We start from the raw sequence: 72,089 nt of genomic DNA, 5'->3' as shown, positions 1-72,089 counted from the left end.
TGGCTTTTGCTAGACTTGAGCAGAATAAGGAAAGGCAATAAAAAAAGTGGGGGAGGGGGGTACTTTTCTTACAAAAATAATCATATGTTCTCACTGTTCTTAACACACTGGGGGAAAAACACCATTCTTAAAAGAAGTTAGAAACAGAAAATCAGCCCCGCTCTCCCCAGTCCCTTTCCAGATTAGCCAGAGCCATCCCTTTCTCTCTCGGATAAACCAACTCTACTTCCTCTTCTCCATGGGCCACTGATCATTTCCTCCCTCTGCTCGCTGGTTCCAGGACCCTGTTATAGTGAGTTTCAAGTCCTGAGCTCTCCAGCTGGGAGGTAAGTGGTGTTTTATCTTAGAGAATTGGGGGTGGGGATGGGTTGGAGGTAATGGACAGAGCTCATTGTTCTTAAACAGGTCCGATATTCCTGCTTGAGAATTCAAATTTGCTTAATCCTTTCTGTCTCTCTCACATTTCCTTTGGCACCTGAGTTTAAATGCTAATTCTGATAAAACCGTCAGCTCCTTCTTTCTTGACCTGTTTCTCCTTTCTCCCTGAATCTCCATAACAAATAGGATACTTCAATCTTATCTTTTGTGGCTTTTACTCTGCCCACTGTCCCTCCTTTCTAAGGTACTTACAAATCACAACCCTCTTGTCATTCAGTGATGGCCAAAGGCCATCCAGATGAATTAATTAACAAGTAATGTCTAACCTGTGTACCACCCCATTTTACTAAATTTTTGTGCATTTCTTTTTATCTTCCAAATCAAACTAACTGTGGCTGGAGACACCGGCTTTCTTGTTCCTCAAATTCTCAATTGACTCTTCCTATGCCTTGCCCCAGGCCCTTGTGTTTGTGCACGCTGAGAAGGGGGCCAGAGTCTCATTATCTAAAATTTTTTATTCAGAAATGCTGTTATTTAATATGAGGTCCTATTACTGGATGTGTTGTATTTAGTTTTGCCCACCTCAACCTCTGCTTGTGCAATTTCATTCATTGCTTGCCTAGATTCCTCAAATCATCAGGGTCTTGGAAACTCCTTTCTTGTTTAACCTCTGCTGCAGGACAACTCCAGTTTCAGTCTTTCTTTCTACAGTGGAAACACATGCCATGTTATCTGAGTCCACTATCTTTGTTGCTGCATACATTTGAAAACTACATTAAAAGATAATAATTAAACTTCTTAAACCTCTTTTGGTATCCTGAGGCAGCACAACTAAAGGGTAAAGTTGCTGTCTTGCATTTGGTATCTGCCTTCTTGTTTTTTCTTGTCTTGGCACTATAGTTGACTGTGCAAATAAAAACAAATACACTAAAGGTCATGTATTTCCATTTCCCATCAGTTCACTGGGGCTAATAGTACATCCAGAGTTTCTTGTTATTAGATGTTCTATAGACAATAGAAAGTGTAGCTATAAAACAGTTTAACGGAGATATCTTTTTCTAATAATTAATCTAATTATAATCTAGATAGAATCATACACAATTAATGATCTATAAAGAACCTTTGATGATTTTTTAAATAATATCTCACAATAGGTAAGGAATAAAATTGAGAAGCATTAGAAAAAGCTGGCAGAAAACCGAGGCATTGTTTAAACCAATGTTTCTCAACCTTTTGTGGAGCATGGCCCTATCTGAATTTGTTCTCTTCCTGTGGCCCCTTGTTATAATGATTGGTCCCTTAGTCTCATACCATGCCTCTCCCCATTTATAGAATTTTCACCTGTGCCCCTTTGAAATAATCTGGGGTCCTATGATCCTGTATAAGAAAGCTGCTCTAGACAGTATAGAAATGCTGGTTCCTAGCAAAAGATCATCCTCCATCTATTTGAACACTTCCCTTAATAGAAAGATCACTACTTTCTTTTTTTGAAGTTCCATTATTGAACACTTTGTTAGATATCTTCTTCTTTCATGCAGCAGAAAAATATTCCTTTGGGAAAATTTCACCTGCCTCTCCTACTGCAATTCAATTTACCAATCATTAGCCAAACAATCATTATATGCAAAGTCTTGTGTCAGTTACTTACAATTACAATGATTAATTCAGCATGGTTTTTGCACTCAAAATCTTTTCAAATTCTACAAGTAAAATGTCAGTTGTAGCATTAAATCTTTTAAAGGTAAATACTCCTCTATTGGTTAACATAGAATAATAGAGACCAACTTGCTCTCCTACTTAGAGCAACCAAAATAATGAACAAAAAAATGTGCAACAGGAATATTTATAATATGCACAATGGTAGCCATTTTAAAAACAGTAGATGTCAGGCAACAAAGCAATAATCACATCTATAAAATATGCCCTACAAAAGTTGAATGCCTTGAAAGAACATTCAGGTCCCTGTGCAAGGAAGGGGTGTCCATATAGGTATGGGCCTCTGAGAAGATAAGGATAATTTCTAGAGAGAAAACTACTGAACTTCGCAGGACTGACTACAAAGAGTTTCCTTGGTGTGTTCTGCAGAGTTATAATCAAATAATGCATGTCAGAAAACTACCAATGAAGAGAGTAAAACTAAAAATATTAGAAGAAACAGCATCATGAATAGTACCTGTTTTAGTGCCTGTTTTATCAGGCAGACTAAGAATCTCATGATTTATGTAGCATTTGGTTGAGTAGTACTCTGAAGACTCGTTTCTCAGTAATGAAAAATAATTCACTCCAGACTAAATACAGCTCTGGTTCCACCTAACAAATATTAAAAATAAGACCCAAAAGGAGAAAATTGTTTGTAAGCAAGTTTACTATATCCTAGAAAGAGCTCAAGATTATTTATAGGAATACAAATATAGTTTCCAACAAAGAAAGTTCACAAAAAATGGCATTTGAATAAAGATAGTCAATTATTCAAGGAAGCAGGAAAATATGGCCAATAATAATGAGAAAACACAACAATGAAAATAAAGACAGAATTGACACAGATGTTAGAATTAATGCAGACATTCAAACAATTATTGAACTGAGTTGTTGGTGGTCAACTGGTGATGCACAAACACAAAAGATACTTAAAAGATTCAAATAGAACCTCTAGTGATAACAACTCCTAAATATTGAATAAATTACCCTAGATAGGCTTAATGGTAGATTACAACGTACATACAATATCCTTAAACATGTTGATATCAGTGCATACCACATTTGGCTATGGCTGAATTAACACAAACTATGGTGCCAGCATCAACGTTCTGAGGAACTTTAAGAAATAGCAGTAGGCATTATGCTCAGTTAAACACAGAGTGAATGGGAAAAGGAGACTTTGGAACAACCTTCAGCACTTCAATATTCAGTAGAAGATCTACAGGAGAGTAGATGGGGTTGGGTAGAATTGAAACAAAATAAAAGTCCAAGATAACTAAATCAAGAAATTTCTTAGACAAATTGTCCAAAACCAAAGATAAAGATAAAAAGAATTAATCAAAAAGTGTGTATATGTACGTAGAAACAATAAAAACAAAAGTAATAACAGTGATTTCTCATTAGAAGTACAGCAATTGCCATGACATTTTGAAAGATGAAAACCTGTCAACACAGAATTATATACCCAGTAAAATATATTTCCAAAATAAAGAGAAAACAAACACCTTTCCAATTTACAAAAGAATATATCGTTTGTCACCCGATTATCTGCAGAAGATAAAAGACAACAACTGAAAACTCAGATCTACACAAAAGAAGAAATAGCACTAGAGATAGTTGTAACATAGGTAGTATATATTTATTTTATTACTTAGATATCACTAAAAGAAAATTTACTGATTAAATAAAACAGATAATGTAAATAAAACAATGATTTATAACATATAAAGAAGACATATGATAAAAATAGCAATTAGTCTTGGAGTAAACACATGATTTTATCATATAATGAGGCAGATTGTTGAGGAGTTCACACCCAGTGATGCTCAAAGGCTACTCCTGACTTAGTGCTCAGGGGTCACTCCCAGCCATGTTCAGTGAACTCTGAAGTACCAGAGAGTAAACTCCTGGGTTTACCTGTATACAGAGGTTGTGCTTTAGGTCTTGAACTCTCTCCCAATCCTATTCTAAGACTCCTAAGCTATCTATGAGTGTAGAATAACAAAGCAACACACTGTTAGCTAAGAAGGTTATAAAGGTATTTAAGATAGAATTATATTCTATCTAAGAGGGACAGACATAGAGGAAATAAAGAGGGGGAGCGAATAACAAAATAATAGATTTAAATATCAAGTAACATTAAATGACTTAAACATGACAAGAAATAAGCAGAAGATGACAGACTAATAGCCAAGACTTAACTATATAATGCCCATAAGAAATTCACTTTGCAACATTATTGATAATTAACAGTACTTTATTTTTGTTTTTCAATATTCAGTGTACTGATCTTTCACTTCCTAGTTAGATTGTTTCTGATGTTATTATTAAAAACACTTTTAAATTTAAATATCTAATTCTTTCTTGTTAGAATACAGAAATACAATTGATTGTACTGATCTTATAACTTCAATATTGATGAGCTTGCTTTTTTAGTTCTAGTAGCCTTGGTGCTTCAGTAAGATTTTCTATGTAGATGATCTCCAAATACAGTTTTACACTTTCTTTTAAACTTGAGATACTTCTTGTCATATTGCACTGGCTGGAATAATAGCATACTATTGACTAGAAATTGTTTCTTAGAGGGGAAGCATTCAGCCTTTCATTGTTAATTTTTTTACATGAATTTTATATTCAGAAAATTTTTAAATGAATCAACCTCCTTATGCCAATGACAGTGTACTGGTTTACCTATTATGTTATGCATTGGCGATGTATCAGTGAACCAAGCTTTTGAAATTCCTGTTTCTCATGGCACTTACATTCAAATGAATGATAATAAAATGTTGAGATTTTAGTGATAAGTTCTAGTGGTAAGGTGACATGAATTGTTTGACTTCTGGATAAAGTGTTAAAGAATATAACTGGGAGGAAAATGAGAATGAGTTTTTCTTTATCCTGATCATTCTATTTTTCTTTCCCCATGACTACTTCAGTTCAGGTTCTTATTTCTTGCATATGCAGTTTCAACAAACTCTTCATACGTTCTCGCCTCCAGGCTTGTCATGATCCAGTTCTTTCTCCAAAAATACCTGCTGTTATGGTTTTTAAGCAGAGCCTACTTTTTTATTAGGATAGAATCCAAATTTCACTGAATGCGATAGAGGTCCTTTCTTGAGTTGCTATTACTGTCTTCCTAGTATCATTATTCTCCTTCTCCCTTGTGCTTCCTTCAGTCTATCCTCACAAAGTAACTTGTTCTTTTCTACACAGTATGAAATTTCTATAACAGTAATTCTCTTTCCTGTGCCTCTGAATTTTTGCCTCAACTCTTTCGTATTCTTAGATAGACTTTTCCGTATCATATTCATCTAATTAAATATTCTCCCAAAATTAACTTCCTAAGCATTCAAACGGGGCTGAGATCTCCAAGCCTGCTCAGATCAGAACTGGGCCTTCTTCCACCCAGATCCCCCATTTTCTAGTAACTAGGCAGTCATACCCAGAAACTGCCCCTGGCGCCATGTAATCCCATCAACGGCCAACATCCAGACACTATAAAACCAAGCTCCCAGAAGCACACAGCTGGGACATCTTATAGCCTAGTTCTCCCTCTTAGAGAACCTGGCAAACTACTGAGAGTTTCATGCCCACATGGGAGAGTCTGGTAAGCTCCCTGTGGCGTATTCATATGCCCAAACCAGTAACAATGATGGGTCTCATTCCCCTGACCCTGAAAGAGCCTACAATGTGGCACCGATGAAAAGGACCCTTTTAGAAGAGGCTTCTAAAATCTCAGGGCTAGGATGAATGAAGACATTACTGAGACCTCTCAAGAAAAATCAACAATCAACGGGATGATGATTATGATGATTCATCTAATAAATCATTTGCTTTTTAAATTATTTAAGTCTCTCCATAAGCATTACCTTTATATAAAAATGTCCGTGACTCTTTAAGGAAGAATTAGGTACTCCTCTTCTGATTCTTGGGCAGTCTGTGTACACATAACTTATGATATTCAATCCCAATACTGAATGGTGATGGTAAATTATTATTTATTTGTATGTTATTCTTACTGAAATATTAATACCTTAAATCAGAAACTGGTCTTTTGTATCTTTGCTTCCCCAAAACTGCTCCTAGCATATGGATATAATCAATTAAATTTGAAACAATATATATTTATGAAACAATAGATATATGGATAGATGAAATTCAATATTTCTGATCTATGAAACATATTTATTTTAGTTTTCTAGGTACCTGACTTGTGATGACTCTGAGAAAAGTGCTAAACATGCTGCCACATTCTCCTTCTTTTAAAAAATGTATTTGCTGGGGGAAGAGGCAGCTCAGATAGAGAAGGGCTCACCAAGTAAAGGATGCTTAGAGGACCCGCTTGAGGTGGGAGATGTATACAAAAAGTAGACTATAGACAGAACATGATGGCCACTTAATACCTGTATTGCAGACCACAACACCCTAAAGGAGAGGGAGCGAGAGAGTAAAAGGGAATCCACCTGCCACAGAGGCATGGGGTGGTAGGGAGGAGTGGGTGGTTGGGAGAGGTGGTGGGAGGGATACTGGGAACATTGGTGGTGGAGAATGGGCACTGGTGGAGGGATATTCATTCACTATACAACTGAAACATAAGCACAAAAATTTGTAAGTCTGTAACTATATCTCATGGTGATTCATTTAAAAATAAATAATAATAAAATAAAATAAAGTATTATTGGTTTGTTTGCTTACTTGTATATTTTGTTTTTGTTTGGGGGCACACCCGGCAGTTCTCAGAGCTTGCTCTCTGCATTCAGAGATCATTCCTGGCTGTGTTTGGGGAACTATATGGGGTTCCAGAGATTGGAACCATGTCAGCCACAGGCAAAGCAAGCTCTTTACCCTCTGAACTATTGCTTCAGCCATTGTTTGCTTATTTGTATCTTGTGTTAAGAACACCAAACACAAGACCTACCTTTTATATGAATTTTAACCTTTTAGTATGATACCAAATATCATTAACTCAAGATATTATAATTGGAATATCTTCTGCCCATTGGAATCTCTTCTGCCCAGATTCCTCATTTTCCAGTAGCTAACTGGTCACACCCAGAAACTGCCCCTGGGTGCCACATAATCCCATCAATGGCCAAGATCCAGAGACTATAAAGCTCTGTGTTGCTCTCTACTGGAAGAGAGCAACACAGAGTCTCTTGCCCCATGCCTGGCTGTCTTCACCAGGGGTGGGTTGAGGTTCCCTCTCCACCCCAAGCAGAGCCCCCGCAGCCGAAGACCTCCACAGCCATGCTCAAGGCCCCTCTCCATACATTCGGATGAGCCTCACGCATGAAGGAACTGACAGAGGAACCCAGGTGTGCGGGACCCAGGGCTGAGATCTCCAAGCCTGCTCAGATAGGGACTGGGCCTCTTCCACCCAGATCCCCCATTTTCCAGTAGCTAGGCAGTCACACCCAGAAACTGCCCCCAGCACCCGTATAATCCCATCAACGGACAACATCCAGAGACTATAAAACCAAGCTCCCAGAAGACATCTTAGAGCCTTTTTCTCCCTCTTGGATAACCTGGCAAGCTACTGAGAGTTTTCCTGCCTGCACGGGAGAACCTGGCAAGCTCCCCGTGGCATATTCATATGCCAATTTCAGTATTACAGAAACAATGATGTGTCTTATTCTCCTGACCCTGAAAGAGCCTCTAATGTGGCACCGTTGAGAAGGTTGAGTAAAGAGAGGCTGCTAAAATCTCAGGGCTAGGACAAATGGAGACATTACTGGGCCTGCTCGAGCAATCAAGGATCAACGGGATGATAACGATAGTGAATATAATATTGTTAATCATAACACAATGTTGTGTAGCACCAAGTTTCTAACTGTGGGTCATGACTCTATAGGGGTCACATAACTGAGTGTGGAAGTGACAAATGAAAAAAACTGGCAATAGAAAAGTTTTCTGAATGCACCATAGCAAAAAATTAATTGAAAATCAAATGTGATGAGTCCAAGGTAGTATTGCAGCGCTCACTCATATTTACTCCTTGGGTGAAAAGAGCTCATAAGTGGTAAAGTTTTTTAAATTCCTGTATAAATGCATAACTTATTTGGCTCTTGTAACTTAAACATTTTGCCCATAGATTAGTAGTTTTTCATTCACTTTCTCCCCACCAAGCCACTAATAACCACATTCTATTCTTTGATCCTATGAGTTAGACTATTTTAGATGCTTCATATGAGGAAAATCATACATTATTTTCCTTCTGCAACTGGAATATTTTGTTTAGTATCATGTTTTTGTTTGTTTTGGTTTTGGGGTCACATCCAGTGGTGCTCAAGGCTTATTCCTGGCTCTGTGCTCATGGATCATTCCTGGAGGTGCTGAGAGGACTATACGTGGTTACCAAGGGTGGAGTCCAGGCCAGATGTTTGCAATGATCAAAGAAACCAAGACTGAAGCCCAAAACTGCATGCAAAACATGGCAATGTCTAAACTCCATACAAGGAAATACTTGGACATACTTGCTTTTATGGAAATTGTACTACATGTCAGAGCTTCAAATATCATTTTAGGTATCTATTGTTATGTTACAAACCACCCCACTTGAGTGACATAAAATAGCAGTCATTGAGGTATTTTATGCAGTTTGGCAGCAAATTCTTTTGTTTTAAATATGACTGATGCTTTGGGTTTTTTGTTCATTTTATTTTGTTTTCAAACCAAGGCCCAAACCTGGAGAGAAACTTATGCAAGGTAAATGCTCGACTGCTGAGCCATATTCCCAGGCCTTAAATTCTTCATTTTATTTGAAGCAAATAACTGCAAATAATAAATAATAATTGCAAATAATTGCAAATAATAAATAATTTGAAGCAGAATAACTTTCTTAAGATCACACAGCCAATAAGGATTAGTGATTAAAACCCACAGCCATCTGTTTCCAAATCTGTGCCCTCTGCACTTGCTCATGTGATCACTCATAACTATCAAGAGCCATACAGGAAAGTTATACTTCAGTGTTCAATCTTCATCACTTCTAGAGGAATCTTCCATATCAGACTTGATAAAGACAGTAAATGTATCTCTGGAGTCTGACCACAGTCACATGATAGAATGAAAACTATCAAAGTTATGTACTGCTAATTCACTTTGTGTGCATGATAAAAGTAGGGGTAATATTATTAGTAGTTATAATAACAACTGATAACTCTGTATGCCAGTTGTGCTCTATGCCTTGTTCAGGGCTTCACAGTTATTTATTCTCACATTTAATGCTTAATGATAACCTGATAAGTAGGTAATACAATTATTTGTACACCAGAGGAGAAACTTGTGAAAATTTAAAAGTTTTCCCACAGGATTGGTCAATGATTGGAAGATTGCCACAAGAGGGGGGAAGGGGGGAATGAAGGGCAGTAAGGATAGAGAAGGGACTGACATGAAAATAATAGTAGGAAATGACAGTTTTGGACAGGAACTGGGTGTTTGAAAGTAGGTAAAGGGATAAACCTGATAAACTTTTATTATTTGTATTGCAAATAATAAGGCCCAAAGAGGAGGGAAGGAAGGAAGGAAGGAAGGAAGGAAGGAAGGAAGGAAGGAAGGAAGGAAGGAAGGAAGGAAGGAAGGAAGGAAGGAAGGAAGGAAGGAAGGAAGGAAGGAAGGAAGGAAAGGCGGGAGGGAGGGAGGGAGGGAGGGGGGAGGGGGGAGGGGGAAGGAGGGGAGGGAGGGAGGGAGGGAGGGGGGAGGGGGGAGGGGGAAGGAGGGGAGGGAGGGAGGGAGGGAAGGAGCAAGGAAGGAAGGAAGGAAGGAAGGAAGGAAGGAAGGAAGGAAGGAAGGGAGGGAGGAAGGAAGGAAGGAAAGGAGGGAGGGAGGGAGGGAGGGAGGGAGGGGGGAGGGGGAAGGAGGGGAGGGAGGGAGGGAGGGAAGGAGCAAGGAAGGAAGGAAGGAAAGAAGGAAGGAAGGAAGGAAGAGAGGGAGGAAGGGAAGGAGGAAGGGAGGAAGGAAGGAAGAGAGGGAGGAAGGGAAGGAGGAAGGGAGGGAGGAAGGACAGATGGAGAGAGAGGGAGGAAGGAATGACAGATGGAGAGGGAGGAAAGGAAAGACGAAAGAAAGAAAGTGAGATGAAAGGAGGAAGGAAAAGAAAGAAAAAAAGAGAGAGGGAAGAGAAGGAGGGGGGATGAATTGGAAGGGGTTTTGAACACAGGACTCAAATTTCAAAACAAACAAAACCCCAAAAACATTATCTTCTCCTTTTCAAGGTAAAACAGCCTCCCCCTTTATAGAAATTGCCAATTTCTCATCTGAGGCAGGTGCTTTACAAGGTGGTGCTTGTCTTGTTCAAGAACTGACCTTGCTCTCCTCTCACAGCCAATAACTAGAGTCAGGTCTGAGCACAGCCTGATGCAGGAAAACCAATGTCGGCTCTTTTGTAACAAAGACTTGTCAGTTCTGGCAAAAAGACACTGTGGAAAACAGCAAGATACACATGGAAGGATGGGAGGACATATTGAAGAGGATAAATAAAGGAGCCCTGAATATAAAGAGGCATGAGGAGAATTCATTGATCTTGGAGCAATCTCCTGTTATTCAGTATTTACCTTCTTGGCAAAAACTCCAGAGCCAATTCTAAGATGACAGGCATGGCTCCATGAAGCCTGGATACCATGGATTTCAGTAAATGAGGCAGAGTTGTTTGAATGGCCTTAGAATAATAAAAGGAAGAATAGAAAAGAGCTGTGAAAATCTGCTTTTTCAAACAGGCTGTGTTGACTGGTAAGATAAGAAAAACTCTGTCTATATCCCTCAGGAAACCCTAGAGAAATACATAAATGAAGAACACACTGGCATCTTTGGAGAAATACCAGTGGTGACTATCTCTTATAAACAAGGGTTGAGAGGAAAAGGTACTTCCATAGACCCAAACTCTGTCATATCAGCCAGAATGATTGTATTCTGGATTATCAGAGACCAGTTGGTATTCTTAAGTACTTGACAGAAGAAATATGTAATTACTAAAAGATTGGAAGGTGCAATCAGGTATGCCCTCAGGTATCTATGGAAGTGCCTAAAAAGCAAGAGTTTTTCAGGTAGCGAGACTTATGGACAGTCAACCAAAGTGGTAGTTGGGTTGCAGAATGGCAAATAAAATTGGGAGCTGACCCAAGCACATGTCAAAGTAGATCAAATAGATCCATCACCCACTTTGTGGTTATAAATCCATTCCCCAACAGCATAATTTCGACAAAGTAGCTGGCAGGATCCACCTCTTGTTTCCCTAACTTATGAACTAAGAGCCATCGAGATAGGAAAGGAAAAGTGGAAACTTCTAAAACTGTCCAATTCACCCAAGTAAACATGAAAGAGAATTTTTACAGCCATCAAAGAGTCAAAGTCTATAGTGATGTGATAATGTTCTCTATCATAACCCTACATTATTTACCTATATGGTCATAGAAAACAAATAAACTGACAGATCATGGTATATAACAGTAGAGTATCATAACCATAACTAAATGGTAGCTCCAATATTAGTTGCTAAGCTGTATATGACATCTTCACTAAAACAAATCAACACAGCCTCTGGCACTCAGTATGTTGCTATTGATCTGGTGAATATGTTCTTTTCAACTCCTTGTCAATAAACAGGATCTAAGCAGGTCTTATTTAAGTGAGAAGGACAGCAGTACACATTCATAGTCTTGCTTAAGGCTATGTAAAGCCTCTTGTGCAATGTCACAAAATAGTCTGCAGGGATCTTAATTACCTTGATATTCCTTCCATACAAATGCTAGAACTCTAGATTGATGTCATCAGTGGCATGCTGGAACTCTAGATTGATGTCATCATGCAAATTTAAGCAGATAAACAAAACTAGCAACTTGTATGTCTGGGGATGGATATGATACCTCACATAAATTCCCCAACATGTCATAACAGTGACATTTTAGAGATTCAGTGATCTGGACTGTGCTGATGTGTTGTCTTTAAGTTAAACTATATCATGTTATTGCAGTTGAAGGCCATGTGGGGGAAGGGAGTTGCGGGCTGAATGAGGGCTAGAGACTGAGCACAGCGGCCACTCAACACCTTTATTGCAAACCACAACAGCTAATTAGAGAGAGAGAACAGAAGGGAATGCCCTGCCACAGTGGCAGGGTGGGGTGGGGGGGGAGATGGGAGTGGGGAGGGTGGGAGGGACGCCGGGTTTACGGGTGGTGGAGAATGGCACTGGTGAAGGGATGGGTTCCCGAACTTTGTATGAGGGAAGTATAAGCACAAAAGTGTATAAATCTGTAACTGTACCCTCACGGTGATTCTCTAATTAAAAATAAATAAATTATAAAAAAAAAGAATAAACATTTGTCAATTAAAATATTAAAAATATTGGCAACTGGAGAGCTAGTACAGCAGGTAGGCACTTGCCCAAGACAGTTCTATCATCAGCACCGCATATTGTCCCCTGGAGCTCAAATGATCATTGAGCTCTGAGCTGTGTGTGATCCAAAAATAAACAGAAAATAAACATGAAAAAAAAAAACTATATCATGTTATTCTAATTTTCTGTTACTTATAACAAACCACCTCAAAATCGTGATGTAAAGCAACCAGGTTATTATAACCAGGCTATTTTACTCAGGAATTATGTGGGTCTGGAATTACAACAGAACATACTAGGAATGTTTTATTTCTAACGACCTTTCCATTTCATCTAAGTGGGGCTCTATGATAACATTAAGCCTAAGACCCTAAGACATCCATTTATATATAATGAATGAATTTTCCTCCTATGTATTCTGGAATAATACTAGTTATGGGCCATACACTTGAACAACTGAGAAAACAGTCACATAAACCATTTTCTGTCTTCTGTGGTTCAGAAGAGGAGGTTGACTGGAAGAATTCGTACATTGAAAAAAACTCAAATGCTAACTGCTAACTCAAAATGGACTGAGAGTTTACAGAGGCATTGTCACTTACATTTCAGTGTCCTGAAGCTCTGTGAGGGCTGTAGGACAAAACAATAACCCATGACCTCACCATAGAGCTTAGACTTCTTCACAGTATGGCAGCACTAGGGTAGTTGAAAGAACACGAATCCCAGGAAACAGTTCTCTGAACTTTGTGACCCAGTCTCAAAAATCACACAGTATATCTTTCACTATTCGTTGTTAATTAAAATAGTAAAACTCTTAAAAATTTCAGAAGAGGACACATGGACCCTATCTACTATGGCAAGAGTGTCATAGAAAATTTTGAATTGATATTTTTATCTCGTTTTAATTAGGGGTGTGGGTAAAGTCACACTAGGCAGTGCACAGGAGCTGCTTCTGACTCTGTCCTCAGGGATCATTCCTGGTGATGCTCAGGGACCATATGTGGTGCTGGGGATTAAATCAGGACAACCTTATGCAAGATAAGTGCCTTAGCCTCTGTGCTATCACTCTTGACTCTAGAACCGAGGTTTTGAAACCACTAAAAATGTTTAGAAATCGTTAAATATAACACTCTTGGGAATACTGCTCTCACCCATTTATCTGGTGGAGATTGGAGGGTTGCCAGCTTTGAGTGTCAGAGCAGGACATTAGCAGATCTGGGCAGTTGTACAAGTGACCCTGTCACTCAGGCCACGGGAGATCTAATGGACTCTCTGTTGTGAATGATGTTGGATCTGGAGTCTCTGTAAGCTCAGAAGAGAGAGTTGCAGGACAGATGTTACAAGCTTCAGAGATAGACCTGTCTTCTGCAAAAAATAAATCTTGCAAATGTTTAAAGAGCTACCAACTCTAGAGCCTTGAATAGAGATGGGTGTCCTACCCAGGAATGGTCCAGTGACCAGGCAGCCCCCACCGCTCTCTCCAAGCTGGCGCTAGCTGGCTGTGCTGGACAGGCACCACAGTCCTCAGATGGAAATGCTTCATTTGGGATGGAACCTGAGGGGATTCAGAGAGCGCAAGTCATTTCCATTTGCTCAGATTCCTATATTGTTTACCTCTTGCTCAGTAAGCACCTGAAACCTTATAATCTCCTACAGCTAAGGTAATTCCCTACAGCTAAGCAAGGAGAAAAAAACTTAGACCTAGGTCATCAAAGTTGCTTTGACAAATTAGTGCTAACAAAAGCTGAACCATCTCCAGACCCACCCCCTTATGTGTGTGTGTGTGGGGGGGGAGTAGCTTGTTTCTTAAGAACAATGAAAGTTATTCTTTCCAGTGAGCAGACCTGTGAACTGCATTAGCTCATTTGCTTTATCTGAAAAGAGGAGAGGCCTGAGTTAAGTGTCTATGTGGGCCATGGTGGTGGTGAATGGCTCTCTGCTTAGGGCTGTTGCCTCAAAGGGACAAATTTGAAGTTTGGAGAAAGAAAAAATAACAAAGTGTAGGGATTGTCATGTACCTACTGTACTAGTGGCATAGCACACCAATCTCCAGATCACTCCAGATCATTGAGCCCCACCCCTATGGATATAGCACGAACTGGTCCAATGAACAGTGCCCTGAGGATGCCAATCTCTCTCTCCCTAGCCATGATGGGGGAAGGGGGTGGGTAAAGGAGAGATAAGGGGGTTTTCATGACCCCAACAGCGTGAGTACCATTTCACTGCTATACTAAGTGCCTGACTGTGAGCAGAGAAACAAATGTGTATCCCTCCACCAACCACACATCTCTGAAAGAGAACACTCGGATAAGGTTCTTCCACTCAGACCCACTCTCTCCTGTAGAAAGAGTAACTCATCTTATGAGCATCAGAGATGGCTTTGCCTGCCTTGACTCAGAACTTCTGCAAGCACCACCACTGATGTGATCGTTCTGACACAGGTGCACACCTGCATGTTCGGGGAGTTCACATTCCAAGGAGAACCTTTGACCTGGGGCTGGCCAGGTGCTAGGCATAACCTTCTCTTCCATTCCTTGAGAGAACAGTCTTGAGATACCAGGCTGGATATCATCCCAAAGGCCAGAGTACCATGGAGCTTCACTGGATCACAGGCAGGGCCAGCTCAAAAAGAGCACCTTTAATTGGTTTTCCCCTTTCTATCTTTGACTTCTCTTAGTTTCCCACTCCTGGTACTGTATACCTCAAAACAAAACCACCTGCCTCACCCTCCTTTCTCAGGCTCTGCTTTCTGAGATAACCCACTCTTTGACATTCTCTCCATACCTATGTACAAAACAGGGTTTTGACTTTTTTTTCTTTTTCCTGTAAAGTGAGAGGTCCCTATGGTGCTATTCAAGTAAATAATACTCACATTGGTATTCTGGTTTTTTTTTTTGGTTGTTTGCTTGCTTTTAGATATAAAAAATTGGAAAGTACAAGACAAGAAACAAACAAAAAAACCTTCAAGCTTCCTGCAGACAAGCAGCACAGGAGGTACTTGTCGGGGGTCTTGACCAAGTTTTGAGGACCTGTAGGAATTTCTTCCACCTAGAATAATTTCTTCCACCAGTCCTTAAGGCATGTGCCAAAAAAGAACCCACTGTTTAATCCCCAGAAAGTCATTCTGCAGGCCAATGAAGCTCAGTGGCCACCTCCCCTGCTCCTCTTCCTAACATGTTTTTTGGGGGGTTGTTTAGTTTTGTTTTTGTTTCTAGGAGGGATCAAGACTTCCTCCTGGCTCTGCACTCAGGGATCAATCTGCTCTTGGGGACTCAGACCATATAGGGTGCTGGGGATAAAATCCAGTTGTTTACATGCAAGGCAAACACCCTGCCCACTGTACAATAGCTCTGGCCCCCTAACTGCTTCTGATGTCTACAAATTTGATGCAAAACTAAGACTTAGACCATATGGCAGTAAGTAGTTTAGGGACTGAACTAGGGGAAAGCACATAATTTTGAAGTTGGAAATTTTTTTTTTATATTCTTGAAGTCTAGACCAAATGACCCATTTGACAAATGAGGAAACTTAACCCCGAACAACTCCATGCCAAAGGCCTGGTTTCAGCTAGGTTGCTCCTTGTCAGAGTCTGTGAGTAATCTTCAGTTTCAACTTTCAATTGCCCGTGTAACTAATTAAATGAGTCCTTTCCTGAAAGCAACTTTACCAAAATGAGTAAAGTGAGAAAATAAAGCACCAAGCAACATTGTGCAGACTCAAATCACCCACATTTTGGTTTGTGCATGATATTTTTAGAACTTCTGTTCTTTATGAGCACTAGTCAGCCTTCTTTGACTTTTGTGACTAAGCTTCTGTAAAATTGAGGGCAAATTAGTTCAACTGAACACCAAAGGGGTGGGGGAAGAGAGGAAAAGGGATTTGTACAATGACCATTTGATTGTTGTCTTTTTAACAAGCCTTCAACTCGGTGATTCAACTTTGAGCATGCTTGTTTGTAGAAGGTAACTGACCATATTTCACTCTGAAAGGAAGAATAAACTGGTGAAACTTCTGGTTAAATAACTGTTGTCTAAGAAGAAGCCACAAAAGAGAGACAGGAAAGCTAGTTTCTAAGAAATGAAATAAAGAGTAGGAAGAATCATGCTGTGGTCCAGGGCTTAATAAATCTGTGAATTCCAGTCCAAGCCTGTCAGTCACCTCATGTTGAGTTGGCTTTTCCTCTTGATCTTGCCCAGTTGATGGTTTCTGTTTCTCTCTAGGGTGGAGAAACAATAATGGTGATGTGCTGACATCCTCCTTGGGAGGAGTCATTGGCCTGTCCTTTCCTTCTGCATAGGACAAGCAACTGTGTGGGAGTGCATTTATTGTGGTTTTCCCTGGTGAACATTTTGGAAATTGAGGCCGACCTTGACTTTAAGTTTCCATGACTCTGTTCCCCCATGCTGTCTGATCTCTAACCAAGAAGCAGGTACTAATGTACTGTGCTCATATGGTGGCTGCCTGCAGCTGGCGGAGGTGGGGGGTTGGGGGGTTGAGGGGGTCTACAAGCCTGCAGGAAGTGACCTGGAGGAACTGAGAGATGAGGACTCAATTGCGGGATTTCCACAGATCACACCCTGGGGTGCAAGGAGGATGTTCCAAAACATGAGGGACTCTTTTGTCTCTTAGGTCAGTAGAATAAAAAGATCAGGTCTGCCATCACCACCTTTGCTGAGCGAATGACTTTATTGTACAGCTTTATCGCTACCTGAGCTTCCACAAAGAGTATCTCTGCTCCCATTGGGATGTGGCCTGTGGGTCCCTCCTCATGCATTTGAACCATGAGCACAAGTAGAAACAACAACAACAAAAAGTTAATGTTCTGTTAATTACTATTACTATAAAAGTTTAACTGATTGATGAAACCAGAATGATATTACAGTGGGTAGGGCTCTTGCCTTGTACATGACACCAACTCGCTGTTTCCTATTTTTTAAGGAATAGATACTAGGGTTTCTGCGTTATATTTACTGTGCATTCCCCCTCCCCAGAACCCTTATCTGATCCTACTCTGCCCTGGCCAAAGGAAAGATCTTCTCTGGACCATTCATTGGCCCTATCTTCCTGGCCCACAGTTTTCTCGTTTGGCAGGGTCAGAGGCACCTGCAGGAGAGCTGAAGGTCAGAGTACTTTCTCTCCACTTTTCTGACATCTGAAGGGGCTCATTGCCGTGACGGCACAGTTGACACTGAGGAGACCTCTCTTGCACAGCTCAGGTACTCATGTCTTCTCACTCTTCCTGTTGCCTGGGTCCCCTGCTTTTTTTTTTCCTTTTTGGGTCACACCCGGAAACACACAGGGTTACTCCTGGCTAATGCATTCAGGAATTATTTCTGGCCATGCTCAGGGGACCGTATAGGATGCTGTGAATTGAACCCGGGTCAGCCACGTGCAAGGCAAATGCCCTACCCGCTGTGCTATCACTCCTGGCCCCCTTCCCTGTTATTCTTGTTCCCACCCCTAACCCACTATAAATGGGATCTTCGAGCATGCTCTCCATTTTCTGCACCTGTTGAACTCTGCTCCTTGCCTGCCATGACTGATGAGAGAAGGATGATCACTATATCCGTGGGACCCAAATGTAGAGCTATATATATATATATATGTTCTGTTAATTATTATTATTATTATTAAAGTTTAACTGATTGGATGAAACCAAAATGATATTACACTGGGTAGGGCACTTGCCTTGTACACAACACCACATCTAGTTCCCCAGCCCCTCCAAGGGCTGAGCACAGGACTAGGAGCAAGCCCTGAGTCCCACTGGGTGTGGCCCTAAAACAAAAAATAAATAACAAGCTGATTGGAAATGTTGAGGAAAACATCTTGAATGTTGATGAAGATGAAATTGAAAGCTATAAAGGAGCATGAAAAAGAAAATCATTATCACAAACTCTTTGCACGACGATAAGCACTATTATACCATGCACATTCCCCCCTTCTCATAAAGGGATTGTATTGAACTGTTTACTGGCTTAACTATATTAGGAACAATTTTTTCATCAATAAATACACTTCAACACTAATTAATTTACTTCTCATACCTCTGAGTCAAAATTGCTAATGGCTGCATTGTATTTCAGACAGGCCTGCCTCAGCCTCATCTGCCCTGTATTGAGGCGCATTCAGGTGGGGCCCTGTTTTGCCTTATTATGAACCAGGCTGTAATAAACATCCTTGCACAATAAAGAAATGCTGGGAAACACAGCACAATAAACTCAGTCTTCCTCCCAACAAAAGCCACATACCCTGCACCAGCGGGCTCACTCCCCCTCAAGAGAGAATAATACCTGCCTTGCCAACCTCCGACTGATGGAGGGAGGTTCCACTGAGAAAATGCATATGCACATTTTTTCATAAGCTAAAAAGTGTATGTGGTGGTTATTATAGTATGATCTTACTCTTTCATAACAACCCTACAAGGCAAGCCCAGTGGCTCTAACCTCCAGACACATTGTACTGACAGTTGTGCCAGACATAAAGAACTCAAAGGCTTACTTTCAGGCTTTTATATATTTATTTCCCTTTAGCACAACAAAGAATTGTGTGTAAGAAAAGCAGCCTTCCTGTACAAGAGTAAACTACCAGCTGGCAGTACATTTGATCTGTTCTGGTGCATGTTAACTCATTGTGTCCCTTCCAGAGGCCCATCTCAAACAATTGGAGGAATTTGAGTACTCTGTAAGGTCCCTGGAGTTCTGAGGTCCCTCCCTGCCAATATTGGTTACCCCAACCCTTAGAGCTGATTCGTCTTAATGACTGCTTTCCGGTTTCTTCTGTGATAAGTCTCTTCTAAAAAGCACTTTAGATATCTATTTGACTTAAAAAAAAAAAAAGCAGTCATTTAGCCTTTTCTTTTTTTAAATGGGAGCTTTTATGTCTGATGGTGAAGCTACACTGACAAACCAGCCCATCTTTTCTAAAGAGACACCCCACGTTGGAAGAATTTTAGTTTTACCATCCAGGAATCTAACTTCCTAGAGCAAGAGTCTTTCCTACTTTTCAAACCAGATAATTTAAATCTTAATGCATACTTTTGTTAACTAATGTGAAAAGAAAAAGTTTCTTTTCTTTAAGTTGGTTCAATGGTTCTATTGCTTTACATGGTTTTATTCTACCAAAATAAGCAATGTTCTGAAACACACATCTGATAGTTTCTTGTATTCTGTTGCTCTTTAATTTTTCCATTAAATTTCAATAAAGAGGACACAACCCTACTTTATAATGTCAAGAGGGTTTGACATTAAATCCCCACGAATCAAAAAAGGCATGGCCCAAGCGATAGTACAGGGGATAAGACACCTGCCTTGCAAGTGACCCCAGTTAGATCCCGGGACCTCCATATAATCCTGAGTCCACCAGGAGTTATCTCTGAGAACAGAACTAGGATTCATCCCTGAACACTGCTAGGTGTGGCCCAAAACACTAAAAACAAAACAAAAGGCACAAAGACTTCTCTCTAACTTAACAAATTGACCATTCTAATTGTTCTGGTCAGTATGGGAGGATGCATGGCCTGATGGTTATGAGTCATATATATATATATCTGGCCCACAGCACAGAGGCCCAGGGCTTGTTCTCTGTGTGACTCAAGGAAACACCTGCCACCTGGTGACACCACATGATTCAGGGGGCTTGGGAAAGAGAGGTGTACATCCTTGCAGGGATACTAAAATTGCTTTTGTTTTTTTTTTCCTCCCCAATTTGTCTCTGTCAATGATTTTTTTTCATTTCTATTTCTACTACTACCCCCTCTTAATATTTGTGTATTCGGTCAAAGAAAGTAAGAAAAACAATTATGATATCGAAAAAAATTTCAAAACTGCCATATGTGATACCCAGGGGAGTCCCTGATTAATTATCAGTTTTATCTTTTAGTTCTGAACTTGACCTGATTCAGTAGATGAATGAATAAGTATGGCCAAGGACTTGATTTCTTGAAACTATAGCAGTAGAACAAAATGAGCCCACCTAAATCTCTTTCTTATCAAGAAGGAATCCTGAAAATCAAGAACTGTGACTTCTTATATGAGTGCTCCTAATATCACAGCTGCAAACCTTTGTCAAATAACAATTCCCTAAATGAGAATTTTGATAGATTTTAGAGAGCAGCCAGCCAATCTTAGGAGCATAATGTGGGAGGCAAAACTGTCCATTCCTTTGTATATCCTTTTCCCTTTCTTTGAGCCACATTCTCTGACATATTTGAAGCATATAAAATACTAATTCTGAAAGTAATCAGCAAATAATAACAAGGCATAAGATACTCAAGGAGTCTAAATAAAAGACCAAAGTATGAGATGAAAATTACACAAAAAGTACATATTGGTGGACTGGAGAGAGAGTACAGAAAATAATATACCTTGTATACTTCAGACCCCAGTTCTAATCCCAGGCACCATATATGGTTCCCTGAGCACTAGGAGTCACGCCTGAGCAAAGATCCAGGAATAACCCCTGAACCTCATCAAGTAAAGCCATAAGTGCCCTCCCTGCTGAAAAAGAGTCCACATTGAAATCCTAACATGGGGACATTGCTGTATGTTAGAAATAATTAAGAAAAATCCTGGCAGACTTTTCTGGAGCAGAGAGGTGAGCTTAGCTGAGCTTTGGACAGGTAGGAAGACTGGATGGGACTGAGGTTGGCAGGAGAAAAAAAAACCATAGCATCTGTGGGATACAAGTTGGCAGAGATGAAGAAATAACTATGAATAAGGCTGTCAAGGAAATGGTGATCCTGACTAGAAAACTTTTTTTGTGGCAGAGCAGTGGTTACTAAGGGTGGTTGTTGTGTCTTAAAGAACTAAAGAGTTCATTGAACAGCTTTTGACTCACTCCCATAGGCCCTAGGAAGTCACTGACAAGTTTCAGTCAGGAGAGTGGTATCAGAAAAAAAAAAATCTTTATAGATGATTAATGTGACACTTATGACCAACATGGCTGGAAAGCTCCCAACCAGTCCAGCTGTGAGATGGTGAAATTAAGGAGACTATGTGTTGGCCTTGGCAAAGGAGACACTTGAAGTGGATGATCAGTGCTGGTGAAGAGAATTTGACAGAACTCCAGGTGCTACAAAAGGTCCTCTCAGGAAACACCCACTGCTCTTTCTCTGAAAATCGCCCCATTCTCTTCCCTACCTTCTTCCTTTGATAGTCCAATCAACCATGACATTCAGGGAAGATTGCAACTCGCAGTTAGTGCAAGATAACACGAAATTGTACCGTGATGAGGAATGTTCAGCTATAGTGGGAAATAACTTCTCATAGAATTGTAGTCAGACGTAGTTGCAATGGTAAAAAACCAAAAGAGGAAGAAAAAAAAAAGGAGGAGCAAGTTAGGCAGATTATAGAAGAAGCCGTTTACTCCAGATGTTCCTTCAAGATGTGGCATTTAGGATTTTGATTGGTTGCGCCGACACCAAGACAGACAGCAAGAAACTCTGAACTGGATGACATTTCTCTGTTTTCAAATTCTCTCGATTCTTTAGGTCATTCCCCTCCACACAGCTGGACTCCAGGAATGAATAATCGATTGAGGCACCCCCAACAGAAGTTTCTGTTCTCTTCTGTGGCTCTAATTTGTGCTCTGAACTCCAACTGCCTGTTAAACAAATCAGGGAGAAAACAGGAGTAACTAAAGCAGTTAAGAAAATTTCCCCAGGCAAAAAGATCTGAAAACAAGCAGGCCAACACGACCCCAGGCCTTTGCCAAGGAGGAGAAGCTTGCTTCTAAGAATGTTCTGCAGCCTTCCACCTCTCCTTCCATGACAGGCATCAGTGGTGTGACAATTAGGTGTGGTGGGTGGGCATTTCTGTGGGCTGGCAGCCTATTTTAACTTCCAACTGTGGGAGTGAGCTTTAACTCTGTGCTAAAATTAGGGGAATTCAGCAACTCCTGTGGTTATTTCAATCAGTTCCCACTTATTGAGTAGCGGCAGCACAGTTAAGTAATAACATGGTAACCTTGCCAAGACATAAATGAAATGCTGAGCGTTGCCCAGTTGGATCTGAAATCACTTCAGTGATCTAAGTGGAGAGCCAAGCCAACCAAAGGGCTGCTGGCACCTCTGGGGCTGGGGGGTGGGTGGGGGAGAATTGGGGACATAGAATAGCTTCCCCAGTGCAAGCTCCCTTCATGTTCAGGGCTGGGGTATTTAAGGGACCAGGAAACCATTGCTTGACCATCTGTATTTTTTTAAGAAATGCCAAGAGTCTCAAAGGTTGGGAAGCCTGGGTTTGATCTTCCCTCTCAGAGATGACACACTGACTTTGCCAGAACAGCCTGTCACCAGAGCCAGGGCTTCCAAGAAGCCCTTGGCCCTAACGCTTGGGCTCACACCACAGTAATGAATGTAATTATGATCTAGATAAGCAGCTGCTTATGGCCACACAGAGCAGAGCCTTGTTGGGACTAGCTCTACTTGAGGAGAAGGAGTTTCTCGTCCGAGAGAGGGAGGCTATCATGCAGCTCCCTGTTCAGACAAGGTTGTGGAGGTAAGGAGAAGAGGAAAAGAGGGAGGACATCCCAAAAGCTTGGGAGAAGCGCTCAGTGATGCACACTTAGAACATCAAGACACTGATCCTTGAAACTGTTCCCAAGAGGATCGAGTTAGAGTTACAGGAGAGAGAAAAGGGAGGTAGCAAAAGTCATTAATATCTCACCATAGATGGATCACCCACAACTATGAATTAGACAGAACTGCTTATTGCCCTGGCCCACCCTCCTAAGCCTCCCTTTTCCTGGTTAAGGCTGATCTGAATTCAAGTCCAGTTCACACTCCAGGTGCAGGGCACCAGCAAAGAGCCAGCCCCCACTGTGGTGGCCACAGGAATTCTTCTGCCAACACTCACTTTCCATTTGGTCCAACTGAGAATTAGGAGGAGCACCTAGAAAAAGAAAAAGAGAAAAAGGACAATGACAACAGTGTAAGCCTACACTCTAAACCTACAGGTTTTAGAATGGGGAAGCAGCCCTGGCTGCTCTTCTGAATGGTCTCATGAGTGTCTTTAAACTGATACCTGAGTGGTAGAACAGAGGGGAAGGCATTTGCCTTGCATGTGGCCGACCTGGGTTCGATCCCCGACATCCTATATGGTTTCCCAACACCACCAGGAGTAATTCTTGAGTGTAGAACCAGGAGTGACCCCTGAGCATCACCGGGAGTGACCCAACAAGCCAAAAAATAAAAAGTACTGGTACCTGGATGGGGCCAGAGTGATAGAACAGTAGGTAGGGCACTTGCCTTGCAAGTGCTTGATTCCCAGCACCCCGTATGGTCCCCCAGACATGCCAGGAGTGAATCCTGAATGCAGCACCAGGAGTAATCCCTGAGCTCTGTTAGGAGTGGCCCCAAGATAAACAAATATAAAAAATAAGAAAAGGTACTGATACCCGGACATCATTTTAACTGAATTGGTCACAGCGGTGCTTAAGCCTTGGTCTTCTTTACTCTCCTCCTTGAGACACAGAGCCACAGGATAGGTCAGTACGGATTCAGTCTTTCCAGAGAAGGTGAAGTGAGGGAGAGGATTGATGCCTTGTCTTTCAGGAAGCATGGAAAGACACTCTGGGAGTTTCTGAGTAGAAGGGCTGCGGAAAACCACCAGATTGCTGGTCATGGTTCCTTCCATAATAGCTGGCTCATCTTCACCTGCCTGTCCAGGAAAGGACGGGGGCCTTTGGAAACCCCTGCTCCCCTCCTCTGCACACAAGACCAGGCAACTCTCAGGACACAGATGACTGCTTGAAGTTACCTTCTGTTGAGCTGGTTCAATGATCTACTCTATTCCTATTCTTATTCTTGATGTTTTAGTAGAAAGATGCCAAAAAAGAAAAAAGTCCATAGTGTGTATGTGTATGTGTGTGTGTGTGTGTGTGTGTGTGTGTGTGTGTGTTGGAGGAGAGGGGTTTATTGAGGAGGAGGAGGGAATCCTACCACTAGCTCTGTGATTGGAATGAAATTTCATTATTATCTTTACCAACAGTGAGAAAACCTATTCAATACAGACTGGCATTTATGAAGCTCATATTCTTTCTAAAAATTTATTTGTCCATTCCCTGTACACCACAGCATCTTTGACATTCTCACAATATGAGGGGTTCAGACATAATGTGGTTTTGTTTTGTTTTGTTTTTCTCTTTGGGTCACACCCGGTGATGCACAGGGGTTACTCCTGGCTCTGTACTCAGGAATTACTTTTGGCGGTGCTCAGGGGAACATATGGGATGCTGGGAATTGAACCTGGGTCGACCGCATGCAAGGCAAACGCCCTACCCGCTGTGCTATTGCTCCAGCCCCCATAATGTGTTTTTTTTTTAAAAAAAAAAAACATCCCTTGTCCTTGTTAGTAGATTTGCTGCATCTTTTCAAAACATTTTGGGAATTCCTATGTAGGAATTTAGTTGTGTTGTGATATTCACATTTTTCAAAGATAGGCTTGATTTTGGGAAAAGTTCACTCTGAGTCAAATATCATTAATGAAATGAAGCTTAAACTTGGTGGTACAATTTTTATTAAGAATAAAAGTATATTATTATAAATTAATAAGGTCTAGTTTGTCTGAATCCATAAATGTGTGTCTTTCCCATAGTTTAAAAATGTATGAAACATTGGGATTATATGTTTCCTCAAAACATATATATCTAGAGGTTAGTACACATTTTTACACAAGTATGAGCATATTTATTAAAAATTGTATTGAATATGCCATACTTTCTGCTGCTATAGAAAGTTTCTGCCTTTCTACATAGTGATATGCTTGTTGGACAACAAAGATCGTAGGTTTTATATCAGAATGAATTCAACTTTCACGAAAAAATTAACATTTTCATGCAACAATGGTTTGTTCTTATTTTCTTTCTTTTCTTTTCATAAAACCAGATGGTGGAGATAAAGTACAAAACCAAGAACAACTAGAAATTCCAATGAAAAAGTCCTGGAAAATCCCTATGACTCCTGACTGCTTCCTCCTGACTGTTCATGTCCTGCAGAAAGCCCATCATGCAGGGACATCTGCCTATCTCCTTTAGCCCCACAGCCAAACAAACCACTGCTGCTTGGGGACCTTCAATTTTATACTTAAGAAAGGTTCTGAGCTTTAAAGGAAAATATGTACAACCTGAAGTTGATTAATCAAGAAGTAGTTACCTTCCCATACATGTGAAAGAAACAAATATACCTCTTGAAATTTAGAAACTAAAGCCAAACTTGAAGAAGTCTTTGCACAGTCCCCAATCCAGCCCAGTATACCCCCGTCCATGATTATTCACTCTACATTTGCTGGTGACTTAAAGGGTAAAGATCAGACAATAAGCTCAGCTGATAGGGAGCAGATATAGCCCCTTAACTAGTATGCATGTCATTAAGACTATAAAACAAGAAACTATAAGACAGAGCTCCCAGAAGCGCTGCTGCATTTGCAGCTGCACGACCCCTTATAGCCTAGTTCTCATTCTCGGAGAACCTGGCAAGGTACCTAGTCTCCTGCCTGCACAGCAGAGCCTGGCAAGCTCTTTGTGGCATACTCGATATGCCAAATACAGTAACAATGATGGGTCTCATTCCCCTTAACCTGAAAGAGCCTCCAATGCGGCACCACTGGGAAGAATGAGTAAAGAGAGGCTGTTAAAATCTCAGGGCTAGGACAAATCGAAATGTTACTGGTGCCAGCTCGAGCAAATCAATGATCAATGGGATGACAGTGATACAGTGATAAAAGAAAAACATGAACTTAATAAATTGCTTTGCCCTTTGTTTTAACAATTGCCTTCGTTGCTTTAGCTTAAAATTGGGGCTCTACAGAAATGTTAGTAGCTTTGATTTCATTCATTCATTATTTTCATTCAACAAATTGTTATTAGCAGTCTCTTCTCTGCCAGGCAGTGCTAGGTTTCAGAAGATAATAGCAACCAGTGCCCAGCCCTCAACCTCTCCCTCATGGAGCCCCCACTCAGTGATCATATATAGGCACCAAGAGGCCCCAGGTTTGATTCCCAGTGCCAAATGGTGCCCCCTATACATACCAACAGGAGTGTTTTTTAACCCCCTGATGAAGAGCAAGTCTTGGGCAACACTGGCTCTGACCCCCAAATCAAAAGTAAAAGAATCCCATACATACATTGAATCACACCTGTGAAGGGTCATGTGTGACCAAGCCCTTCATGGATTCCGCCTGGTGTGAGGCTTGGGTAAAGAGGGGAAAGATGAGGAAGATTTAACTATGACAAAGATGGGAGTGGGGGGGAGGAACCTGGAGAGGGTGCACATGGAGGTGGTTGCTTTGCCAAAGGCCTGTAGTGGGAACAGAAAGAACAGTGTGATGAGACCCAGAACCATGGGAGCAGAGACACTTGGGACGGGCTGGCAGTGGGGGGTGGGGAGGGGGGCAGGGAAGAGACAGTTCAACCATGTTACTATTATCCTAAGAGCAATAGAAAGCTGTTTATCTGTAGTTAAAAGATACCAGTAAAATAACTCCAAGTTAAGTAACCTATTTCCCATGTACACCACTATTCTACATTTGGAATTTATTTTACTATTGTTATAATTTTGGTTTGGAACCTTATGTGATGGTGTTCAGGACCCACCAACTCAAAGTTGTAAAGGATCTTTGATGAGGAGATTTCAGTTTCTCTCCTTATATTATAGATTTAAAAAAATATTTATACAGTAATATTTATTTTATGCACGTGTGTATATGTACAGATCTGTGTGTTTTTTGTTTTTCACTTATATGGTTATGCATGACATCACAATAGTCAAAATACTATCGAAAGAACCATTCCTCTTTTTTTTTTTTTAACTTTTGGGTCACATCCAGCGATGTTCAGGGCTTACTCCTGGCTCAGCACTCAGAAATTACTCCTTGGTGGTGCTCAGGGAACCAAATGGGATGCTGGGAATCGAACCCAGGTCAACCGCATGCAAGGCAAACACCCTTCCTGCTGTACTATCGCTCTGGCTCTGATACAGAACTATTCTTTGCTCACAGTCTCCCTCCTTATTAACCTCTATGATCATATTCTCCATAGGTTTGTCCTTTTGAGACTGTCATATAATTTGACTCAAATCATGTATAATCTTTTGTGCTTGGATTGTTTCAGGATGCCTTTTAAATAGTTTTGTTATTCACCCAAGGGGATTCTGCACCAGGCTGTTTTCACTCAGGGTGCCCCAGATAGGGGCGGGTGAGAACCCTCCCCACCCCAAGGGACCCAGCCCTGGCAGCCGATTTCCACTACACAACTGCCACCATGCTCCAGGCCACTTTTACATTATAAGACACTTCCTACCCAATTTTTATAATTACCACACCATTTGATGGAGTTCAGACAGTAGGCAACAAATCATAGAGTTACACACACACACACACACACACACAAACACACAACACCTCTCAGAGAGCCAAGCAAACTACCAAGAATATCCCGCCCGCACAGGCAGAGCCTGGCAAGCAAGCTATCCATGGCATATTCGATATGCCAAAAACAGTAACAATAGGTCTCATTCCCCTGCCCCTGAAAGAGCCTCTAATCGTTGTGAAAGATGAGTAAGGAGAGGCTGCTAAAATCTCAGGGCTGGGGGGAATAGAGATGTTACTGGTGCCCACTCAAGTAAATTGATGAACAACAGGATGACAGTGACACAGTGATTCACCCAAGTTGATTTTTGTTGTTGATTTTTAATGCTAACTATTTGAAGAATAAGCCTCCCCAAGATGTTCACACAGACCTTGGCCAAGATGTTCAGCACACATCTCCTCCAGATATGTCACTTTGGCATATGGATTAACCTGAGCTGAGTTCAATTTAGGCTCTATGTGGTTATGAAAAACCTTTACAACTCCCTTCACTACCAAGAATACAAAATAGAGTCTTACCCAGAATTATGATTTTTATCAGAAATGACCTTTTCTATTATGAAAACCTATCTCTGCATATGGCACATAAATTGCCAAGTCACATGAGAGCGCTCTACACTGCTTCAAGCCACTGGTTCTATCCTACTTCTCTTTTTAAAAATTCTTGGCTACACCCAACAACAGTGCTCAGGGCTGACTTCTGGCTCTATGCTCAGGGATCATTCCTGACAGGGATCAGGGGATCATATGAGGTGCTGGAGATTGAATCCGGGCCACTGCATGCAAGACAATGCCTTACCTGCTGTACTATCTCTCCTGTCTCTCGATCCTATTTCTTAGGTCGGATATATACCCCCATTATCTCCACTAATTTTTTCGTTTTTATTTTGTGTATTTCCCTCATACATATGCAATTAAACTTGTGGGGTTTACTTTCTTCTAATAACCAAGACTTCTGTGTTGTTCATTTGATTGTGCAACGGTGTCCAGAAGAATTTAGAGCAGTAGGGAAGTATTTTTCTCCTCTCCAACATATTTCATTGCCTGGATGCAACATAGTCTATCTGTCCACTAGTTGACGGTCATTTAGAATAAATTCAGTTTAGAATAATTAAAAGAGAATTGCTACAGAAATTGTGTACAGATTTTATGGGAACATACTTTTTATTTTTCAGGAGTAAGTACCCAGAGGTAGCATTGTTTGGTTGCTGTGATGAGTGTTTATGTAAGAAACTGCTGAACTATTTTCCAGAGGGTTGATCCATTCTCTCCTATAATGCACGAGTTTTGTTTCCGCTCCATCATTGCCAGCACTTTGTGTTATAAGCACTTTTCTTTAATCTCAGTCATTTTAATGGATATATAGTAGTATTCAGTTATGGTTTTGAGCAGTATTTCCCGTATGACTAATACACTCAGCATCTGTCTGTATGCTTATTTTCTATCTTTACATATCCTTACAGTAACTTTGCCCACTTTTTAATATTTTTTTTCTTCCTGTAGAGCTTTGGGAGATTTTAATATGTTGTGGATATATGTTGTTGTTTGAATATATAACTCTACAGTATATTTTTTCAATGGCTGATGATTTTCCATTTTCCTAATAGTAACTTTCATGGAGCAGAAGTTTTCTACCTGTAGTGTCTCTTTATCAAGTTTTTAAGTTTATAAATTGTGCTTTTGCTGTCATGTCAAAGAACTCTATCAGATCATGGAAATTTTCTCCTATCTTTCTTTCAAAAGTTTTGTGATTTTACATGTTACATTTGAATCTATGTTCTATTTTGAGCTCATTCTTGTACTGAGTATGCATCTTAGGTCAGGATTTATTGTTTTGTGTTTGGATTTAAAATTTTACATCACTTAAATGAAATTTAAGTAATTTTACCATTGAAATTTTTGTGTACCATTTTATTATCAAAAGTCAATTGATCCTACATATTTAGGTTTATTTCTGGACTTTTTTCCTTTGATCTACATGCCTTTCCTTTTGCTAATGCCTTACATTGTATAAATTTCTCTAGATTTACAAAGAATTGTTATTATGCAGTATTATTCCTCTTAACTCATTATATACATAGCTATATATAATACTATGCATATGTAGCTTTTTTGGACCACACCTGGCTGCTCAGGGCTTACTCCTTCATTCCTAGAAGGGCAATATATGGTGGCGGGGACCAAACCTGGTCAGTCATGTACAGGTACCCTGACCCTCTGTACTATATCTTCAGCCCTCCACATAAATTTTAGAATCAGCTTGCCTATATTTAGAAAAAATAATCCTGCTTAGAGTATTTATTCTAGTTGTATCAAATCTATAAATAAATAAATAAATAACTCCCATTGCTCATTGATTTGTTCATCATCGAGAGACTTATTGTTAATGTTTTTGGCATATCCAATACGCACGGGTAGCTTGCCAGGCTCTGCCTCGCGGGCTCTATACTCTCAGTAGCTTGCTGGGCTCTCCAAGAGGGGCGGAGGAATCGAACTCTGGTCGGCTGCGAGAAAGGCGAATGCCCAACCACTGTGCTATCACTCTAGTCCGCTTTGTTATATTTAAACGTATTTGTACAACATTTAGTTTTTCAAACCACAAATATGTTGTTATTATTACTATTATTATTTTGTTTGAGGCCACACTAGGCAGTGCTTACCATAAATATTGTAGCTTTTATCACAAGACAGTTGTGTAAATGCCTTAGGATTTTCTTCATAGACAAATGAGTCACTTGTGAGTAGGAATAGTTTTGTCACTTGTTTTCCAATCTGTATGACTCAATTCATTTTCTTGCCTTATTTCACTTGGTAGAACTCCCAGTACAGTGCTGAATAAGAGTGGCAAGAGTGGGGACCACTCCTTTGTTCCCAAACTTAGAACATATCATCTTCATCACGTATGATTTTAGCTATGTTTTTTATGACTGTCACTAATAAGATTGAGGAATCCCCTTAAACTTTCCACTTGCAGACATTTTTGTCATGACTTGGTATTAAATTTTCATATGCTCTTTCTGTAGCTAATGAAATTAAGATGATTTTGCTTCTTTAGACAGTCAATATGGAAGATTGTATTTAATGATTGCAAATATAATTTTTATAAAATGCTGCATATGACTTCCTAACATTTTGCTGGAGTTTTTGGTGTCTCTTTTCATGAGGGTGATTTAAATTGTCATTTTCTTTCATTATCTTGGTGAGATTCAGATTATAGTAGTATTTAGAGGAAAATGTATAGCATTAAATGCTTACTTGAAACATTAAATAATGCTAGAGAAAGAGAATTAAAATCAATACACTAGCTCTTATTTTAAGAAATCAGAAAGAGAAGTGCAATATAAACCCAAAGCAAATAGAGAAAAAGGAAGTGATAGAGTAAAAGCCAAAGGAAGTGTGAGGCTATAGCTTGATCTTCAGCATCACCACACATGCATTAGGTCTATCCCAGCAACACTACAGTGCCACAACAAAGCATGCCATGTCTAGCACATCCCCGTATAAGCTGGTATCACAAAGAAGTATGCAGCCCCCAGCTAGTGCAGCAACCAAGTATGTGAGCACAGCACCTGGTCAGCACAACAATAGCAAAATTAGAGGTGGATGAGTGGTGGGGGAGAAGGGGAGGAATTAATTAAAAAGATAAAGAGCTAAACTCAATGAACCAGTAGAACTATTTGTTATCACGTTAATACAGGTTTTATGAGATGAGAATGGGAATTATTCCATCCACTTTCATTTTCTGGAAAAAAATTGTATAGAATTGGTTCAATTTCTTTAAATGTTAGAGTATTAACTCATGCATCATCTGAACCTTGAGAACCATAATCTTCAAGAGACTAAACTAAAAATCTAGTTTTTTTTGTCATTGAAGTGTTCACAGATACCTATTATATCTTGGCAAGTTTTGGTAGTTTAGACTTTTCAAGAAAAAATCAGTTAGGATTTGAAGACATTGCTCAGTAGTAAAATGCATGCCTTATATTGCTGATTCCCTGGATTCAGTCTCTGGCATTACAAAACAAAAACAAATTTAGCTCCTCTAACTTGTTAGATTTATGTGCACAGAGTTGTTTATTGTATTCCCTTGTGGCTTTTTTATTGTCTGTGTTATCTATAGCAATATTTTTTCTCTTTTTCAATATTAGTAATTTGTGTACTCTTCTTCTCTCATTTCATCGTGCTAGAGGTCTATCATTTTTAGTATTTGCAAATAACTGACTTTTGACTTCTTTTATTTTTCTCTATTGTTTTTTCTTTTAAAATATCATTGATTTCTCCTCTTTGTTGCTTTTCTTGTTCCCATTGCTGCCATTAAGGGATTTCTCAGGGACTGAGATGAAAGGGAGAAGGAAAAACAGAAAGAGAAGTGGGAAGAAAAAATATTGGATACTTCTGTATTTAGGGACTGGAGCTATATTTTACAGTGGGTAGGGCACTTGCCTTGCACGTAGCTGACCCAGGTTCAACCCCTGGTATCCTATATAGCTCACCAAACCCTGCCGGGAATAATTCCTTAGTGCTAAGCCAGGAGTAACCACTGAACACTGCCAGGTGTGGCTCCTCAAAAACAAAGAAACAAAAGTACCCTTTGCATTCATTCTGAGAGGAGTCTCTTTTCCCACGCCTTGGACCAGCTTTAGAACTCTGTGCGTTCCCAAAAGCCCATTTCTAGTTTGTGGGTATTGGGTACATAACAATATTAGAAGGGAAAATGATAAACTTACCACCAATTCAGTGCTAATCCAAACTCTCTGCTAATTTACTTGCTATTACTCTCATCCATTCTGTCTAGGTTTTACAGCTCTAGTCAGTCGGAACAACCAGGTAGAGTATGTTTCTGTTATCTGACCCAGCACTGAAACTGACTTCAAATTCTTTGAGTCTATTCAGAAAAGGGTTTGAGGGTAACTATATGGAACCTTCTTATTTCTTACATCTTCCATCACCGCATGTTCAGGAGCTAATCTTCTCTCCCCAATGTCTTTACCACACCGCAGCCCTACAAGCACCATCAGGACCTCTGGAGCTGGGGTCCGGGCAACTTGTATCTTGTCTCATCCAGGACTAGACAGATCCATGGCACCTAAGCAGCATTTCCTCTCCCTGAAATCAATTCCTACTATATAAGAATTAGTGGTTTATTCCAAAGGAGATACTTCTCTAATCCAGTCTGGGGGCATCCTGTTCAAATATGGAACAGATTTTTTCTGTAGACCCATGGCTGGTTTCATGAAGTTCTGTTCCAGATCAGACTGATAACTAATGAGATTAATTTAATGAAAGGGAAAGCAAGTCTACCGATCCTCTCATCTCAAGCACACTACGTTTTTTTCTGATGCAAAATGAATTTATCTCAAATTTCCAAAATGCATTCAACCTGACAGTCTGGATGAAGAGGAAACCTGACAGAAGGGAGAAGCACATCCTTTTCCTACCGGTCTGCTTGAACTCAGGGAGTCAAGCAATTCAAGGGCTTGTCTTTTTAATACATTTTAACATTCAAGTCAACATGGAAATGAGGTGGGTGGATAGCTTAAACTGAATGGTCATTGTGCAGCAGGCTGGTTATCTCACCGTTTGTTATACAATAAAAGAGGATCAGATAAACACAGGCATAACCTCTGCCTCCATTGATAATGTAAATCATCCCTTGTATCATTTGTCTTTCCTTCAGACTGGATACAAAAGGCATAGAAATGAACAATTCATGCCTAAACACAGGAGAGCTTGAAAGCTAGTGCACATCCTATGTTTATTCTAGGTCATCATTAAGGGGTTGAGTGGATTTTCTTATAAACACAGGCTATTCTGTCAGTGGGGAGTGAGAGAGACAAAGTATGTCTTGCCGTGTGCAGACAGCTCTTTTAAAGACACACGGCAACTTTTCTGCCATGCACAGTAAGTTATATAGATAATTCTTTTTATGGGATATGAAATGTTGTCTCTTGAGCAGTGCAAAGCATAATGTGTTATAGAAACAAGCCTTTTTCTCTTCACTTTGCGCAAATGCCATTTTTCATTACCCACTGAGTGGGAGCTTGCTAGGGATTGAAATGAGAGCAGCAGTGCTCCCCATCCCACAGACAGTCAGGCATTCACCTCCTGACAGTCCTTCAGCAAAGACCTCCATGGAATGCCCCAGAGACAAGGCCAGCTCCCCCCACCATGGAATTCAGAGCACCAAGCCCTTGAAAGATGTCCGGACTTTTCAGCTTCCCTATTTCCACTGCCCTCATCTCTGCTGAGGGTTTTGTGGGTGGTGGTTACTGTTGTTTTTTCCCACCCAGCCCAACCAAAGGCAGCTAAAGAAAAAGTGCCAAGACAAACAGAACGAGAGCCTTGGGGACCCAGTAATGGGTATGGAGCGTCGAGTGTGGTAATCATTCTTTTGATTTGTGTTCAGATATGTTTTCTATTTGCTCTCGCGCAGAATGCACATTCTCCCCCTGGATAGCAAATAATCGGAACCAGGCTAAAACCATTACAAAGTGGCCCTCAAACATCATGTCTGTATTGGAACTGAATGACTGGTCAGACATTTAAATATGGAAACTGGGGTAAATTGCACTGATGGGTTTTTGAAAACGTGCTCAGAGTTTTTTAAATAATCTGCTTTCTTGGGAATCTCTCTAGCCTTTTGTTTTCTATTTTAAGGAATTCTGCCTTTCCCTTCTTTTAATCATGTTCCCACTTGTTCCAATGTTAATGTTGCTCAATGGTTTGGTTGTTTCCACAAAGTCAAAAAAAAGCTTTACATTATTTTTTCCGTCTCCTAGCAAATAGATCAAGAAGAGAAGAGTTGGAATACTCAGTAACCCCAGTGTCTGGTGATCTTCACCTTTCTTCCAGGAGCAATTTCTGGAGATAATAGATATAATCTTCTCCCACCATCATCTGCAGCTCCTACTGGTCCTGCCCCATCCAGCAGAGAAGGAAGGAGAAAGATGAGTGTGTTCAGATGCTCAGGGAAAGGCTCGGGTCTGACTGCAGCCAGGCTAGGAATCTGACACAGACCTCTAAGTCCCAGGCTAATGTCAAGTGCTAGGTTTTTTTTTAGTTACTCAAGGATCAAAAGGAAATTATTCAATAAAAGGGAACTTAAAGGGGACTTCTGTGCTGATACAAACCTTAATCAAAAACACTTGTTCAAACGCAGCTTCCTTGACCTGTCTTTTCATATTGTCTTTCCAGCTCTTACACACATTTGTGATTAAAATAAGGATTTTCTCCTTCCAGCTCAGCATTCACTCTCCCCTCAGCTGACCAGAATTTCATAAGGGAGACATGACAGTTTGTTGCTAAGGAACTGAAGATATATGTCACAATGCAGCATCCTGATGCAGAAGAGTAAATAGTTTTCAGCAGATTGGATATTAAGTAGAAATAAGCAGGGTGCACTTGTGTGTGTGCCTGCGTGGGTAGACGCGGGCTTTGGGTGTTATAACTGACAACAAGGGAGAAAGAAAAGGCCCAGGCACATTCCTGTTTGAGATGTGGTTGCAGCCATCTCCTCTATCAAAGCTACTCTTTAATAACCCCTCAATTGCCTCTTACTTGTAGGAATACCACTCATGTGTTTGAACTTTTCACTTCAGCTCATTTTGCTCCCTGTTCCTTCACAATGTCGTGTCGGGAATTTATCACACCGTGACCTTAGCCACATTCTCCTTTCAAAGAAACTAAGCACAAACTTTCTGGAGTCTCTAATATCCTAGGTGTTCAGCAGGGAGACTGAAACATGAAATTCCTCCCACTTGGAGCTCACCCACATCAATGTTTCTTGAAAATCTATTTATCTTAGTCACGACCTATGAACATGAATAGAACGAGGCTAATGTTTCCCTGTTTCCCTGCGCCTGGGACCGGAAAAAAAGTTAGAATTATACGCTTGCGATTTCTAGGGAGAAGTGCAATAACTTCAAAGTCTTTTTTTCAAACAGAATTCTTTAAGAAGCAGAACATTTTAAATGTGCCCTTTTCTTTTACTTTTGCAAATTAAAAAAAAAGGGGGGGGGAAGAAAGAAAAAAGCTCTGCCTCTGCCTCTCAATTTATTTGCCTACTCTCTGGCTGATTTGGTGATTGATTAAGGAAAATGGAAAAATCTCACATCAGATGATTCCATAGATGAATGGTACATGTGCAATAATAAATAATAGGCACAATGTGAATGAAAGAGGAAATGGACAGATGCAGCAAAGGAAACAACGTTCCTTTGAAGATGGAAGGTAAGAGCTTAATTATTTCCATGAAAAACCATAGAAAGATGTGACCTGAATCTGACTGAAGAGAAGTTAACTTCATGGTCAGGGCCCTGGGTCTGAGGCCAACACAGTGCATGGATTCTGTCTTTATGCATTGCAGTATGGGGTAAGGGGGGGGGGGGCAACTGGGAAGCACCTAAATTTACTCTGCCTAATTGCAGAGATTGATCGTTAACGAATTCCTAAACCCTGCAAAGAAGAATGTGAAAGGAAAACCAGAGTATCTGTGGAAATTAAAAAAAAAAAAGCCTGGGGACATGAGAAAGTTCATTTTAGTGGATGGAGAGGTCCAGTAAAACAGGTTTTATAAAGTGGTGATGTGGCTGAAAGATATTGACCCCCGTTGAAGCAGACTATAAATGTAGAGTTTGACTCTGACCTTCCATATTCTGACACTTGATTCTTTTCCCATTATGTCATGTACTGGGATTTTTTTCCCCTCTGTGCATATTGGGGCTTTCTCCCAACTACCTCAAAAGTTTAAAGTCTATACATATGCTGTGACTGGAAAGTGGAAGGGATCTTTATAGTTAAAGCAAAATGCCTCATTAAAATATGTAATTAAAGACAAACCTTTGGTTGGTGCCAATATCTAAATGTGGTTTCATGTGATAAGATCTGTTTAGTTTCAACACAAGAATACTTAGGAGTCTCCTCATAACGTTGACTACAGGACTCTGTCAAGAGGCAGGGGAATCCCAAAAGGAACAGGTTTTAGGCTCTGCCCTTGGGAAGTTTGGATTTGAGAGTTAAAATACATCAAAGAGGTACATAGGACTATACAAGCAAAGCCTAAGGTCATGTTTGGCCAAACATGCCCATAAAGACATAATTAGAGAAATTCTCTTGAAAAGGTGGATTCTTACTCTGATAACCTAGGAATATAGGGCTGGAAGGAAAGGACAAGGATGTTCTTGGGCTGGGGAATGATGTCAAGGTTAGAAGGTTGGAACATCTGAAGATACCTTGAAATATTCTAGTTATCACTAGTTCAGAACTTAGTACTTTAGAACAAAATTTTAATTTTACTCATCATTTTTGTGTCTCAACAAATTAAGAGTTCAGCTAAGTGATTTATCTCTAATATATACGTTCATTTCTGAGATGGTTTCTTCACTCACTACTAGCTGCTCAAATCCTAGTCTGCCTGTCTATCTTCATCTTCCTTCCATCACCTTTCCATGGTTTGGGCTTCTGATAGCATGACAGCCTCAAAGAAGTAGGGATTCTTGCCTGGTAACTTTGGGCTCCATGAGAGTGTTCTCAAGGGCACAGTCAGAAGTCATAAGGCTCTTATGACCTGAACTTAGAAGACAAACATTTCTCTCCACTTTCTATTGATAAAGCAGGTCACAAAAGCTAACCCATACTGAAGGGAATGAAATTGTGCTCTATCTCTCAATAGAACAATTCACTATGAACAAATACATAGCTGTACTTGAGCAACCAAGTGAACAGTGAATAAAGCAGAATGGTTTGAATAAATGGTTAATACCAGAAAACAGAAGCAATCATCAGAGCAAGTAGCAGAGAGAGAGAGAGTGTGTGTAGAGGACTTTGAAGGAGAGATGTAAAGATCTGCACATTTATGGTATAGTCCAGCCCCTCTTTTGTGGACCTGTACTTAGCAAGATAAGAGAGAACCATGACTTTTCTAGAGTCCTAGACATCTGATGAGGCAGGCAAAGGAAACTGAAATTACCATCTGAATTTAACAGGATGCATTCTGGTCAGGGCCTACTTGGGTATTAAGAACAGACCAAACTAGTTGAAGAGAAACAGGATCTATTTGGAGACATAACAGGGAAGCTTAAGAGTATCCCAAAACAAGAGTTTGGAAACCTGAGTTTGCAGTGCCAGACTAGACAAACTAAGAAGTTTGTCTAGTCTGGCACTGCAAACTTCACAGCCAGGGCAACTTTCTCTGTTCCTGACATAGGCTTGAGGTCTCTCTTCTCTGTGCCAGACTGCTCTCTTGTTTGTATTCAGAAATAAGATTTCTCTTCTGACTCATCCAAATACAATTGGCCCCAAGTGAATGTTCAGGCCTGTATGATCTTCGATTCCTACTCGGTCTATATGCCTTTGATTCCGACAAATGGTGTATCCTTAAGTTGAATTTTGGAAAGGAGGCATATGGTTGGATAAGTTCAGTCTAGAGATTATTTTCTCTTAAGTCACATATTCATTCTTAGTCAAGCATGGCTAGGGAATAGACTTAGGTGGTTAATGAAAAGCAACATAAAATCATTGTTAGCTAGTCCTCCACCACTACCACTGACTGGTGAGAGGGTCCAGGAAGAGACCAATTTTAGAGCAAAGGTGTAGGATGGCTAAAAGATAAGTAGGGAGCACCATGTGGAAGCTTCAGAGGAAGGACTATGTCCCTGAGTTTCTTTATTCATGTTTCATGTCCCTGAGTCATTCTTTATTCATATTCCAAACTCTTCCCTGATGGAGTCAGACCCATTTCTTATTGAACTTATCCAGGCAGCCTTGATGTATAAAACAGTAAAGTAATGGACAGTAATGGATAGTATGAAAAAAGGCGCTTTCTTATCTGGCTCTCACAGAGAAGTTCAATGCTTATTACAGCATCGGGGGGTATCAACCCTTGCCTCCTACATTATTCCTCAGCATACATAGCTATACCAAGGCAAAAGGAGAAGATTGAGGTCATATGTATGAGCTCTTTAATTTTTTTAATGAAAATTATTAATTCAAAAAGTGAATAATGAAACAAATCCCAGTTGGAGAAAAGTATTAATGGCATGTCATACTGTCAGGGAAAAAATGTAAATCAGAATTTTTCTTTTTCCACATTAACAGACATAAATCAGGATAAATTTTAAATTGATGAGACGTCTAACACTGGAGAAGGAATCTACTTCCTGTGGTAAAGGTAAGTATGAAGTACATTAAAATCACCATTTTCTCAGTAATCAAGTTTACCGCTATAATAACTTTGGACTATGACACTTCTTCAGAAATGCTGTCTGCTCAAAATTCCCTGAGTGGCAGCACTGAATGGAATTCTGCTGGGGTAGGAGAATTGTGGCTAGGGAGTCACAATCAATTTGTTCCTGTGATTGACATGAGGGCCTGCATGTCAACCAAGCTCTCTCTTACCATCTGTGCTCTGATTATGATCAATAGGTATTTGTGATATGCCCAGGAAATGTGCTGTTTGATGACTTTTACATGAGAGAGAAGACAAAACACATCTTAATGTAGAGCCTTATAATGTGGATGGAGAAGCTGGTTGATGAATTATTAGAATATAGAGTTTGCACTGATAAACTTTTGAACTTTCATTGAACTTGTAGATTAAGAATAGGCAGTTTTTCCAAGAGGAAAATTCACCAGACAACCAACAATTTTTCTTTCACATATTTAAGCAAGATGTTCGATCTGGTAAGGAAATAATAGTAATTTATGTCTTTGATAATTGAGAAGGATTATAGTTCTATACACAGAAAAAGCAACCATCACCCGGGCCCTGTGAGTCACAAAGCCATTAATGAAGAAGCTTCCAGCTTAAAAGCAGATGAAACCTCCGGATTTGGAGCGTGATGTTCTCCAAGAGGGAGTTGAGAAAGAGGAAAGAAATCCCCATCTACTTGTAAAATTAGGTCCCCCTCCCTTCCTGCCTTCTTTCCAAACAATTATAATGACACTTTTCAGATCCAACTTGATCTCCCACACTGAAAGACGTACTAGCCAGAGAACCACTTCCTTTGCTCAACCCCGCCCCCACATATACAATTCTGCACTTATGCACAGATCCACCTGACCCTCTGTGGGGGGAGAGCTCCAAATAGAAGCAACGAAGCTGTCTCCTTCAGTCTGCATAGACCCATCATTCTCCAGACATCATTTGTCCTATCATTTGTAGGAACAGCCTGGAGCAGACTAAAGGTTAAGAAGGAAGATTGCTGACCAGCTGGAAGCATTTGTTTGGTATATTCCACTCACTACAAGAAATTATTTTAACAATAAAATAACATCAACTGAGATCATGTTCCTGGAAGAATTGATTTTGCCAATATGGCACTGAACAACTTGTATTAAAATTACCTGCTGGCAAATGACTCTGATTTCATTAGTACTATGTGCCAAAGACTTAAGCTAAATGCTGGCCACTCACATTTCAGTTGCCCTTGTTAATCACTTTCTTTCCTAGAACTCTTCACCATAATACCTGGAATTCACCTTGATTCAATTCTCTCTTTACTTTTGACTTAAACCTACCCTGCCAGAGGTTCAAGAGTGATAAGGAGACAATCTTATCACAGAAGGATAATAACTGGTGTTTATAGCATTTTAGATATTAGAATCCAAGGCTGGGAAACAACCAACAAGAGTGAAGAACATGGTCTCTGTTCTCTAAGAGAAGTATAGGGATAGAGCCAGCATTTCTACTTGGGGAGTCCAAAGTAGCTATTTCCATGACAAGGAACAGAAACTTATGCAAGTTTTCTCAAGATGTGGGTGTTAAGTGTTATTATAAATCCCATGGCATGATATCAGAAAGTCATCAGGAGTTTAGGCATATATAAAGATCCACAATTCTCCCCATCTTTTTGTTCTTACATCATCAATACCATGGCTACTCATCTGGTCTGTCCTTATGTCTCTACTCACTTGGTCCACTTAGGTTTCTGTTTCCTCATAACTGCAGATCACTAATGACCTTGACTCTTAGCCCTGGTGTTACATTCAGTGCTTACTCCTGGGTCTGCACTCAGTGATCACTTCTATCAAAGCTCAGAGGATCATACGGAATACTGGGGATCAAACCCTATTTGTAAGTGTGCAAGGCAAGTGCTCTGCCTACTGTACAATCTCTCAAGTTTTTTTTATAATGTAGAAGCACTGCCATTTATTCAGTCATTGATTAAGCTGATTGAATTGGGCATGAATTCCACATTACTTTTTAAAATTTTTTTTTAATTTTATAAGTTAGTTCACAATGTTTGATTACATTCAATATTCAAACACCAATCCCACAACCATTACACCTTCCCAGCACCAAATTTGGGATGTTTCCATCCCAAACACATCCCTGTCCCAAAACACAACTGAAATAATATATCTCGTATTGTCTGTTAAGAAGAACTGCTGAACATGCTTACCAAAAAGGGTTCATATAGGAAATAGTGTGAATTTTGTTCTATTTTGGCAGGAGCCATTAAGACATTCTATAGGATATGACCAACATGTTGTTAAAGTTTGGGTGATGTGAGCTTTGGTATATATATCTGAAAATATGTATATATGCATATATTTTTTCCCTCTGTGATTTGTTGTCTACTATCTGAACCCCATCAAATGTCATGTGGTAATTATGGAGCGTGGGTAGGGAGTGTCTTATGATGTGTTGTGAGGCCGCAAAAGCAGCCCTGCAGTCCAGGAATATGTTTACTTATATGTGAGGCTCGGCCTAAGTGTGTGGGGCCTTGAGCCTGGTGGCAATTGGGTTCTGGAGGTTTTTGGTTGCCCAAAATGTGTCACTTGGGGTGAGAAGGGCCCTCAACCATCCCCCTCTGGGGTGTCCCATGTGAAACAGCCTGGCCTGGAGTCTGGTGGCATGGCTATGGTGGCCTCATGTTATGCTCCCTTTTAGAAGAAGCAGCTGTGTGATCTGGATGGAGGCCAGTGACGAGACTATCTGGCGCCAGCAGAAGGTGGCTTATGGGCATGGCCCCTGGGTCGCCAGAGACAGGAGAAAGTGGGCAGAGGATCTCCACTCCTGGTCCCCTTGAGCCCAGAGTCCAAGGTCACATAGTTCTGCATAACCTGGGTTCTGTAGGACTTCACTCATGCGTGAGGCTTGGTCCAAGCATGTGGGGAGCAACCCTGAGTGTGGCGGCAGTTGAGTTGTGGAGGTTTCTGGCTGTCAGAGCTGAGTCCCTTGGGTCAGGGAGGGCTCTCACCCATCCCCCTCTGGGGCGCCCCTGTGAAAACAGTGTAGCACAGGGTCAGGAAATTCTGCAGCGCTGTCTTTCAGGAGTTTTAGTTTATAGTCCCTGGGTCTTGGCCGTTGATGAGATTTCATGCTGCTGGGGGCAGTCTGTGGGTGTGATTGCCAAGCTACTGGAAAACTGGGGACCTGGGGGGATGAGGTCCAATCCCAATCCAAGTGGTCCTGGAGCTCTCAGTCATGGGTTCCCGCCTACGTCTGTGCTATAGGCCCTAACTGAGTCTTCTGATCTCTTTTGAGATTTATGGGTCTCTGAAATAGAGCCAATAAACAGGCTTATATAGCTGAGCCGGAGGTGGTTTGTGGATGTGTCTCCCACATACCTAACTTTTGACTGTTTAATTTCTTGGTAAACTTGGCCCTAAGTTGTTGGGGTCTGTCCAAACAGCAGCAATTTTGGGGTATCTGGAAGTCTGAAGGTATCATCAGGCTGCTGATGCACTCGCCCCGCAGGTACAAGTTGACCTGCTTGACGGCACCATATCCCCATGATCTCTCAAGTCTTATGATTGGAAATTCTTTAAAAGGAGATAGAGGATTATCTCTCCTCATTTCATGTGGTCACACTATGGGTTATTAATTAACCACTATTAATGTTTCCCAAAGAGGACAATACTGCCCCAGGAAGAGGGAGGAGCCCAGAAATTATGGGGTGTGTTAGAAATATTGGGGCAGTTAGTAGTGTTTTCTGTATGACCACTTTAAAAAGGCAGAATTTCAGGGAAGTGCCAAATGATTTTTTTTCTGAAAAGGTAGCAATGAACCAAATTAGTTTGCACTAGTTGAACTACTCTACTGTTACTCTGGCCAGAAGTAGCTGATCATAAAGTATAAATAAAACTTTCTTATTATTTACAAATGGCTTGACAAGTATTATGAAGGTTTCCTGGCTGAGGCAAGTGTGTTAGAAGAAGAAGTACATTTGAGATTATTGTACCAAGGTACCAATAGTACATTTGTCCCATGGAACAAGTACAGATGGAGTAAAAGGGGAAAGAATTCCATGGGAAGGAGATATAGCTCAGAAAGCAGAGAGAATATTGATAATTTATTTTGGCTATGAAAGTACTTCTTAGACTTCTGTGCATGTAAGTCCTCGGGACAACTTTGTGGAAATGCAGATTCCAACTAACAAGTCTGAGAGGGCTGGGAGACTGTAGCTCCACCCCGTTGCCAAGGGAAACTGACATACTGGCACACACTTTGAAAAGTATGGTTCAACAAAGTGTACACCCAAGTCTTGAATTCCAAGCTAAGAAATTAGTACCTAGTCTACTTCAGCAAGTAATAAGAAGCCCGAAGGATTTGGGACAAAAGAATGATTTATCAACATTGGCAATTGAGTTGACAATACTTGTTGGGATAAATTAAGAGAAAATCAGCTATTTAGAAATTTTAAAGAGCAAAAAAGAGGAAATAATAAAGACTGAGCCAGGATGACCACCCCTGGAGGGAAAAGAAGGAAAGTATAAGAGTAAGATAAAGAGTCCATGGAATATGCCATTCCGTCTGTTTTTACCCAGTCTTGCCTTAGGTGGAAAGGGGAACTGCTTCCTCAGACATCATCTGGTGACATCTCTGTGTCCTTTCAAGGGTGTCTGCTCTCCATTTCAAATCACATCTGAAGATGCATCCTCTCTTTTACCTCTAACCCTTAATTTCATTCTCTCTGCCTAACTGCATTTTCTATTGTGTGCAACTTGCTGCATGATTTAACTACATTATAACCATGTAACTCTGTTATTTAGCTATTATTTCATTGTGTACCAGTAACCAGATTCAGTAACTATATTTGTTCTGCTGAGGAGTTTTGTAGGAAGCATATCTGAGGGGCACTAGGCAATGAAGTAAAGTCTATTACCTCCCTATCACCATCAGGAAAATGATCTGTTTGTTTGCAGTTCACTGAAGTACATAGCCAACGAAATTGAAAGAGAGCTTAGGGAGGGCCTGAGTGAAGTCCAGAAATGGAGATGGATAGAGACTTTAAATACAGGGCTTTTGTTCAAGATCCAAAACCACAGCTATGACAACGTATGGTAGTGATGTTTCCAAACTATGTATTGACAGGGAAAAAGAGATCATATGACAAACCATGTATTAGAATTCAGAACCCTTGTTATTATCCAGCTTACTCAGTCCCTACTGTACATTTCAGACCAAGCAAAAGATAAGCTTGATGTTAAATACAAATCCCAGCTGAAATTTTCTTAAGGCTAAAGGCTCTACAATATCCTGAGATTATGAATATAGAGGAAGAAATCTGTGCTTACCTATTGGATTGTTCATGCCATTTTGAGATCAAACTCTGAATGCTGAACTTTAGTTTTCTGGTTGAACATTTGAAATCCCTGTGCATTAAATAATTTACACACTGAGCAGGACTTAAAATCCAATTCTTTTTCTCTTAATGGGTTGGGATTCTGGGCACATATATAGACTTATAGCTCAAAAACACTTGCTGCTGATAAAAAAAAATAAAATTAAAAGCTATTTTTTTCTGTGAAGAACAAAAGAGGAAGAAAAGAAAGAGAGAGGGGGATGGAAGGAAGAAAGAGAGGGCAGGAGGAGGGAGGGAAGGAGGGTGAGGAGTGAGGGAGGAAAAGAGGGGAGGAAGGGAGGAAGGGAGGGAGGGAGGGGAGGGAGGGAAGGGATGGAGGGAGGGAGGGAAAGGAGGATAATCATTCAGCCCAGGAGACTACAGTTCTTTAGGTTACAGGTGAACAGAGCTAGGACAGCAATAGAGAAAATATTCCCAAAGGAAACTGAGATTAAGATGCACACTTTGGTCTCCTCTTACAAGCGCCAACCTCCCAAGCCCACAGGTCATTTTGTTTGACAATGTCACATCGATTCACCCTTCACAATGTGCTCCTAACTTCAGAATCTTAATGTTCTGTTTTAGAATTAGCTGTTGCTTTGGTGAAGAGCTGATGTTTTTCCTCTGCAGAAACATGTTCTCTGCAGAAACTTCCTAGTTGGTTATTTTGGGGATTTTTTGAGGTTGTTTTCTTTTTTGTCACACTCAGTGATGCTCAGGGGTTACTCCTGGCTCTGCACTCAGAAATTACTCCTGGCAGTGGTCTTGAGACCATATAGAGTGCCAGAGTTGACTGCGTGCAAGACAAGTGCCCTTCCCACTGTACTATCACTCTCCTAGTTGTAGGCATCAGCAAGATGCCTTGTCAGTTTGCTCGATGGGAACCATTACAATAAATAAACAGTAATACTCTTAGACATACATATAAATAATAAATAAGTCATAATAGTAATAAACATGCACACATGTATGCTTATACAAGTACAAACATGTATGAACAGAACATACACATATATATGTATATGCTTATTTACACATATATGGCTGAGCATGTGTTATGCAAGACACTGGGACACTATCCTTAAATTCAAGAGAACATCGACTCTTGAGGCTAGGGAACCCCTGTTTGGCAATAACTCTACCAATAATATCACTCTGCATATACATATATAAACCATAATGCTGTGTACCTTAAAGATATGCACTGTACACTGTGTAGCACTGTTTTCCTGTTGTTCATCGATTTGCTCAAGCAGGCACCAGTAACGTATCCATTGTGAAACTTGTTGTTAATGTTCTTAACATATTAAATACGCCAAGGGTAGCTTGCCAGGCTCTGCCGTGCAGGCAGAATATTCTCGGTAGCTTGCCGGGCTCTCCGAGAGGGAGAGCAATGTTTAAATTTTAAAATAAAAGACTTAAAAAGCAGAAATGAGACTTCAGTGAAGGTACCAGTGATGGTCTCATTATCACATGTCAGACAAGCCCAGAGCATTGGGGCACTGTGGGGAGAGGGAGGGTCTCCTGGGGACCAGTGTAGTGCGAGGGGCCTGTAAGGGCGAAAGGAGACTCTGATGCTCACCTCGTCTCCTGGGGCTCAGAACCACTTTTCTACACGTTCTAGGAGTGTGACTGGGCTAGGCCAGGTCAGCACAGTCTCCCATGCTGATCATCTATGTTGTTCCCTTCAAAGACAGTGAATGAAAATCCACAGACAACTCAAGTCCTGTTTTCAGCTGTTCTCTCAGTCAGCTCTGATCTCTTCTCCTCTTTATCCTAGTAAGAATCTTCACCAGCCTTTGGCAAGTGCCTTTCTGAGTACACTTTCTGGGGTTGCCCTGCTAATATGAAGCAGCTTCTCCTCTCTCTCTCTCTCTCTCTCTCTCTCTCTCTCTCTCTCTCTCTCTCTCCCTCCCTCTCTCTCTATCTCTGACTCTCTCTGTCTCTCTCTCTCATTTCCCACAGAGATGAGAAGGGGAGGAAAACTGGGGACACTGGTGCTGGGAAATGTACACTGATCAAGGGAACGGGTGTTGGAACATTATATGACTAAAACCCAATCATGAACAGCCTTGTGACTATGCATCTCACTGTGATTTAATTAAGAAAAAGCTCCAGCCCTAAATAATTTTAAAGGAAATAAAATTGGTTTGTAACAGAAAAAGGAAAGGAAAGGGAAGGAAGGAAGGAAGGAAGGAAGGAAGGAAGGAAGGAAGGAAGGAAGGAAGGAAGGAAGGAAGGAAGGAAGGAAGGAAGGAAGGAAGGAAGGAAGGAAGGAAGGGAGGGAGGGAGGGAGGGAAGGAGGGAAGGAGGGAGGGAGGGAGGGAAGGAGGGAGGGAGGGAGGGAGGGAGGGAAAGAGAAAGAAAGAAAGAAAGAAAGAAAGAAAGAAAGAAAGAAAGAAAGAAAGAAAGAAAGAAAGAAAGAAAGAAAGAAAGAAAGAAAGAAAGAAAGAAAGAAAGAAAGAAAGAAAGAAAGAAAGAAAGAAAGAAAGAAAGAAAGGAAGAAAGAAAGGAAGGAAGGAAGTAGCTTCTTTGTGTTTTTTGGGGGAGGTGTTGTTTTTAATTGAATCACCGTGAGATAGTTACAAGCTTTCATGTTTGGGTTACAATCTCACAATGATCAAACACCCATCTCTCCACCAGTGCACATTCACATTCCCCACCACCAATATCCCGGGTATACCCCTCCCCTTTCCCACCCTCCCCCTGCCTCCATGGCAGACAATATTCCCCATACTCTCTCTCTACTTTTAGGCATTATGGTTGCAACACAGACACTAAGAGGTCATCATGTTTGGTCCATTATCTCCTTTCAGCATGCATCTCCCATCCCAACTGGTTCCTCTAGCCATCATTTTCTTAGTGATCCCTTCTCTATTCCATCTGCCTTCTCCCCTCTGCTCATGAAGCAGTCTTCCAGCTATGGGGCAATCCCCCTGGCCCTTGTATCTACTGTCCTTGGGTGTCAGCCTCATGTGATATTATTCTATATGCCACAAATGAGTGCAGTCCTTCTATGTCTGTCCCTCTCTTTCTGACTCATTTCACTTAGCATAATACTCTCCATGTCTATCCATTTATAAGCAAATTTCATGACTTCATCTCTCCTAACAGCTGCTAATACTAACCTAATAGTATTTCATTGTGCAGATGTACCAAAGTTTCTTTAACCAGTCATCTATTTTAGGTCACTCGGGTTGTTTCCAGATTTTGGCTATTGTGAACAATGCAAGCAGCTTATTTGGTTGTGCATCACTATGCATTCTTTTCTCCAGACCTTGAGTCCAGCTTTACTTGTCACTCTGTGTTGATCACTGCTCAGGAGGTCCTACAGGGTGGACATTGGATTTAGGGTTCCCTCAGCACTTTAGGCCACTCTCTGCAGTCACCCTCAGATTGTGGTCTTCAGTCCTAACCTCACCCTCAACCACCCATAGGCCCCAAAAGAGACAGGTCTGCTGAGACTTAGGGACCAAGGTTCAACAAAACTAGGTTTCCTATCATAATCTTCCAAGACCAATAAGGAACACTCTGGAGAAAAAAAGTTGCTTTTAAAAGCAACTGTGCTGAGAAGCCCTAAAAGAAGTTGCTGTGAGTGAGATCTTGTGATATTGAAAACAAAAGCCTCCACGAGCATGACAGCCTTCAGAAGCAGACTCTGGAGAGCCGGGGGTACAGGGAGCTGCACCGACTCCATGGGTGTCTGTGGGGACAAAGAGACTGGACAGAACATGCCTCTGTGGATACTCCACAGGAGTATCACATCAAAGTATCGCATCAAAGAAATTGGGGTGGGGACCGCCATAGTGACTGACCTGGAGGCAGAGAAGATGGCTCAGAAACCTGAGTGCCCACTATGCGTGTGGGAGTCCTAGTTTGATTTCCAGTACCACATGGCCCCCAAACACCACTGGAGCAACTTCTAAGTGCTGAGGCAGGCAGGTCCCTCAAAAGGAAAATATGACTGACCTAGAAAAGCTTGACTCCAGAGCCTTCTGTTGAACCCAGGAGTCAGAGAGCCAGAAACTTCGTAACAGGCAGGGGCAGAGACTAAAGGAAAGTGACACAGAGACTCCTGGCTGACTTTTGGGGGGGTGGGGGGGCTGCTTCTTTCTCCTTCCTTCCTTCCTTCCTTCCTTCCTTCCTTCCTTCCTTCCTTCCTTCCTTCCTTCCTTCCTTCCTTCCTTCCTTCCTTCCTTCCTTCCTTCCTTCCTTCCTTCTCCTCCTCCTTCTCCTCCTCCTTCTCCTTCTCCTTCTCCTTCTCCTTCTCCTTCTCCTTCTCCTCCTCCTCCTCCTCCTTCTCCTCCTCCTCCTCCTCCTCCTCCTCCCCCTCCTCTTCTTCCTCCTCTTCCTCCTCTTCCTCATTATGATATAAATAAAGTTGTTCGTGATTGAGATTCAGTTATACAATGTTCCAACATCCATCCTTCACCGATGTATGTTTCCCGCCCCAGACTGCCTCTATGCAAATAGTTTTCTTCTTTTTTTCCTCCTCTTTATTCCTTTTAGGCATCTGATTTTCAATCCTGTTACTGAAAGGTTATCATGTATATCACTTTACCTCCTATCAGCACCCAGTTCTTGTCCAGAGCGATCATTTCCAACTGTCATTGGCAAAGTGACTATACCCTAATTGCCCTCCCCCACAACTGTGGCAAGCTTCCTACCATGGACTGTCTTCCTGGCCCTCATTCCTACTGTTTTGGGGCATTATTCTCATACTATGTTGATTGGTTGTTTTAATCCCCTCCTGTCTCAACCAAAGAGACTGACCCCTCTGCTCTGAATCAGCACAAACAGTGCTGGACATACCATCACCCTAAAGTGGATCCTATTATTAATACCCTCCTCTATGCAGTAAAACTATTCTCTGTGCTAATGATGTAGTTTTTGGTTATTATTGTTCTAATAACTTCATTAGTTTTAAAATAATCATTTAAAGATAAATTCCTATTTTGAAGTTATTATTCAAAATCAGTCAAATGGAGCAGAGAAATAGTACAGGGGATAAGGCACTTGCCTTTCATAGTGCCCACATTAACCCCCTCCCCCTCCCCACTACCACCACCTTTAATCCTCAACACTGCATAAGTTCCCCTGAGCACCAAGAGGGGTCATTCCTGAGCAGAGTCAGGTATTAGGCCCCCCGAGGACTATAGGATGTGGCCCCCAAACAGGCCTAGAAAATCAGTGATATCCCTAAATTAGGCACAAACATTTGCATTTAGTTGATTTTAATACCAATTAAAATGCCAGGTGATCACATAGAAGAAGAGAACTGAGTTGATACAAGCTTCCTTTCCTTGGCTTTACGATCATTGTGCGACCATCATTTGTCTGCTGTTTAAATGCAGGAACACATACACGCACAGGGCTAGAGGCAGACGGCCTGAAGTCAGCTCAGCCATTCCCCACTATTCTTAGTGGGATTTCCCCTAATTAACTTTCATGTAGGATATAAGATTTATTTAAGGTTAAGTAATAAAACATTCTAATGCAACACATATGGATAGATAAACTCAAATATATATATATATATATATATATATATATGAACATATATAATTAACATTCAGCAGTCACCGTAGAGATTGGTTAGAACATGGACCAACAAAAGATTTGGGGAAAGGAGTATTTTATCACTGACATGTTTTAGAATTGCCAGCACGGGGATAATAAAAAGCAGACTGACTTACAGTCGATTTTATTATTGGTTTTAAATTCTCAGCAGGCTCTGCAGCCCTGCCATGCCCCGCTCCAGCCGGGAGCCCCAGTCTACCATCCAAAATCCCTGCCTGAGCTGAGCAGGCAGAGAAAGCCCAGAAGAGCCTGACCCCTTGTCTCAGGAGACAAGGAGGGCAGAGAGGAAGCGGTGAAGGATGAGTCTGGCACAGCAGAGCCTCAGCTAGCGGAGTCCCCAATTCCTACATGTCTCTGAAACACCACGGTCCCCCTCACCTTTGGGGAAGAGGAACCGAGAGCTCTGCTGAAAGGCTGTGGCTGGAGTGACCGGAAGTGTGGGTTTTCGTGCCATTAGACAATCCGTCCAGGGATTCAGAGCTGGCAAGGATGCGCACAGAGCAGGATGCACCCATGCTAACGCTCTCTCGCCCTGCAGAAGCCTGCTTCCATCCAAGCCCTGCAACGCTAGTCTTGGCCAGACACTGGGGCTGGGGCAGGGGGACGCGGAGTGGGGGCCCCTCAGCAGGGACTCGACCACATGCAAAGCCACATCCCATCCCGGGCATTGTCTTGAGTGGCAGCACCCTGGCTCTCCACTCCCTGAGAGACACAGGGAGTGCTTTGAAGACAGAGAGGGACTTTCTGTCCCACCACCCTCTTGGGCCCCAGTGTGCCAAGATCACAGAGAGCCCCATTGTCAATGTGGTCTCTAGGCCTCTGAATAAAGGAACATGAACAGCCAGGTATGGGTGCCCAGAGGGTGAAGGAAAACCCAAGTCGATTTTAATATTGAGGACAGCAGTGACTTCACCAGCCAGGGGACACTGAGGACAGGCAGAAAAGAGGCTGGTGGGCCCTGCCCCAGTGACCCTCAGAAACCTTGGCCCTTTCTTGTGCGGGCAGCAGTTGGCCATTCACCTGTCTATAGCCCCGGCAGTGCCACTGAGCAGGGGCGGAGGGGGTGCTAGCCTCCTGCCTGGCTCTGCTCAGCCGTGTTTCGTGAGCACCGCATCTTGTAGGACTTATGGGTACTGTCCTAGCCAAAGGACCTGCAGGAGAGGCAGGGCTGTCCTGCCACGTGCTCATGCCCAGGCCTTAAGAAATCAAACTGCCATGGCTTATCCCATCCTGACACAAACCCTGCCCTGGCACCCAGCTCAGGCCGCTGTATTCCTGTCCAGTGGGCCAGACAGCCTTCCATCTAAGGACTCCAGGCAACAGTCTGGTGGCCAAACAAAGGCAGGCTTGGGACAAAGGCCCTTTGTTAAAAGGGCTCTTGCCTGTGTTGCTCCAGGCACCCCTTCAGCCAGTCACCAGCACAAAGCCGGGAAGCAACACTCCTCCTCTGAGTCCCGCTGCACTTCCAGGGGTTTCCTCCTGCGTTCATGCCACCTCTTTGGCTGTGCCATGGGGTTGAGTGTTGCATCCTTTCCAAGCCGTGAAATGGAGCTAGTGTGCCTGTCACGCATGTTTCTCCAGGATTCAGTGCTCGCATTCCCCCAGGCTACTGGGGGTGCTAACCATCCCCTGAGTCCTGTCGCGACCCTATTAAGAATCCATGTGCCCTTCCAAGGCAGTCAAGACAAAATGATGCTTTTACTGTGCCCTTCCCCACACGTGATAAACACTGGACCTTTCATTAGCTAAAGAATGTGTTTCTATGGCCCATTTTCTTCTGTTTCCAGGATCCCCCACTCTTCTTAAATGGAGGAAAGAGGCAAAAACCCACATCCCAGCAGATCAACTGAGGCATCCACTCTGCCTCTTCAGAACAGGTCAGCAGCTCTGAACTTGGAATCTCAAGACAGGGTGTGAGTCAAAGTTTCCAGGAGGACAGAGATTGGTCCTGATGTTGGCAGGGGCAAACACTCAGCCTGTGCAGGTACAGAGATGAGGCGGTATACTAGCTCACCATCCAGAAGAGAAGTTGGGTTGTACTTTCACTGTGCACACACCAACCCTTCCTTCCTTCCCGCTGCTAACTTAATTCTCCAACCTCTGCTTGTTTGTAGGCTAAGGTATGCATTGCCTTTCCCCGAATTCCTTTTCTGTGTAAGTTAGAAAGATGTGGAGTCTGTTGTTTGTAACCAAGAGTCCACCTGACACTGTGAACATGACAGCCCAAGACATTGCCATAGGTATAATTTTTCTAAAATCTGGCTACATTGTTTACTGATTGTGACATGATTTAAAACCCTGAAAATAGGAAAGAGAGCTCATCTCTGAGAATAGTAAAATGGTTCATAAACGTGGAGCATTCATTCACTTAGAAAATGACATAGGCAATATAGAAGGAAGGGAATGAAGAGACCCATGTGGCCAAGAAGTGTTCCTGAGGTAGAGCAGCAAGGAAGTACGGGGAGAAACTGTGTACAGGACACCTGACCCTCTACTCCAGAATATCAGCTCCCTCAGGGCCAGCGCTTCTGCTGCTCCTGTAATCTTCAAGGAAGAAAGGGCAAGGGAAGGGAAAACAAGGGAAGTGAAGACAAGGGGAGGGGAGGGGAGGGGAGGGGAGGGGAGGGGAGGGGAGAAGAGGGGAGGGAAGGGTGAGGAGGAAGGAGAGAATGGGGGGAGGAGGGGGAAAAGAGGGAAAGGAAGGTGGAAAGGAGGGGAGACAGAAGGAAAAGGGGAAGGGGAAGCAAAGAGGAAGGGAAGCGGGAAAGAGAAGGGAAGGGGAGGGGAGAGGAGAGGGAGAGGGAGGGAAGGGGAAGAGAAGGGACTGTTTGCATAGGGGAAGGTGAAAAGTTGCCTAAATGCTACTAGTGTAGGTCAGTCATGTTTTTAATAGGTTGTTGCTTTTCCAATTTCCACCTTTTCCTTCATATGATTTTAAGCTTGTTTTCTCAGCCCAAACCACAGGTAGATGACCCAACTTCCCCTCATATTAATGTCCCCTTACTGGAGGCCTAGGTTGTGACAGAGCAGAGTGTTAAGGACAAAGGCAGGCAGGTTCTCCTTGCCAAGAGGGAATGATGGGGGTATCCTCGGGGGCCTGCGGCCCAGTGAGCACCGCTTCCTGCCTGCTGGGCCACGTGTCTCCTTCCCGCAGCTGCATCCTCTGCTCCTTCACCCTTCCCGGGCCCCCTGTGCCAGGGCACCACAGGCTCTGAATAACAGCCAGAGGGCACCCAAACAGGTCAACCCACTGCTTCACTCAATTGGCATTCACTGAGCCACCACAGCTTAGCAAATGGGATCGTGTCCCACCTCTGAATGACTAAGCAGGGAAGCGGGAAACCAGCACTCTGCAGAGGGAGGGAAGACCGGGGGGACTGGCCCGGAAGGGAGGAAAGGGAGAGCAGTGGACAGGTGAGCTGCGAGCAGAAGAACCTGCTAGAGACCAAAAAGCCACAGACACTCAGGCTGTGTTGCCTCTGACTAGCATCTCCTCAAACTCTTTCCCTGTGTCTGTCTGTCTCATTCATGTGCACGTGCGTGTACACACACACACACACACACACACACTAAAGCCATGTGAAAGAAAATATCAGGAAGGGGCTGGAGCAATAGCACAGCGGGTAGGGCATTTGCCTTGCACTTGGCCGACCCTCGTTTGAATCCCAGCATCCCATATGGTCCCCTGAGCAACGCCAGGAGTAATTCCTGAGTGCAGAGCCAGAAGGAACCCCTGTGCATCACCAGGTGTGACCCAAAAAGCAAATAAAAAAAAAAAAAGAAAATATCAGGCAGAGAAAAACATATGTAACCAGTGCACAGCCTGCCAAGCCTCCAACCTCCTTCACTCCCTCTTCAAACACTCTATTCTCCAGTTACCACTCCCTCCTTCCCCCACCCTATCTTTCTTTTATTATCTTTGTTTGTTTCTTTATTTTTTACGTTTGGGGGCACAACTAGTGGTGTGGAGGATTTAATCCTGGCTCAGAACTCTTTGTTGTGCAGGGGATCTATATGTGGTAGTGGGCATGGAAATTTCCCTCCTGTAAAACAAAAACAAAAAGAGGGGCCACATTCAGAGTGTTTAGGAACTACTCTCAGCTCAGTGCTCAAGGGTCACTCTTTATGGTTCTCAGGTAATCCTATGGTACTGAAGATTAAGTCTGGGTCTCCTGCATGCAAAGCATTTGCTCTGTCCATTGAGCTGTCTTCCCCACTTATCATTCTTATACTTCTTATATCAAGACAGTCTCTAGGAGTTATAGATATAATACAGCAGATAGGGCACTTGCCTTGCATGCAGTCAACCCAGGTTCAATCCCTGGCATCCCATATGGTCCCCTGAGTACCACTTAGGAGTGATTCCTGAGTGCACAGCCAGGAGTACGCCCTGGGTATTGCTAGGTGTGGCCCATAAACCCCAATTTAAAAATAGATATCGCTATTCTGGCTTGATCCGATTACAGATTGCAAGTCTCAGCTTTACACCCACCTTTTGGCCTGTTTCCTCCACACAAATGTAAACCGAAGTGTGAGTGGATTGGTAGCAGAAGCCCCACCCGCAGCTTAGGCCCTCCCCGGGGTCTCTCTAACCTCTGAAATTTCCAGGTCTTCTGAATCCATCTTCCCCAGAGTTCTGGCTCCCTGCTCCATTGGGCCTCTCTTCCATGCTCCTCCGTGCCAACAATCAAGGCTTTTGCCTCTGTTGCCCTTGCTTTTGGGGGGTAGCTGCTTCCTCCTGCTATTTTGACTCTATGTTTCTTTTGTCACCCTTTCAGACCAGTTTAATTTGTTTTTGTTTGTTTGTTTTTGAGGTTGTGGGACATACCTGGTCATGTTCTGGGCTTACGCCTCACTTTGCATTCAAGGATAACTCCTGGTCAGACCAGGAATCCTATAGGATGCCGGGAATCAAACTTGGGTCAGTTGCATGTTCTACTTTCTCTTCAACCCCTCAACCATTCCCTTTATTAAATTTGCTCTGTGGAGTTCATGCCCAATTCAATCAGCTTAATCAATGGCTGAATAAATAGCAGTACTCCTACATTTTTAAAAAATTGCTTTGTTAAAATAACTGGTGATCAACTCCTTAACGAAATAATATTTATAGGATTAACAGGCTTTCTAAAATGATGAGTTTTGTTGAGTTTTACTGAATGCAATTTAATGAAAATAATTGTTTTTTCAATTATGCTTTAATATTATATATGCATAATTTTAAAATTTGTGATGGTGTCTGTTTTTCTGATTGAACTCCTATACTAACTTAGAAGAAAAACTATCTGAAAAAGCATTTCTGGTAGAACTAACTAGTGAAGACAGGCTTCTGGGTTCTCTGATGGGGAATCCATCTCCACCTCAGTGGGAAAAGAAATTTTCATCCATCATGGTCAAAGGACAGTTCTCAAAAAACTATGTTAAAGTCCTAATTGGAAATTACCACACACTAAGCTGTCCAAGTTATTCACTGTTTTTTACTTAATTTTATTTGCTTTTTGGGTCACACCCAGTGATGCACAGGGGTTACTTCTGGCTCTGCACTCAGGAACTACTCCTGGCGGTGCTCAGGGGACTATATGGGATGCTGGGAATTGAAGCCGGGTCAGCCATGTGCAAGGCAAATGCCCTACTTGCTGTGCTATCACTCCAGTTCTGACTGTTTCTTACTTAGTCTGAGGAGTTTTAGGTAACATTGAGCGGTGGAGGAGCATATGTCTTTCTGAAGGCCCAAGACCCCAGAACTCCTGAAGAAAGAGAGTCTTGTCAAAGAAGAAAGAGCCAACTGGAGAAAAGAATGTTGCAGAACAAATATACAGGAGTGAAGAAACCTAGCCAATCAAAGGGAGACCACCACACTCTACATCGGGAGGGGGAGCACTATTAAAATCACAGGTGGTTGCAATAACCACACATCCATTCAGTGCTGAATTTCCAATCCCTATCTCCTTACTTTGGGAGCAATTAGTCTCGGGTGAAAAATTGCACTTGCAGCTAATTGCACCTGCAATTACCTACTTCCGGGTACAATTAGCCACTTGAACCTAATTCTGAGTGTGCAAGTGTTTGATTTCATATGTGAGGAGGTGATTCCAGATACAGTTAGTTGTGCCCTCAGTCTTTGCACCTGCAACTCATTGTGACAAATAAAACAAGTCTTCATGCAAGTCAGCTTGAAGGCACATATGGTGACCCTGTTTGGGGAACCAAGAATTGGATGAGTTGGGCAGACAGAAGTACCAAGTGAAGGGACAAATAATTAAAATGTGTCCTTCTTTGCATCTATGGTCATGTTGCCCCTGCCCCCTTCCTATAGTCATGTTCCTCCCTGATTGGAATATGGAGTCAGCAGATGAAAGGCCTGGTTTGCAGGAAAGACAAAACAAAGTCTAAGGCTGACAGTGAAGGATGTCCCTATACTTTGCACTTTAGTCAATTCTCCACTGTTTGTATATATGCAGCTAAAGTAGGTGCCATTGTTCAGGTCAACACTGAGGTAATAGACATTTACTGAAATCCTTCTACGTGCTGAGTCTATAGTAAATCCAGAGATTAATAGGCATGGTTCTTGCATCCAATTTCATGTCAACTACACAAATTGAATAGCTACTATCTGGTTGACCTGTCAAAGTGTCCGGGAGCTTATTGGGGAAATCCATTTTATTTTTTTCTTTCTGCAGTATCTATTTATTGAGTCTTCCTAGAATCCACATTTAAGAAAGATGAATACTAAATAACACAATTAATACCTAGGGGGCATGATTAAGACCTACCCTGAGCAGCAATTTGAAGTTAGGCTTCTCCAAAACATTGATGCTTAGACTGAGATTTAGAAGATGATCAGAAGATCCTTAGAAGAGAGGCTAGGGATGGAGAATTCCAGATAAAGAGAATGAAATAGCAAGTCCTCTGAGGCAAGAGAGGAATATGTGAACATCAAGATATCAGAAGACACCCCAGTGACAGAGCAGAGTGAGGAGCGGGGGATCAGGGAGAGGGTAGGAGGGAAGGAGTGTGTGCTTGTGAAGTTCATGTGATGCGTAGGAGAACCCAAAATGTGCCCCATCAGAGAAATGATGACGGTGATGACTGTGCCTGCCAGATTAGGAAACTTTGTGTGGCCTGACAAGAGGAAATCTTAATCAGATATAGATGTGTGTGTGTGTGTGTGTGTGTGTGTGCTTTTTCCCCTCTCTAATCTTACCAATATATGCACCCTAGAAGAGCAAAAGGGACATGAAGTAGGGAGAAAAACATTGCAAATTAACCCCTGTCCCAACTGCTGAAGCTCAGGGCAATCACTGTGATTTAGAAATGAGGTTGAAGTTTTGAGCAGGCTAACTAAACTTTTAATGTTTGGAAAATCTTATTTTTAAAACTGAAGCTGCACTAACAGTTGTCAGTAATACAGAAAATGATGGGACCTGCATGAGATGCATCTAAAGAATAAAAACAAGGATCCTACCTGGACGGAAGTCACTGTTGATGGAAAAGACAGCCTCTTTGTGTCCTCATGCCCTGAGATCTGAGGAAGCAGGGGTGGGGGTGGTTCCACAAGCACCGGCAAGACTGATAAGATTGGGAGAGAGAGGAGGGCCCAGGCATTTGCAGAAGAGTTATGATGACACAGGGCATAAAGTTCATTCTCTAAGGCTGAGAAGCTTCAGGATGTTGGGTCTAGTAGAGTGGATTTTCTAGGAAAATGAGCAATAGGGTTGGGTGGAACACAGAAGAAGGTCAGAAGGAAAGAAGTTGAAAGCCAACCAGTAGGAATTAGGGGTCTCTAGTCTTAAACCTGGCTTCACCAAAATTTTGCATTTGGAGAAGGTGAGTTATCCTTGGATGTAATGACCTTTTCTTAGAGAGGCTTAGAGTCACCTATTCATCCCTTCAACAACTTACCATCACAATGCTCCTTTTTACTGCCTTCAAGGAATTTTTTAAACCATGCCATTGTCTCATTTTTTTTCATTGTCTTTCTTATTCCAGGAAGTCAGCTTCATAAGAATAAGGTCTAGTTATTATAGGCTAGCACTCCCTGGGTGCCAGACCATGCCCCACCCTTTCAATAAGTGTGGAACGAATAAATGAATGAATGAAAGGTGTAAAAATGCATACATCTTGGTCACATAGTCTTATTTTCTTTATAGATGAGGGAATCAAATCCTTTTGCCTGAGAAGAGGAAAGAGCAAAGCAGCTAATGTAGCTCAACTGTGTTAGCTATTTCTGGAGTGCTGAACTTGGGTGTGATTTATTCAAATGAAAACTCTGGAGGAATTGTTTCAGGGGGATCCATAAAACAAATGTCATTTTCACCTGGAGAATTCACCCAACCTTCTAACCAATTTCAAATATAGTTCCTTAATGCAGATTTGACAAATTTGAAATCTCTTACAGAAAGCCATTTATCATCTAATGTATGCCTGCCTTGCACCATAGTTTAAGTTATAGCTTTTTAATGGAATAAAACATTTCTATAAAATCATCAAAATACCTTAAACCAAAGCTGCCTATATGAAATTGATGAGTTCCCAAGCATTGAGTCAATCCTTGAAAACATCAACTTTGCCATGGGCATGGTGGGCACTCCTAATAAAAGCAGCTCAGAAGGTATAATGAATATCTAATGAACCATTTTGTGTGTCTATGTGCTTTCTTCAATCGGAAATAAATCAATGAGCCTTACAAAATGCATCTTTTTTGCAGTATACGCATAAACAAGTCTTGTTTTTCTTTCATGATTCAAGTGTCCTTCTTTTTTATAATACCACTCAAGAGATAATTGTTTATTTTATGTATGCATAACAGAGCTTACAGGGAGGGGCAACTGAGCGCATGTTTGATTTTTAAAATGTCCTTGGGTGTAGATGGTCTGTGGGTCATAAAGGTAAAGTGAAACTCTTAGGATCTAGCAGAAACCATGGGTCCTGTGAATAACCAGCAAAGAACAGTATAGAAACTTCTACAAAGGCAACACCACGAGAAATCCTATACTGAGTGTAATGGGCTGAATCAAAGCAAATGGATGCATGAGAGCTCCTCTGGAAACTCTGGAGCTGAGGCCAGCTCAGCAGAGGCAGACGTTCTCCCTGACGACAGCACCTCCTCCCACGGTACCCGGGTGTGTTCACCCCCAGCCTTTCTCCGCCACCCTGCCAAAAGCTTCAGCTGGGCTGTCCCCACCCTCTTCCTCTGCTGGAAGTGGAATGAGTTGCTTCCCCTCCTACTGACATGGGCTCAAACCCTGTGACCCAAAGCTGCCTCTCTATCTCTGCAACTTCCCTTCCAGAGGCCAAATATAACTACCCCTTTCCTGGCTCACAAAAAATTCCAGTCAGACGGCTATGCACAGTAATAGAGCAGCCAAAGAGCGTCGTGCCGGGCCAGCCCACAGCCAAAAATAACGGTCAGTTGGTTAGAATGAGCTGGAGATTGTTTTTTTCCCCCTGTTGTAGGAACTTTGGAGTTATTTTCTATTTGGTTTGGGGTTGGGAGTTTGTTCTGTTGTGTTTTGGGTCACTGGAAGTCAACAAAGTAACTGAAGACGTTGCTCCATCAACACAAGACGCGTGGGTTTCATGAGCCTCAGTTGGGTTATGACTAGAAAGGTCATGAAATGTTCAACCTCCCAGGCACTCACATGCAGTGAGTCCGACCAGCGGACTCTCCCTGCTTCCACCCCTGCTCTCTCCAGCAGTGCCTCCCACACAACTGAGGCCACACTGTAACCTAACCGAACCAGGCTGTGTTTTCTCCTGATGGAGGGATGGGCAGGCTGAATGGTGGAGCTGATGGGGTCATCTCCATGATTAGACCGCGATGCATCTGGATGGCAGACAGACATGGGTGCAGAGCTATGGGCTCCGTGCCCTCCACAAGCACATGATTAATTTTATTTCTTCAAAAGTACACAATTATTCGACAACCACAGCCACTTTTAGTCGGCTTCCTGGATCAGAAGGCTTTTGTTAACCAGGTGCTTTTTCAAGTTTCCACACACAGCTTGCTAGACCTTGTCACAATAGCAGGTGACACTAAGTTGAAGCGTGCTTACAGGCTGGGGAAGATGATTGTCTTATCCATGATCTACATCCAAGTGCAAAACTCTAAGCTTCCATTGTTGGAACATCTTTGTCCTTTTGTCCTTCAAAGGCAAAACATTTTCTGACATTGTTTCCTCTTGAGGAAGGAAAAATACTGTCTCAATTCCTTCCTGTGCATACGTATCACACAGATATGTACCATTTCTTGCCATACCTCGTGGTGTTTCATGAGCAATAATTAATTTGTGCATGTAATGCAGTTATCAGCTCTCCTCTGTGTGCCGTGTGTGTGCACAAATGTGTGTGCATGCATTCAGACATATCAGCATCCAAAATATCTGCAATATACATTAATTGGAAGCAAGACTGCTCAGATGTTTCTCCACTATGAAATTAACTTTACCATCTTATTTATCAATTGAGTTCAAAATGATAGTGGATGCCTATTCTTTACAGAAAACTGTTCTAGTCTATACCATAAAAAAGAGTCAGTCTGAGCATTCTACCTTGCATGTTTTCTCGAATTGCTCTGCTCCTTTATTTTTTCCTGGAAAAAGCCTTTCTACTCTAGGGCCACTTAGACTGTAGAGAAAATAGGGTTCTTAAATTTCAACTTCTACTATTCCAGTTGCCTTGCCTTTGCTTCCCACTTGGAATATCTATCATGTTTGTCACCAGGAAGTGCTTCAAAGCCCTTTGTAGTGCCAAGTGTGGGACCAGGTGTGTCTGTTTGGCAGCCTTCCTCTCCACTGCTGCCCATAGGCTCCAACTTGGGTTTAACCACGGCCATCATTCACACCCTCGTGGCAGCAGCAGCTCGCAGCGCTACCAATATGATGACAAGCAGCGAGAGTGAGCACATGAGAGGCAGCAGCTGCAGGCCAGTGTTGCAGACTCCCTGGCCCAGGCTTGCTCCTCAGCTCCTGCCCCTCTCTCTCCCTCATCTCCTCACCTGGAGACATTTGGATTCTATCCATGCCATGAAGAAATCACCAGAATAACATAGTCATAGAGGAAGGAATTTCTTCCCTTATGTCTGGCCTGCTCTTTTCCCAAAAAGTAAGATAATAGAGACTCTGGAGAGCCAAATTCCTTAACCAAGTTAATACAAATGGTCATTGGCAGAGAGCAAGAACTATAACCAAGTATTGAACTTACTTTTCAATTTCTCTATTTTGGTGGCTTTCTAACATTTGCTAGCACAGTCTAGAGTAAGAAAGAAATGTCAGATCATGACCCACATATATGTGTACATATGTATGTATATATACATACATATATATGTACAGATTTATGAAATGAACAAAAAAGTCCCACCTCCCCCCCCCAAAAAAAAACCACTTAACTGTTGCTGCCTGTGATATACTTCAGTATTTCAATTTTTTCTTTAGAGGGGTGGGGTGATAGGACCAATTCTGGTGGTGCTTAGGACTTACTCCTGGCCCTGGGTTCAGGGATCACTCCTGGCATAACTCAGGGGACTATATGCGGTGCCAGGGATCAAACAGGGTTTGACTGCACACAAGGTAAGCACCCATCCCCTGTACTATCTCTCCAGCCCCACATTTTGGTATTTGCTACTATAGTATACTCACTTTAAAACATTCTGGAGATTGCTTGGAACCACAGACACTAAATTTGAAATAATACAGGGAAGTAACATGGCTCCAGACAAAGATAGCATGCAAATTTTTCTTATTTTTTTTTTGTACATTTACCAAATGTTCCTTTTCTTTCTAGGGATAATATTTATAGGTATACAGTTGTGTAATTTGCATGTTTCCTAACTAGATACATCTACTAAATGTCTAGAAAAGTTAGGATTGAATCAGATACAAAAAGGGGACCCTTCCAGCTGTAACCTGGCACACTCTCCTGGAAAGATCAGGAATGATTTTTATCATTTGGTTTGTTTTCAAATGTATAGTATAACAATATGCTAGAGAGAACAATGAACTTGGAGTTGATATCTGGGGTCTAGTTCTGGGTCCACCACTTACAAAGTATGTGACTTTAGATGAATTTTTCTCTGGGTTCTATAATCTCATCCACAAGAGGAAGGTGTTGCTAATTGGCAGAGTTATGAGACATCAATGAAAAAATGCAAATGAATGCAATACAAATCTCTCTGCACAAGACTTGTCCTGGAATATGGTCTTAAATTCTCACATTTCAGAGAAATGCAATGTCTCAAGATGTTTGTGGATACTCATCGAAACACCTGCATACTGTATAATGAATAAGTCTGAGATAATAAAGAAAACCTGTACACTGGAATTGACTCATTTTTAACACTTCTATTGCAGGTGTTTGGAGAGGAGGGGAATGAACCTAAATTTTGAAAATGCTCAGCCATGGAAAAGCAGAAGTCACTGACAGAAACAGCGATGACTGCAAGCTCTTGAACAGGGAAGGTGATGAGTCACAAAAGGAAACATGTAATTAAGAAAGCTTCTTGCCCAGGAGCATGTGGAGGGAGAGTTGGATGAAGAACATACAGCAAGAATTTAGATGCAACAGCCATACTGGAGGCTGGTGGAACAGTGTGGTGGAGTGAATGGAGACTTCTGGATGCCTCAGTGGCACTCCACAGGCTCTGGAAGATCCTATCTTTCTAAGAGGTGATGAGGTGTGGTTTCAGCGTATTCCAACTTTGGACTCATTAATTCCCACCAATAAAGGTGAAAAAAACTGATCGATAGTCCCCGAACATATTCTAAATGTCTGCGAAGACCTTGAAAAGACTGACAGAGAACCCTCCTGAAGCTATTTGTGACACTGTGCTCAGAGACGTGGCCTGAGTGTGCAAGGCCTGAGGGTGCCACAGGAGAAGGGAACACCATGTCATTGCCACTATGCACACTTGTCACCAAAATGCAGGAGAGGAGGAGGCCCCTGGCATGGGCGGGGCAGGTGGAGGTGACATGTTCTAATTCCCAAAATAGCATATGATTACCCGTAATGAACTGTTACAGGAAGTTCAGAGCTGTGTTCTCACCAACAACCTCAGAGAAGTCACTTGGAACAAAAGTCTAAAGAAAACATTCTAGGGTTCAGTCATATGGGCTTCCGTTGATGAGGTACACGTTGGTTTGAAGCCGACGTTGTCTTTGCCCACACAGAATACATATTGCATTTTTGAATCTGAAGACAAAGACTAGTGAATGTTCCTTTTTTATTAATTTTCTGAAAGCCAACTATTTTATAAAGTGAATTTGGAAGCCTGAGGGCGGGTTGTCTTCCTTCTCTCACAGACCCACCCCAGCCTGATCTCATCTCCTCTTTCACCTCCTCCCACTATGTCCCCCGTGCTAGAGTTTGCCCAGCACCGGCTGGATTCTCTTCCACGGTGAATGACCCATCAACATTAGCCAGAAGAGGGAGAGCTTCTTTTCTATTTTCTTTGGAACCTTCCTCATGCCCATGCCATTTTATTCCTCCCACATTCCCCAGGCCAGAAGATAGGATCCACATCTTGCTTATGCCTTGAAGAAGCTGTCTTCCTTCCTTCCTTCCTTCCTTCCTTCCTTCCTTCCTTCCTTCCTTCCTTCCTTCCTTCCTTCCTTCCTTCCTTCCTTCCTTCCTTCCTTCCTTCCTTTTCTTTTGGGGGAGGGTGTTGGGCCACACCCTTCAGTGCTCAGGACTTACTCCTAGCTCTGCACTCAAGGATCACTCCTAGTGGGGCTCAGGGGTGCCAGGGACTAGATGGGGGGCAGCCACATGTAAGGAAAGCCTCTTAACTGCTGCACTATCCCTCCAGTTATTGTTCCACTTCTTTTTTTGCCATCTCTTCTTTATGCCACCTGGCTTCACCCTTACCCCATGCTTCCCACAGTCCACTTAATGACCCCATATTCTTTCCTATCTTCTTTCCTATCCTAGAGTTTACCATCAACTCAGCACTGGAATATCCACTTGGATCACAATGTCTTGGCCCTTACCCCTATATAGAAGTTCAGCTTTGAAACCACCTGGCTTTGTCTGCCTTAGGTCATTCCTACCTCACCCTATTCCCTGATCCCCAATCTGTTCTCCTAAACTCCACATTCTGTTCCCTTCAGTCCACACACCTGCCTTTCAACACCCCCCCTTTATTCCCATTCTTCTCATTTGCTCCCATTCTCTCAATTCCCTTGCAGTTGTGCTTTAATCCCCTTCCAACTTAGACTCTAGTATCCATAATTTCAGCCATGCTTTTTCAAGAATCCCTTCTATAGTGGTCTCTGAGTTAATGGACATCAAACATGAAACAAGAAAAGTAATGGAGCACATGTCCCTGCCATCTCTCAGACATTCATTTATTCCTAAATTATGTTACTGACACACAGACATTCTCTTTCTTTTCAAACATGTCACAGAGACAGATTGACAGAAGTTCCATCATTTAAAAAGGACACTACAATAAGAACTTCTGTCCTCCCCATCCATTCCAGGGGATCATTTTCAATGCCTCTGGTGCTGCACACCCTCAGTTTAGGAGTCACTTAGTCCTAAGCCCTATCATTGCCTTTTTATTTTTTTAGCCACAGTAACAATAAGTCTCTCAATGAGAGATGTTGCTGGTGCCCGCTCGAACAAATCTGCCCATGAAAGTCCAACCCCATACAGTCATGAGTGCCCAGGTCTCTGCTAAGAAGCTGCATGATGCAAGGGTGGTGTGGCTGGGGGACTTTGTCTTTCCATCTCGGGGCCACGTCACTTTCAGTCCTCAAGTGGTCAAGTCAAGCACATTCACCAGAAAATGTCTTTCCTCTGTAACCCTGTACCCAGCACGACCCCTCATCACACAAGCCCTCGCCCATGACCCTCAGAAAGGCTGTGTTGAGTTGCGCATCTATGTGGTGTCTCTGTCTCTCAGGCTGGCTGGTTGTACAGGCATGGAGCTGTGCCCTGGGGAGAAGCCCAGCAGGTCAGGAGGTGCCCATCAGGGATGTGATTGGTTCTGAAGCTGTGTGCAAGTCACATGGCCTCAAAGCATTTGTTTCCCCACTGGGACTAACCAGGCCCTAGGGATTAAGTCTCCAAGGTTGAGGTAGCTTCACAAAGGCCTCTCCTACATCTGGGCTGTTCTAGGGAACTACAATGGAGGAGGGAAATAGCCACTCTGGCTGCTGCCTTTCTCAGGTGCTTGGAGCAGCCACACCCAGGGTGCTACCATATCCCCATGTCTTTCAAAACCCTGCCCCCACACACACAAGCACACATACACACACATACATACAGATATGTATACATAGTGCACATACATATAGACTTGCACATGCATATACTCAGACTCTCACACATGCACACACAAAAGCACATAGCACTCAGCAGCAATCAGAAAGAGACATTCATGGCCTATAGACAAGTCAGGAGCCCAAGGCCAGGTGAGTGTGAAGGGCTGTGGACAAGGGACCTGGGAGATGTGCTCGCAGCTCCAGTGCTCTCTCTCAGGAAATGTCTCCCACATCACCACCTGGAGGGGCAAGCCCAGGTGACTGGGTCTGAAGGCATCTAGTGAGCTCTGCACTTTCTCATGATGAAGATATTTCAGGGAAAATGGTATTTCGTGTCATTGTCTTATAGTTACCGCTTCCTGGTCCCAGATGACATAACCAGGGGTGGATTCCACCTCCATCCCCTGCATATCAAAGTCACTTACAGGCCTTTTGAAAAATGCTGAATCCTGGGCCTCCTACTACTTGACTCAGTAACGCCACGCTGGGAATTGTAGCACAATGCCAGAGCACTTGGCACACGTGGATGACGCTCTGGGTTTGATCCTTACCACAAAACATGTTTGTTTGTTTTAAATTCCAAATCTAGAATCAGGAAATCTGCATGTAAACATGGCTTTGAAAACACTGGCTTTTGTAATGCCTGCGTCCTCTACCACTTGCTCTTGCCCCCTCGCCAGGACTCTGCCAGGCACGAGAGTAAGCCTGTGGGGATTCAGTAGCCACTAAGTACCTCAGAGAGTAAGACTCACAGGGCTGTCACCACCTGGGCCTCCATGAGCTCCTGGCTGGCTGTCCTCTCACTGTCATCCACGCCGTCACCTTGCTAGGTTCCTAGAGAGGCCCCTTAATTGAATGTGGCCTACTTGTCCGGAATGAACATGGGCAAGCAGGGGACATGGTCCACTGAGCTCAGCTAAACAAGGAAACCAAGTCAGTCCAAGGGAGATGGCCTGCTGCTCTTCTATTTTTGGCCAAAGAAACCAGCTACTGATAGGCCTCTACTAATAGACTTGCCGAGATGGAAATCTTAATCACTGTTCCACAAGAGTCATAACTAATACAGATATTTGCCAACTTTTTATCTTCCAGGAGTGGGCTGTGAATTTGAGGTGACTGGGACCACAAAATGCCCTAAACCCAAGGAGTGTAGAGAACTTCTGGGCTCCCAGAATTCCACCCAGCTCTGACAAGCAAGCTATTTTTCTATTTATACCAGGAGAGTTGTTGTTATCTCTGCTCCAAATCCAGATAACAGGGAAAGGTGGAGAGGGAGAGGGAGCGAGTGGGAGAACTGGAGTGGGAGGCAAAAATGCAAAAATGCAGGGAGGACCCAGGAAACCAAGAGCAAAGCTGTCACCTGGCTGGTTAAAGACGCCAAAGAACCCACTGTCCCGCACTGCAAAGGGGCTCTAGAGAGACTATGGCTGGTTGACTCAAGTCAAAGGGTTTTGTGGACGTCAGTGTTAGCCATGGTGTGTGTGGTTGGGGGGGGGGTGGTCTCAGCTCCCTCTTTTTGATAGAGGCTATCGCCCTTGTCTGACAGCCCCGCCCAATGTCTGCAGACGCCCCTGGAATGAAAATCATCGCAGTAGCCACTCCTGCCTCAATCAATCATCCTCCACTCAGCAGCAGACTCCCCCCACCACCATAGTAGACGCTCATCGGCTGCTCTCAGACCATGTCAACCCAGGACCTTCACGGGGGTGTAATTCGAGCAAGAAACTAAGAAAGAGGAGAGAAGGCGCTCTCGAAGCCGCGGGCTTGGTCACTGGCGCTGTCCCCCATCCAGGGCTGCGTTTCAGTGGGTTGGTTTTGAGACCAGGAGGGCGTGAGCCACAGCTTCCTGTGTTCTGCCTTGTCAGCATGAAAGATTTGCTGCCCTAGGCTGGTTCCGCTCCCTCTGGGGCTCTCCTTCTCCTCGGAGTCTGACTAAGATGAGCTTACCCCACCGCTTAATGATGAGACTCCCGCCGTTTTCATTTCTCACTCACCCACCTCAACTCCCTGAGCGCCCTAAGAAGCCCGACGAGGTCCGCGTGGCAAAAGCATCTTGCCCCAAGGTGCTCTTGCCACTGGGACCTGGCCACTAGAGGGAGCCAGAGAGCAAGGAGGGTCGCCAATATTTCCCCGGGTAAGAGTCCAAAGCCCCTCCACACCTAGACACTCCAGCCCAGAGACTTAGCTGCGTTTGCCCATCCGCGGAAAGAAGCCCAGCGTGTTCATTGCGGTTCCTGGGCACAGCCTCACTCTCCTTTCTTAAGTTTGGGTGGAAAACAAAGCAATTAATTTGAAAAGCAGCACACAAGAACCTAAACATTATTTATGTCTCTAATTATCTCATTCTAGTGGGTATTTTAGTCCCTGTCTGGTCAAGACATTAATTATCTTCATAACTACAGCAAAAGTTAAATAATAAGCACCCAAGGCTACAGCACTACTGTAATGTGCAAGCTTAAATGAACTTATAAATTTTATTAATGGATGCTTTATACAACTCCATATATTATAAATCAAACAAGAAACCTATTTCTATCTTTTAAAGGTATGGTGAAAAAGCTTTAACATTATTGAGGATAATTTTTATTAAGTTTAAAACTCCCCTTTTTTTTCAGTAATGAGACTGTTATGAGGATAATTTAATCTAGTTTGTCATGAGGCACCCCGGCTTGTTAAATAAGTTAATAAATGACTGTGCATTAATCAAAGTGACAAAGCTATGAAGAGCTGGGGATGGGAGACAATTCTGGTGATAGTATTAATTAGTATTTAATTAGAAACTTAGGGCCCATAAATAAAAAAAAATCATGGTGGAGACGTTTATGCAAATTGCTTGGAGCCTGCAGTGGCATTAGCTTTGCTTTAAAGAAGCATGATTTTTTTTTCCCCCTCAGTATACTGCACACAGCAGCAACTGTGACCACATCACGTGGCTTAGAGGAGCTTTTCTTTTGTTTCCAATTTGTTCCAATTACAGGCCTGTAAATTCAAATCATTCTTTTGACTGCCTTGATTGAAATGTAGACTTTCCGCAATTTCTACTGGGAGTTCCTTTTAAAAAATAAATAAATAAAAAGAGAAGTGTTCCAGAAACATAAAGAGTTTCATATTCTTTTTCTTCTGTTTTAATTAAGACATGCACCACCATTTTCGAAGAACAATTGTGCAGATTCCATTCGCTGCCCAAACAATGCCTTCTTTTTTCAATCCTGGTGAGCTGTCGCTGGGTTTTGTTATGTGATATCATATTGGAGATTTTACGGATTCAACTGCCATCCTTTTCATTGTAATCTTTGCACTTTTCCCTTTTCTCTCAATCATAGGCTTTGATTAAATGGGAAATTTTTGATTGCTCTCCCCTCCCCCCCAAGATAATAACCATTTGGTTCTGAATATTGCTGCTTTCCGAAGGTACATGTCCTCTTTTTCAGACTTTATTATTTGTTGCATTTATTCAAGAAAGGTTATCCAGAGTAAAACTGCTTTTTCTATTCAACAGTCTATCTCTGTCATGGTTCATTTCTGTGTGAGCATGACGGACTGAAGCCCGTATTATCCACAGCTGACAAGTGTCAGGCCGACAGTTCAATCAGCCCTTCTTTAAGATGACGCCCAGGGCCCCGTGTTTGAAGTAGGACAATAAAGCAGGCAACACAATCAGGGTCAAACTGATCCAATCCCTGTGTATAAAGAGGATTCTGCCTAATAACACTGTGATTTTTTTCCCCACTCCAAATACATTAGTCCTTAAACAGTGACTTGGCCCTTAAGAAAACCTGTGACTGACATGAAAATGCTGAAGTTTTAACGGGGTTGGTTTATCCATAACCTCATGGGGCTGCTGCTTTATGCAGACTGGTTTTTGTCAAAGTCAAAAAAATAATGAATTCAGTGTCTGATCATTTTTAGGGAATGATTTGAATGGGAATTTTTAGTCAGACATCCTGAGGTTGACATGGGGATCATTTTCTTGTCCCTTTGTTTTACATAATGTAGACTAGATCATTTGCATCAACTAATAAAATTAAATCAGTGAAACGCACAAAAGTGAGCTCTCTTCAATATCACCCTGGTTCCCTCCAACAGCCCCATTTGTCGAGTTGTTGTGTGTTTCTTTCTGTTACCTCTCTCTAGAACAGCCCAGACTGCAAACATAGCCTCAGAATCAGTGTTCTTTCAGCTGGGGTAACATTGCAACTCAAACATATATTAAAGCATTTCAGGACAAATCCTAACAATCAACAGCAGAGCCAAAGTCGATAAATGCTAATAGTCTGCGGTAGGCTCCTTGGAGGGATGGGAATACTGTTGCTGTCTCTCTTCGGCCTTTGAGCGGCTGCAGACAACGGCAAGCAATGGGAAGGTTGCTCACCTATTTGGAGGGATCCGGAACATGAAATGCCTTTCATAAGGAGGGAGCCAAGCCCCTGCCTGCCACCCACCCCACCCCCTGCTAAAATTACCATGAAACTTTGGCACCACCGATGACATTAAATGAAACCTCAGACTTGAGGAATTAGAGAGATTCAGGGACACCTGTCACTTCCAGTGTCAAAGAGCTTGTAAGCAGCAGAAGGACAAAATGAACAAGAACAAGATTTTCCACATTTTGTTTCTCCCTACCTGCACCAGGTTTGTGTTGAGAGTATAATGAAAAGCAGCAACCAGAGATCAGAGAATGAATCAAGAGTGACCAAACATGGTTACAACAATTCCCTTCTGGGACAATTCTAGAGGTTGTGGGCATTGGTTGCTCTGTTGATGATGCTCTGTTCCTGCCAATTCATTTACTGGCACTGAAAGCCATTGCCCCCAGCTACCCTCTGACCAGGTAGTGATAAAGAAGTACCCATGTGGGTCAGACTGGAAGGGCAGAGGGAGAGAGTTTCCCGCATGCTTTCCTGACTCCCTGCCAGATTCCCCTTTCCTGAAGGGATAGATCCAAACAGCACTTCTGTTTCTCCTAGGCGGTCTTTCCACCAACACTTCAGAGCACATGGGACCACCATTACATTTCCTCCCTTTGCCCAGTAGCCCAAAAGGCCCTTAATGCTTTCCACAATTAATGAGCTCTCACCCTTTACTATGCTAGTGAATGCAGTTGCTCATTTCACAGTGCCAGGGAACAGGGAAATAGCTCATGGGTAAGAGCACATACCTGGCAGATGCAGGGTCCAGAGTGGGACCCCAAGAACCATATTCCTCCATCCCTCAGGGCCCACACTGCTGGCTTTGCCCCAGCATCACTGGGTTTGAGCAGCACTGCATGGCTGGCCTAAGTATTGAACTCTCCAGCCCAATTGGCATCAATGGGAATAGCCCTAGACCCCTTGTGCCAATATTGCTTGGGAGCACCAGCTCCCAAATAAACAAATAATGAGAGTGCCATGGGAACCAGTTAGAATGAATTTGATTCTCTTATTGACATACTCCATTGCTTAGCTTCCTAACTGGTCTGCCCACTTCTAGCCCAATAGTTCTTAACATATTTTGGAATTCCCCAGAGAACTTCATGAATCAAAGACTCCCCCCATAATGCTATTTATAGATTTGGAATTGACCTGTACCAGATGGATCAGGAAGTCAAGAATTTTACCTGGGTATCCCTTGAGAGCTTTTTAAAAAAGGACAGGGATGGAGGGACAGAACTAGCACAGCAGGTAGGACATTTGCTTTGCATGCCGCTGAGTACAGTTCAATCCCCAACACTACTTATGGTCCCATGAGCACCACCAGGCGTGACCCCTGAGCACTACCTGCTGTAACTCACCTCCCCCTAAATAATATTGATCATCATTAAGTAAAATATAAAGATGCCTGGGTCCCACTGCGGTGTGCCAGAGCTGACGGAGTGCTCCTTTTCAGAGCCAATAGTTAATACAACAGAGTTTATAATTAGATGATATAAGCTTACAACTAAATAAGTCTTATTAGAATGGGAGGTTTATATAAATATTCTCAAAATGTCTCCCTTTATAGTTATTTTATTATCACCCTTGCTTGTGAGGTGGCCTATTGCACCTGTGCAGTGGAAACTCCCTGCAACAAGATGCTCTGGGGCATTTTCTCAATTCTGTGCACAATGCTGTCGCCTTGGTGGTTTATGGGATACTTACACTGCAGAAATTAGCAAGCACTATAAATCAGGTCTTGATTTATAGGGCAGACTGACAAGGTTGGGATGGGCAGGTTATAGGCCACTTATAAGCCAAGTTGGACCTGTGCTTTGCTTTTGTTTACTTTTTGGTGTTTGTTCTGTTCCTGGTTGGGTTTGTTGTTGTTTTTGCGGTGCTAGGGCTGGAATCCAGGACCTCACACATGCAAGATGAGTGCTCTACCACTGAGCTACATCTCTGATCTTGTGGTCTGTTGTTCTATGTGTACAAGTTTTTACATTTTAAAAGAATTGTTTAAAAAAGGGGGGGAGGGAAAGGAAGAAACACTATTTATCATCCACAAGGTATGAAATATTTATATCTGTTTCTTTATTGAAGAACTTTGCCAACTCCAGGTCTAGACTTTAAAAACATTATGGGTAAGATGCTAATAATGAAAATTAAACTTTAAAGGATATTATGTAAAACCATTACATTGTGAGTGGCACAGAAAGCTGAGAAAATATTCTTTGGTGTTTGAGAACTATGACCCCATCAGCAAAGAAGTCTCTCAGGTTATTGATGAGTAAGTAAAGCTCCATCCTACACCTCTGTGCATCTTATTTGTCAGTGTAAACAAAAATAACCACCAACAAGCATGTTGGAACTCTCTTGGCAAGTCAATGGATAAATTGGACAATAACCAAACACTTATTTGCTGTCTGATTTTGTGAGATCATGGTTGAATTGCAGCCAAAGGTTAACTACAGTCACAAGGATTCAGCAAAAAACCAGGAAAGCATTATCTGAGAATCAAT

The 72,089-nt window shown here is 42.2% G+C and overlaps 1 long non-coding RNA gene across 2 annotated transcripts; it reads left to right on the top strand.

Moving 5' to 3' along the window:
* The first annotated feature begins 35,756 nt into the window (after positions 1 to 35,756).
* Positions 35,757 to 63,231, top strand: LOC129400100 (uncharacterized). Of its 2 annotated transcripts, XR_008627430.1 has the most exons (4): positions 35,757 to 35,997; positions 38,863 to 38,935; positions 51,704 to 51,793; positions 62,264 to 63,231. It is a non-coding gene; the product is annotated as an uncharacterized LOC129400100 (long non-coding RNA). The 2 variants fall into 2 exon arrangements; XR_008627431.1 differs by lacking the exon at positions 51,704 to 51,793.
* The last annotated feature ends 8,858 nt before the right edge of the window (positions 63,232 to 72,089 follow it).

The sequence above is a fragment of the Sorex araneus genome, chromosome 1, assembly GCF_027595985.1.
Source record: "Sorex araneus isolate mSorAra2 chromosome 1, mSorAra2.pri, whole genome shotgun sequence".
Taxonomy (NCBI): Eukaryota; Metazoa; Chordata; class Mammalia; order Eulipotyphla; family Soricidae; genus Sorex; species Sorex araneus.
Note: the sequence above shows the minus strand (reverse complement) of the source record. Positions and strands in the feature narration are given on the sequence as shown.